A 72,089-nucleotide genomic window follows, 5' to 3' on the forward strand; every position below is an offset into this window, starting at 1 on the left:
CTAGCAATATCTGATGACTTAACATATAGTGTCGAAACTTTTGTGTTGCAAAGACCACTGCTAAACATGCTCATTCAATAGTTGAATAATTCAGCTCATAGCCCACTAGTGTCCGACTAATATAATAAATAGCTCGCTCTTTGTCGTTCTCATCCGGTTGGGCCAAGAGAACTCCTAGTGTTGTTTCAGTTGTAGAAATATACAATATAAATGGCTTTCCTTCTATAGGAGGCATTAGAATAGGTGGCGATAGCAAATAATCCTTGAGAGCTTGAAATGTTGATTGACATTGCTCAGTCCATTTAAAAGTGACACCTTTATGCAATAAATGCTGGAATGGATGACATTTGTCTGCCAATTGAGCTATAAACCGACGGACTGACTGTAGCTTTCCTTGTAGACTTCTTAGTTGATGGAGATTGGAAGGAGGAGGCATATCCATTATTGCTTTAACCTTGGCAGGGTCGACTTCGATGCCTCTATGAGAAACAATGTACTCGAGTAATTTGTCAGCTGTGACACCAAAGTCACACTTCTTTGGATTGAGTCTGAGCTTGTAGGTCTCCATTCGGTCAAAGATTGGGCCCAAGATGGCTAGATGACTATCTCTTGTGACAGATTTGCATAATAAGTCATCAACATAGTCTTCCATCAAAGTATGCATGAAATCATGGAAAATTGTCGTCATCGCTCTTTGATATGTTGCGCCAACATTTTTAAGACCAAAGGGCATCACATTCCAACAGTAGGTACCCCAAGCATAGGTGAATGCAGTCTTATGTTGATCTTCAGGAGCAATGCGAATTTGGTTATAGCCGGAGAAACCATCCATCAATGAGAGCATCTCATATCCAGCAGTCATGTCAACTATGATGTCTATATTTGGCAGTGGAAAGTCATCTTTAGGGCATGCTTTATTGAGATCCCTAAAATCTGTACAGATTCTGATGCCCCTAGTTACTTTGCTAACGGTTACCAAATTTGAAATCCAGTCTGCATAATCAATGGGTCTGATAAAGCCCACATCTAGTAATTTTTTCAGTTCTACCTTGACCAAAAGAGCCACCTGGGGATGCATCTTTCTGAGTTTCTGTTTGACCAGCTTGGCATCTGCTTTTAATGGCAGGTGATGAAGGACTAATTCTGGATCAAGGCCAGGCATATCTGCATAGGACCACACAAAACTGATCTTTTTCTCAAGAAAGAAATTGACAAAATCCATCTTTTCCTGTTTTGATAAAGAAGCAGCGAAATGAATGACCTTAGGGTTGTTAGGTGTACCCAAATTGATTTCTTCGGTCATTTCCACAAGCAATGTTGATTTATCCTGACTTGATAGGGGTATGTCCACTCTTCCACCTTTGGGCGCCTTAGAGAGGTTTTCACCCGCAGGTACGTCTTTTATTTTTACTTTTGTATGATCAGAGAGTGCCTTATAGTTTTCACTCAAAAACCTATCTTTTTGATTTTGTACTTTTTCTTTTCTTTTTTCATTTTGATGACTGGAAGATGGAGTTGACTCCCCAAAATACGTTGTGGAATCCAGATCAATAGCAAATCCTGCCTTATGATCACCTTGTGGTATGCCTTCCCGTAGTCCAAGGAATTTTGCAATTGCTTCGTCATTTTGAAAACAATCCAATGTGAGTGGTTCTTGTTGGTCATGTTGGATAAGCTATGGATAGATAAGGGGCATGTCATCATTGGTTTTAAGGAGGGAGAGGGCCGAGATGGTAAAGATGTAAACGTCTGTGGTATCACTGTCTGAGCTGCTCACATCTGATTTAGAACTTGGATCCCAGAATGACTCTATCCAAGCATTAGGACATGTTTTAAGAGGGGGAGTTATTTCATGTTTGTCTTCCATGGGCAAATCATCAGGGTCAAGGAAAACATTGTCAAGAGCATGGGAGCTAGAAGAAAAAGAATTCCACTCCCATTCATTGGAATCAGTTTCGGGTTGGCTATCCTCAGGTGTTGTTTCATCATCAGAGTCACGCCCCTTTCTACACATGGTCATTTTGGTAGACGAGGGTCCAATTTGCAATGGCACAAAACCTAACCCTAAAGTTGGAGGTCGCATCTTGGGTATAATAGGTTCTAGCCTTCCTTTCTTGTTAGGACCTAAGCCACTATAGCCGTCATATCCTTTCTTCTGCAGCATAGTAAATCCTTTGCCGTACTGCTCCATTAGCAACCTGATAGGTGGTGTCTCAGTTGGATCCTTATAAAGCCAATCTATGACATCATCATCCAAAGTTTCTTTGTCAAGTTCACCCCATCTTGTAAATGTAGTGGGGGGTTGATATTGAATGACTACCTTGGGTTCCTTTTGCAACAAATGTGGTTTGCCATATGATTTTGGAGATATTGGTAAATTTCCGATGAGGAATGTTTGATCCATTGAATACTCTCCGCATCCTTGGTCCTGTATCTTCAATTTTCCTTTGACAACATCTAACAATTCATTAGGATCCACATAACTATGTGAGTGGGCCTCTCTATTAACCGGGACTTGCTGCTGAGGGGAATCTTTTAGAGTAGCACAAAATTGAAATGGATTAGGAGCTCCTGGAATTGTTATCTCAGTTCCATTGTAAGGATATTTTAAACATTGATGATAAGTGGATGGAACTGATTTCATTGCATGGATCCACGGACGACCAAGAATTATATTGTAAGGGAGATCGAGGTCTAGGACCTGCAGGAAAGTGTTTTCTGTCACTGGACCGACTCTGATAGGAAATGTAATTATCCCTTTAGATGGGAGCTCAACATCATCATATGCTTTGATTGTTATTCTTTTGGAAGAATCAATGTCATTTTTTGTATAACCAAGGCTAATGACCACTCTCAAGGTACAAATGTTAAGACCTGCTCCGCCATCTATCAAGACTCATCAGATTTTGCAATTATGGACAAAGACTTCAAGATGTAAAGGATCATTATGAGGGAGCTTATCAGGAGAAATATCGTTATCAGAAAATGCAACGTGTTGGGAAACAACTAGATGTCCAATTCGGGCTTGAAACTGGTCAACATCAATGCTTGTAGGGACAGTGGACTCAATTAAAACTTTATCTAGGATTGCGCGATGCATGGGGGACATTTTCAACAACTCAAGGATTGATATTTGTGCAGGTGTCTTTCCCAGATGATCTAGGAGATTATACTGACTCGCAGGAGTTGGTTTGGGAGGAACTGCAGGAGCTCCTTTCAGGACTATTTTGGATCGACGAGTGGTGACTGCATAGGAAGGATCTTGTCCCTTTATTCTTAGGGTGGAAACATATTCATTTGACGCTCGAAAACAATTGATGACATTGTTATAACCAGTATTTGCATAACTTGCTTTTTGGGTAGAGTTCGAAGAAGATGCTTTACCCTTGTCATGATCAAGCAAAGGAGTTTTGAAAATTGTATGATCGGTGTTAGAGGTCGCGTTGGGTGGGTCTACCTCAATTACTCCTTGATCTAACAAATCTTGAATCATATGTTTCAATTGAAAACATGATGCAGTTGTATGTCCTTTTGACCGATTGTATTCACAATAGGCATTATCATTCCACCAATGCGGCTTTACCAATGGTTCTGCCTTGATATCTGGTAACTTGATAAATTTTGCTTGTATTAATTGTTTCATTACTGACTCAATAGGCTCTCCCAATGGCGTAAATTGTTGAGGAGGCCCATCCCTTGATCGGAAAGGTTTTCATTGCTGGTTTTGTTGCTGACCTTGTTGTTGATTATATTGTTGAGTGTATTGTTGAGTATGTTGTTGGTATTGCGGTTGTTGAGTAACATTGCTTGCTGGTGTTTGATTTTGTTCCATAGTTGACATATTAGGAGCACTCAATTTCTTGATTGTGAACGGGGGTTGATTTGCATTCACCACTCTTGCGTCAACAACTCCATCATTAGTGACATTCTTGTTTTTGTACCAAAATCTATTTCTATCCCCTGAATTGTTTGTGTTGTCACTGTCTTTATTGAGCTTAATGATTCCCTTGGCTACAAGAGTAGTTTCAATGTTCATCCCTTTCTTAATGAGTTTCTCAATAGTACTGGGACTTTTCAATTTGAGTTCATACATCATTTCTGGGACCAAATTTTGGATAAACAAGTTCACTTGTTGTTCTTCAGGTATATCTAGGGAAGAACGACTATACAGACTTCACCATCGTTGCAAGAACGTCACTAATGGTTCACCTTGCTTTTTCTTGGTGTTGCATAAATCTGACATGGTCACATCATTGTCGATGTTGAATGTGAAGTGAGATATAAACTTTTGAGCCAGTTTCAACCAAGTCTTTATATTCCTTAGCAAATGCGAATACCAATCCATGGCTTGTCCCGTGAGACTTCGTGCAAACAAGCACATTAAATATGTTTCCTCATAACTCACTTCAGTACACACCGTGAAAAATGCTCGAATGTGATCTTTTGGATTGCCATTCCCTTTATATTTCTCAAAATTAGGTGCCTCAAGATGCTTAGGGAAGGGAAGCATATATAAGCTCTTGTCAAATGGATTAGGACATAAATCTTGATCTGTGTACAACTTCTTTGTTCCTTTGGTTTCTAATGCATCGACTTGTCATTGCAACTTCTCAAGCTATTGTGCGGTTGTGTCAGATTTTGGAGGTCCATCATTAATCCTGGTGGGCACTCTTTGTCGATACATCATATTTCCGATCGGTTGTTGATGCTCTGAAATTGTCGTCTTTGGTGTCTCTGGCATATAATGTTCTTGGTACACCTCTTGTTATTGTGGTTGTGTCATGCCTTGATATTGACCTTGTTGCTATGCTTCTTATGGTGGAATCATCATTTGTATCGTAGGTTGATATTGCAATTGAGGGTGTTGTTGATATTGCACAGGTGCCGATTGCGGTTGTGAAGTGTGATAACTTGTTTGTCTTGGCACATATTGAGGCACATGTTGTTGTTGATGCTGACAAATCAGAATTTGCTGACTTTGTGCCAATTGTTGTTGTCGCGGTGTAAATCCCATCATTTTCAAAAAACTTTGTTTGGGTGGTTTTTGTTGTTTCTCCTTAAGATGGGGTATAGCACTTGCGTTGACTTGCTGTGTTGTTTGTCCAATCCATTGTGGTGGTTGCAAGTTTGCATTAACTTGTAATGGTGCAAAGGGTGCTGCAACTTGTTGTCGAATGTGGTATTGTTGTTGTTGTACATTGCTTGTTTGCACATTCGATTGTACCTTTTGTGTACTACTCAATTGTTGTAACATTTGTTGTTGGTGCAAACCACTATCTGTAGCTCTTTGTATCGCCATTATCGAAGGATTTGTCACAATAGTTTGCATAACAGGTACTTGAGTGTTTGACAAATATATTGAACTTAATGGGACATAGGAACTTTGTTGCATTGTGGAATTATTTTGGACATCGGTGAGATCAGGCATTCCAGTCGTAAAGCTTTCTTGCATCTTAGATTTTGATCCAATTTTATGCATGCGAGGGACCACTTCTTGTTGAGGGACAGCTGTCAATATTTGCGTGGTCCTCATTTGATCTTGTGTTATAGGTGTTGTGTTAAATAATGGATTATTTATTGTTTCAAATGGTGACTTTTGAGGAATAGTCACTGTCAATGCCTTTGAAGCACGTTTACTCATCAAGGTAGGTTTAATTTCTTCTTGCACATTTTCTTCATTTGGATGCGGAGAGAAACTTAACAACTCACCGCCTTGTTGTTTTTGCACATTGATTTGCTCACTTGAGAAGGTCACATTACTTATCATGTCAAGATATTTTTGTGGGAACATCTTAAAGACCTTGTTCAAGAATTTATCCATCTTTTTCGTCATCTTAGGATCTTTAAGGAATATATCAACATCATCGGAAGCATCGAAATCTGATGAAGAATCTGGTTGGACATTTGGATTTGTCTCCTGTTGAATGCCTTGATCTTAACCAAATCCTTGTGAAAGAGTTTGTTCCTCATGTAATGTTTGAATTTCATGTTGTAGGTTTGGTTGATTCCAATCAAAAGGTGCATTTCCTCTTGGTGTTGGTGGAACACTCCCATGTCCTGGTTTCATGGGTACAAATACTGGTTCATACAATGGAGGTGGTCCAAGTTGAACCGTTCCATATGGTGGTAATGATGTGTTTGACAAACCTTCAATTTGTACTGTTTGACTAGTTTGAAACTGTGAATTTGTTATGTTGTCAATGGGTTGATATGTTGGTTCACCCATCTTTTTAGATTTTGACCTTGTCTCAACAGGCATGTCACTATGCGAATGCAATATTTTTGGAAATTTTCAAGGATAATGTATGATATGCAACTAAATGCAAACTAAATAGATGAAAATGCAATCTATAGCAAGAATGCAACCTATGTTTTTGGTTGTTATCCAAGATTTTGACAAACTTTTTGGAATGCAAATCTAAAAAGAGACCCTTAGGAAAATTGAAATGATATCCAGACCTCAAAGGACAAAAGGACCAAGTGACAAAAGGACAAAATGACAATGTCTCCCCTATATGCTTGGCTACTAAGCCAGGTTTGACCAAATGACATTGATGACAAAAAGACAAAAGGTTTGATAAGGTCTAGACTTCCTAACAATGACTTAGGGTTTATCAAAGATTTGGATTACTCAAGTATGACAAAACCTAGTTTTGACACTATATGCAAAGGGACAATTACTATGCAAATGACCCTAATATGATATGATAATGACCTAAGCTTAATGAAGAGACCTAGGGTATGCAAATGCAAATGTATGACAATGTCAACCTAAGACAAAACCTAAGGTTGAATTATGAAATGGTATTACTCTAATGCAAGAGGACACATGCAAATGGATGACCCTTATTGATATGCAAAGGAGTATGACCTAGGTGAAACCTAACCTTGGTAGTTGACAATGAATTTGCAAAATACAAACCTAGGATGAACCTAAATCTAAGTGACATGAATGTTGAGACAAGATTTTGAAAAATGTTTTGACAACCATGTTTGAAGGTGTTTTGAACTTTGTTGAATGAAATACTCTTGTGTTTAACCTTGTTTTGAATCAATTTGTCTTGTTTTTGAAATGAGACACAACTCAACTTTTGACAAGTAAAGAAGACAAGATATTTTAACTTAGACTCAAGACAATCATGCTCATTCACACATTTCTTATGGTAGGTAAGGACAGTAGGTACTTGAGAGGTAGACTCGTTATGAGATTCAAGGAGAATACATAGATGCTTGACCCCATGGGCTCCCCTCCATGACACTCACTTCTTAGGGCAGCCAAGCATCAGTCCCCATGGAAATCTCCCCATGGAAAACTTAGTATCTCTTCCAAGTATCCGAACTTGTCCTTCTCAAGCAACTAGAAGGATTTTTGGCCTCTAAATACAAGGTGTTTAGTAAGGATTTCTATTAAGCGTTACTCATTTGTGTCACGCAAGCATGATTGAGACATTAAGCCCACCAAGATACCAAACAAATGTAGTCGCGCAAGCATGATTTAGACCGTGAGGCCCTACTTAGATGTTGATATGAGAAAGAGTCCAAGGGTCATCACTTCCCAAGTAACTACAATTCCCACGTAACCCTTCCTTCAAAGCTTTCGCCCATCAGGTATTTATTTATAGTGAGTTAGAATGCCAAGGTATTCTAGCTATACTCACTTTGGGTTGTTCCCTTCTCATGATTATCACTTGCTTGCAAAAGAAAGCAAATGGTCGGGAAGGCAGGCCCTCTAAAGGTAACAAACAATCTGAGCCATGAGAATGGTATCGAAGATCTGGATTTCTAATCACCCTAAGGAGGATGAGAGCATACTCTCCTACTCCAATGTCAAACTCGACAATCAAAACAAACACACGTTTATTCCATCCTACTTAGCAATCATACTAGGTGCCTAATTATGAATTACAAACACAAAGTTTAGTTGGAGTACAAGGCAACCTGCAAAATCACTAAGTTAGAAGTTTGAATTGTTTGGTCTTTGACTAGCAAACCTGCATAAGATTTGTTAGTAGTTTCATTTTTGTCTTCTCCATGCATAATGCCAAGGTGCTGCACAGAGAATCAGTACCAAAGAAAACTAGAATACCAGAACATAATGCAAAACAAAGTAATTTTGCAAGTGAAATCACTGATTTTTACCTCTGTTTCTGGCCTTACACAGGCACAGAATGTCTTACACAAGCGTAGAATGCATTGACACAGGCGTAGAATGCATTGACACAGGTGCAAATCCCTTTGACACAGGCGCAGAAGTCCTTGACACAGGCGCAAATCACTTGACACAGGCGCAGATCTCTCCTACACAGGCGCAAAAGTGCCTAGAAAGCCCTGAATTACCCCGTTTCTTGGGTTTTTTATCTGCACATCAGCTCAAAAGCACTCAAAAGCATGGTTAGGGGGTTAGTTCACATTGGGTTCACCATTTAATGTAACTAGGAAATCAGAAATCATCAAAGCAAATCAATATTAGACTAGCTCAATCACGAAAACTCAATTGCAGTGATAACAATCCTAAAAACATTCAATGAAAACATGAAAACAAGACATTCAAAATGAAATCTAAGTAAACCAAATGAAGATGTCTCCTTCATGTGGCTCCATTGTCCTTCTTTCTCCTTCAAATAACTTTTGTTTTGTGGATCTCACCTTCAAGTGCATAAGTATGATGTGAAAGCAAGTAGACAAGATGAGACGATAGCATAAGGGTACTAGAAGCGTGATTGATTCGACCTTTTTGATTGAAGAAATTCATCCAATTTATAGATAAATCAGAGAAAAGACAAGATTAGCATGACATTGATATTAGAGGCAATTGATTTCAAAAATGGCAAAATTGAGTTGAAGGAAGAAGGTTATGACACCTTCTATGTCATGAATTATGACATATTGCCAATGCAAAGGTTAGAAGACTAAAAGCCTATGACATCTTGCTATACCAATAGTATGACACATGAGAAATTCATGCTTCCACCGAAGCACAAAAATAGGGAAAGACTAGAGAGGAATTGATTAGGTGGAAATTGAAATTAGGAAATTAGAAAACGAGGAAATTAGGTAAATTAATTAATAATTTTTCATTCATTAATTAATTTACAAAAAGAGGAGGAATTAATTAGCCAATTAAATAAATATTTAATTGTGACAAGAAGACTTAGGATAAATAAATAAATTATTTAACCTAAAGGGAAAATGACAAACAAGATTAAATGAATAAATCATAAAACCCTAGAAGATGAATTAGAAATACAAGGACAACAATTAGGTCTTGACAAAAGATAATTGATGTCGATTTGATCATGATTTTGAATTGATAAATGATTTGATTGATAAATGCGCCAATTGACGAGGAACAATGAAAAATTGATCCAAATTGACATGATTGAGAAGGACAACAATCGATGTCAAATCGATCGCAAAATGATAAAAACGACAATGATCAATGACAAAATAGATTGCAAAATGACAAGATTGGAAATGACCACGATCGATGACAAATCGATCGCAAAATGACAAGATTGAAAATGACAACGATCGATAACAAATCGATCGCATGATGATAAGATTGAAAATGACAACGATCAATGACAAATCGATCACATGATGACAAGATTGATAAAAGGACAAAACCCTAATTCCATCATCGATTAGGATTGACGATGTCAAAATATGACAAATGAGCACGCACATTGATGCGACAGGATAATCGACAAGACCAAATTTGAAAGCGAGACAAATGAAGAATGCAGAAAAAGGACTCGATGTTCGCAAATGATAAAGACCAAGTGCGCAACATAGGAGAAATGTTAATGCGATGCAAAAACCCTAAAATAAGGCAATGCGTCAATGTTAAAGTATGACTCTGCAAGCGTTGACCATTTTTAGACGTCTACACTAAGCTTATAGTATTTTGCAATGTGGCCCAAGTTTTGACAATGATAGCATTTTACATTTATATTGAATGATGAATTTGAAAATTTATTATAGGATTGAGATACATTTCTCTTAAAATCATAACTTCTATGACCACACCCATTACAATTATAACAAATTGTAGTCACACAAATCTATCCAGCTTAATTAAATAAATATTCGATATTTATTTGATTAAAAATCCACTAGCCATCAATTAATTAAATTAATATTTAATTAATTCATCCCCAAACATTCTTCTATTAATTAAATAAATTATTCAATTTATTTTAATTAATTCATTAAATCAAATTCAAATCAATTAAATAAATAAAATTTATTTATTTAATTAAATCCCCCTATTCCTCTTTTAAATAAATTAAATAAAAACATTTATTTAAATCATTATCCCCCCCCACTTGCATTTTCCTACAAATGCAACTTGCACACATTTATTGAAATAAATGAATTTTTATTTTAATAAAATCATATTTTCCCTCACCCACCAAATCCACTTGCAAAATCTAATCCCCTTATAGATTCTTCTAACCCCTTTCTAATTAGCCTAATCCATCCCCTAAATATTGTCACATTCCTAAGCAAAATGGAGTCACTTCTCAAAGACTCCAAAGTCTTTGAAAAGCATTTAATGCTTTGTGTGTTCAACAAATTAACCCCCAAAGTCTTCAAAGACCAATAAAGGCTCTTACATGACCATTTATGGTTATTTCAAACTTGTCATCCCCAAACATTTATTGTTTTGACCATATTTATCCATTTCACATTTGCACTAGAGTTTATCCATTGGATAAAAGCTTTATTATTTGAATAAAGATTTTATTCATTCAACCAACCTTGACTCTAAAATCCCAAGGTCATATCAGGCATTTAATGCTTATTCCCTCTCCTCTCAACCTATCTCACATTGACACTTGTCATCCTGAGATTGGGTTGAAAGCCTTCACATGGATTTGAAATCATTCAATCCTGACCCTTGTTGAGATTGCTCAATCTCAACCATCCATTGCTCCATTTTTCCTATAAATAGAACCCATTTCTTCATAATCTAGATCCTGAAAACTTGTATGCATCTAAGTTATAGACATTTTAGAGAGCATTTTTAGCATAATTATCTAATAACTTGTTATTTTGGTTAAAATATATCATTTTAGCATCAATAGCATAGCATTAGCTTTTCATTTCACATTTTGAAGCACAATACTACAATCTCAATCCTCCATAAGCATCCATAGTGCAAAAAGCTGCTGAGAGCTACACTATTTTGGAACTTGGAGAGGAGAGGAACAAGGGAGAAAGGAGCCAAGACCATGTTAAGAGGCATTTGGAGATGTCTTATTATCTTTGTTTCTTTAGTTAGATATATTAGCATGTTTTTAGTGTCTCTCTTGGTATGCCTTTTTAGATTAGTTTTTGATTGACTAAACACTAACAATCTAACGGTTTTGTGTCTCTTTGTGTTGTTGATCACCTACTAACCTTGTGCCATTTAGGAGGGCATCATTTGGTGAACCCGACGTGAATCGAACACCCAAAACTACCATTTTTTTTGGCAAACTAACATGTCTGATTGTTGAAATTGCCACACAGGTTGCGCTTTGGTGCTATTGAACACGTTCTAGCGCTACCAACAGTTTCCATTTTAGCGCTAGTGTCACTACAATAGCGCTATTGTTAAACTTTCCGCGCTGTTGTATTTGTTTTGGCGCTTTTGCTGTTCTTTTGGCGCTATTAAAACTCTTTAAGCGCTTTTGCCTCTCGGGCTTTATCCTTCTTTCAGCGCTTCTGTGTGAAATAGCGCTTCTGTTTAAACGCAGACTAGCGCTATTGCAACAGAATGTTGTAAAACTCACCTTGTAACCGAAAAATTGAAAATCTTAGGCTTGTGGAAGCCCCCCCTTAGACATAGATTTTACTAACTATTTATTGTTTTTGCAAGTTCAAAAACTCATCACTAGAATCACAAATTTTCCTTTGGTGCTCTTAAAACACTTTAAAACAAACATTTACTTCCATAGCAAGTTAGGATTCATCTTCATTTTGGTGCTTAAAATCAACACACAAATTTGCTTTTATTGCATCAAACTTAAAAATCACAAGCCACACTTCAATTTTTGAGCAAATAAAAAGAACAATCAACTTGTGTCAATTTTGCAAAACAAATTTTACTTCAAGCAAACGTGTATTTCATTAAGTTGACCAGGATTTTCGAATTCTAGATTACAAAACACGTTGCCTTTGAAGTTAAAATGAACACCATGGTTGTTGGAGCAACATCTCCAAATAGTTAGATCACATTTGCAAATACTGGATTAAAAAGAACAAGTGTCGCTTGTGCAAAAAGTCAGTCGAGTGGTCCTACCTCTAACACACACTATCCTCTCCCTTGGCTCTCGTGGTCCTAGGTGCAAGAGAAAAGTGTTAGTAACCCTCAAAATTTTTATCTTTTTAAGAGAGGCCTGCCAAGGGATCGATACTCTTGGGAACGACCTCGAGCGGTAAATCCTTCGAGCCGCTATAGAAATCAGGTGAGAGCAAAAGTTGTAGCCTTGGGTATAGTTGTTCCTACAGTGTAACTGGCCGAAAGGACAAATGGGCCCCACCACCAGTTACAAGGCTCTTAAGTGAGTCACTGCAGAATGAACTTATGTCCAAAAACATCGAACATGACTAAACACCTTTAAGTAGTAGCCCACCCGTTCTATTGATTGAGAATATTTGCGATATAATTTAGTGCAAGAGCATAGATGGTTTTGCTCCCAAGATACTCACCATACATATTTCTTTGAGTAGAAACATAGCTTTTTGAAAAGTCACTTGTGGCTTGATAAAAGTGGTGACTCCCCCATCATAGGGATCATCTATTTGTTATGCTCGCTCAAGACTTAGTATATCACATCCTTACCTGCCACGGTGGGATTCATAAGGTATGTAGTACTAAAGTCGAAGAAATATCAAGATGTGGGCTAAATTTATCACAACTGGCCATTTGACCTTAGGGATAAAAAGTGTTTGAAGTGTGTTCGTTTTAAAGACCAAGTGCAAATTGAGCCGACTTCAGGCTTTGGAAATACACCTTAAAATACATCTAAAGGAAGGGTCATATAAAAGTCTAAGGATTGGGTTGATCTAGACCCATACTCATTTGTGCCTTTTAGGCAACATTCTTGTGTTTGTGTGCTTACTTTGTTTTCTTGTCAAAGAAAAATCAGAAAGTAAAATCCCAAAAACAAAGTATTCATCCAACCAAACATCTGTCAAAACAACCCCAAAACATCAAAAACAAAGTGCAAACCCCAAAGAGTCAAAATTTTATGACCATTCTTCACATCTCGCGAAAGAAGAAGTGTCATCAGAATATCAACTTGAAAAGAAGACCATTAAGCTCAAAGGCTTTAATCAAAAAGAGGAAATTCTTCTATATCAATCGACAAATCTTTATCTCCCATAGAGTCTTTCTACATCGCGTGCATCTATACCTTCAAGGAAAAACAAATGAATTTGATTCCGAATCATTGAACCACAGAGCTTTTATGCAATATAGAGCTCTAAGTTATCACAAAAATCAAGGACGAAAGATTAATCCCAACTTCTTCCCAAACGTCTGCATCACCTACAACACAGCTCGAGAAATACCTCCAACACCTGAAAGGGAAGAGGTAGAGTTTGTCCCATTTATAACACAAAGTTTTTATTGAAGTTGAAAACATTTTCATCCATCATCTCACTCATACATCATCACTTCATCATCAATCCGTCCCAACTCTCAAAACATTAAGAGGTTCTTGTCCCAAGTTCTCTTTTAGATATTGCTTGAAATCAAACACTTCACATCACTTTTTTAGATTTTTTCTACATCTAGGATAAGCTCATCCTAAGAGACACATCTATGCAGGTTAAAACTAGTTCATGAGTGAATCCTCTCATTACTAGGTAGTTAAATCTGTAACACATCTCAAATTTCTCTATACCTTATCACATCAAATCTTATCAAACAAGCAAGCAATTCAAAGAAGGAATTTCGGTTACATCCACCTTAAAAGTGCTAGAGATCCACGCGCAACACAATTCACCAACCATCAACTCATCATCATTTTCACACAACTTCAACAAAGACTCTTAAAGCAAAAATGGCTCAAACCCGATCACAGTCGAGGCAACGAGAAATAGAAAGAGAAGAAGAAGAAGAGGAAAACCTCAATGAATTTCAAGAAGCACTTGGAGGAAATGCAGATTACGAAAACCCAAGTACTCCCACTCCTGCAATAATAGAAAGGGCTCAGCATAACCCTCTCTTTAACAGATTGTTTGATGAAATACTCAGGAGCAATGCGGATGCTCACTTCTTAAGACTCGCTCAAGAAGGAGCAAAACTCCCCTCTGACTTTGATCTTGCCCAATTAAGACAAGCATCAGAAAGACAAAGTCGCCATGAAGAGGAAAGAGGTAGAGATCCCATCAGATATAACATTCCTCGAGGTAACCCACCACCTCCTCCTCCAAATGAAATGGAGATGTTGCGGCAACAAGTCGAGAATCTGGCCCAACAGCTTCATAGTGGTGTCAAGACTAACCAATTCTCCCTCAATGACATTTGTCCCTATCCTTTTGATAGGAATCTTTACATGCCACCATTTCCACGTGGATTCGAAACACCCAAATTTGAAAAATATAGAGGAAAGGGAGATCCTCGTGATCACGTCCGAGAATTTCATTCCGCTTGTCTTGAAGTGGCATATGAAGACACCTACCTAATGCACCTTTTTCCCCAAAGCTTGGGAGGAACAACCACATCATGGTTTTCCCGACTACCAGGAGGCATTAGAACATTTGAGGAACTCATCCAGAAGTTCCTAGCTCATTACTCTCGTAACATTGAACGCGACATCACCATGGCTGATCTGTGCAACACTAAACAAAAACCAGGTGAACAATTCTCAGTATTCCTACAACGATGGTGTCAAAAGTCTAGCAGACGTTCTCTTCAGTTACCTGAACGAGAACTAGTGGAAATATTCATTTCCAACTTAAACGAAGAAATGGAATTTCACCTGGATGTCAAAGACAGACTCTTTTAATGATATGATCACCAAGGGTTTAAAATGTGAACGGGCACTCATCAAGAAAGGACTCATCAAAATCTTTAATGAACCAAAAGATGGTCCTCGCCCACGCTTCAACAGTGATAAACCAAGCTCCTGGAACAAAAACAAGAATATTGTCAACGATGGGGTTGTAGATGCCCGAACTATCCAAAATGCACAACCTGTGGTTCGGTTTGCAGGACAAAATCCTCTGCCTCAAAACAACACAAATGTTCCTTCTAATCAAGGTCGCATCACATCTCATGATGAACCTAGACCTCGTCAGCAAAAACAGAAACGCACATACACTCCCTTAGGGGAACCCATTGAAACAGTGTTGCGACAACTCCTCTCTCAAAATTTGGTCACTCTACCTAAGCTATCAAACTATGAGCCTCAAGTCAAACCAGCATGGTGGAGAGATACTGAACACTGTGAATTCCATCAAGGAAGAGGGCACAAGACAAGTAATTGTCATCGATTGAAAGATCTCATTCAGGATCTTATTGATCGAGGAGAAATTGAAATTGAAGGACATAACTCAAAAACAACCAATAATGATCATTTGATGTTCAAAAATCCACTTCCATCACAAGATCAAAGGGATCCTTCCACTTCCAGGTGAGGCACTGATACCACTGATTATACGTAGGCTGTGTATAATTACACTGTAAATCATCTGTATGATGCCAATGAACACATTGCAACCATAACCTTCAAAAATCCCAACTCAAATTGCAATGTTGTTACACGTCGCGGCAAAGTTACCATCAAGGCAGCTCCACAAGGCACCACCCCCATCCCAAAGCAGTACAATCTCATGGAACAATTAGACAAAACCCCTGCACTCATATCCATTTTAGAGCTTTTGCGCCTATCACCCTCTCATAAAACTATCTTGGATCAAGCACTCCAAGAGGCGTTAGTCCCTGCAAATCTGAATACAGACCAATTTCAAGCCATGGTTGGAAGTCTCAAATCATCACCTTGTCTCACTTTTTTCGAAAGTGACAACTCTTCCTTCCAACAACCGCATAACGCCTCACTCCACATTGAAGGATTTATTAACCAGCATAGGATCAAGCGAGTCTTGATCGATAATGGAGCAGGCCTAAATATTTGTACACTACAGTTGGTGACAGCATTGGGATATGCGGTAGAATCAGTGGATCCTCGTCAGAAGATCACAATCAAAGCCTATGACGATGCGGAGCGTTCATCCAAAGGAGTTGTGGTACTACCAATCTGAGTGGGCCCCGTGGTAAAGCACATCATTTGTCAGGTTCTGGACCTTCCTCTGCCATACAATCTATTGTTAGGAAGACCTTGGATACATGCCATGCAAGTCGTTCCATCTACCTACCATCAATGTATCAAGTTCCCACATAATGGTGTAGAGATCACAATTCTGGGTGATGCAAATCCCTTTGCATATTGCCATAATATCAGCCATCAACCAGAGATTACCATTCCTAATAATAGAGAAGCCATTTCTTCCACATCATATATCAGTCCCGCCTCTCTTGCCCGTTCAAACACCACTATGCCCAAGCAAGAAAAGCTTAAGATGAAGATCGCAGAGGAAGGTCCTGGGGAATACAACTTGAGTCAACTCTTTTGTGTGGGACAAATGCCCACTTCTCCTAGAACTCATGGTAAACCACAGTAGGTACTCCAGCAACCACTAAACATACCAGCATGTGCTTTGACGCCTTTCGTTCTTGGAAAGAGTCAAGAGGAAGAAACACAAGATGAGGACCTGGCGGAATGGATCTATAAGGATCCCATCACCACTGACATACCGCGAGTTACACTTCCTACGGACCAGTATGGAAAAGGCCTCCTCATTATGCAAAGAATGGGGTATGATGGTCAGAGTGCTTTGGGATATTGCAAACAAGGACGACATGAACCTGTGCTGCCGGAATTCAAGCCCAAAGGTAATACAGGCCTAGGCTTTGAAAAAGAGATATTTCCTAAACTCAAATTCAAAGGAAAACCCAGCAAACCATTTTGTCCACCTACTACAAAGCGGACACCTTTCATTATCAAAGCGGCATCAAGCACTATCCCGATTGTCCCACTGAGGCTCACAACCCCAACACAACTATCTCCAATGCCATTCATCCCACCAAATGAACTCGTCATCCCATCAGCCGCACCATTAGTAGCAACAATTGTATCAGAACCCGCAACAACATCTATGGCACCAACAGTTCCAGCAAAAACCACTGAGTCAATACTACCAATACTTCCCGTATCAGATTCTTTAATCTCCATCATTCACCCTGCAGCATCGATCATTACAAAGGTACATCAACCAATCACACCTGTAGTATTTAACTCAAAGGACATCCCAGTATGGTATAGTAATCGGATGCTGGAAAGTGATTCAGAGACCGACTCACATGAATGGGAATTTGATTCGGTACAGCTTAACACTTCAGATGAGGAAGACACATCACCACCTCCGCCACGCAAAGACATCCCTGTTTATGGAGAAGCACAGATAAAGACCACTTGGGTTCCTGAGCTGGAAACATCTTCCACAGACCCTATGTCTCATCCTACACCTAATTCTGACAGGGAGAGTACCATCAACAACCTTCACCATAACGTCTTAACCCTCACTGATACCTCTGACGAACTTAACCTAGTCAATGAAGTAATGCCCATTATCCACCCTGAACTCATCGAATGGAACCAACCAAACCCCCCATGTCTTGACTTCTTCCAAAACGATGAGGCTATCATTGACTTTTTGGAATTAAGGGATAACCTACCAAGCGGGGATCACAAAGCTGGATTCGCCATTGAACTTAATAGCGCAACATACTTTGGGGCGGATGCCAAACCTTTCAACTGCAAAAATATAACAATAAAACATGGATCTTCCAGTGAAAACCACACTGTGGCACTGTTTGATCCGACAAAAGTAAAAAGAAAGAGCGTATCCAACGGTGAAAACCTCTCTGAGCCGCCTGAGGATGAAGGGTTTGACATTCTCCCTGATAGTACACAACAGGAATGATCAACAATTCTCATCGAGGAAACTAAAGAGTACAATGTGAGGACTCCTGAAAATCCTCATATCATACATCTGGCATCTCTTCTCACTCCAGAGGAACAACCTAAATTTATAGAGTTCTTCCAGAAGCGTCAGATCAACTTTGCATGGTCATATGCAGACATGCCTGGGCTTGATCCTGATTTAGTCATGCATCACCTCACCGTAGCAGAAGGAGCCAAACCTGTCAAGCAGAAGCTTCGTAAGATGCATCCTCAGATTGCAGTACTAGTCAAAACAGAACTCAAGAAACTCCTAGATGTTGTATCATTAGACCAATTGATTACGCAGAGTGGATCTCCAATATTGTGCCTGTGGGGCAAACCAAAAGAGGGCATCCGCATTTGTACTAACTTCAAAGATCTGAATAAGGCATGTCCTAAGGATGACTTCCCCCTTCCAAATATCGACATCATAGTGGATATGACAGCAGGACATGCCATGCTTTCACTCATGGATGGCTTTTCAGGATACAATCAGATAAAGATCGCACCAGAAGATCAACATAAGACAGCCTTCACCTGTCCATGGGGCACATATTGCTGGAATGTGATGCCTTTCGGTCTCAAGAATGCAGGAGCAACCTATCAAAGAGCAATGACCACTATCTTCCATGACATGATGCATACTATGATGGAAGATTATGTGGATGACTTACTAGCAAAATCACTCACTAGAGAAGGGCGTCTCCACATCTTAGATAAAATCTTTGATAGACTAGAACAATACCATGTTCGACTCAACCCAAAGAAATGTGTCTTTGGAGTGACTTCCAGGAAGCTTCTAAGATACATTGTCTCAAGCAAAGGTATTGAGGTCGACCCAGCAAAGGTAAAAGCAATCATGGACATGCCACCACCAAAGAATATCAGTCAGCTAAGGACATTACAAGGACGACTTCAATCCATCTGAAGATTCATTGCACAATTGGCTGATAAGTGTCACCCATTTACACATCTACTACACAAGAACATCCGCTTTCAGTGGGATGTCTGATGCCAGCAAGCATTTTAGACGCTTAAAGACCATCTCATGAATCCACCATTGTTGATGCCACCAGATCCAAGTAGACCATTGTTACTCTATATCTCGGCAACAAGTACAGCATTAGGTGTATTACTGGCACAACATAATGCAGAAGGCAAAGAGTGTGTTGTATACTACATCTCTCGCACACTGGTTGGCTATGAACTCAATTACACACCTATTGAGAGAGCTTGCCTAGCAGTGATCTTAGCAGCCACAAAATTGAGGCACTATCTGTTGACACACAAGGTACAACTCATTGCAAAGATTGATCCACTCAAGTATTTACTCAGCAAAGCAGCATTGACAGGCCGCTTGGCCAAATGGGTGATGATTCTAAGTGAATTTGACATTGAGTATGTGGACCGAAAAGCTATCAAAGGGCAAGTTATTGCAGATCAGTTGGCCGATGCACCACTCATAGGCGATCATCCCCTCATTTCCAATTTTCCAGATGAAGAGATATTCATGATCACAAAAGTACAAACATGGAAACTATACTTTGATGGTTCATACATTAGGCACGGCTCGGGGGCAGGCATTCTGTTTATCACACCTCAAGGTGATAGCATCCTGAAGTCTTACAGGCTCACATTTCCATGCACAAACAATATAGCCGAGTATGAGGCCTTGATCACAGGACTCGGGTTAGCCATACAATGGAAATTACAAGAACTGCAAGTATATGGCGATTCTCAACTAGTCATTCGACAAGCAACAGATGAATATCAGACCAAAGATGATAAACTCATGCCATATAAGCAAATGGTGGACACTCTAAAGACATCATTTACTACTATCACTTTTGAGCAGATACTAAGAGATCAAAATCGCGCTGTTGACGCTATGGCTACCATTGCATCTCTCCTAGATCTTCCGCAACATTCAACACGCTACGAGTTCTTGGTAGAACAACTTTGGATCCCCGCTTATGATATCCCTGAAACTGAGATGATATGTCGCCTTGTCGGTTCCGAATCCCCATGGTATGGTGAGTTCTACACCTATCTCTGTGATCATACCCTTCCTCCCAACCAATCGAATAACCAACGAAAAACCTTCATTCACCAAACTACTTGATATACCATTATTGCTGAAACCCTATACCGACGCGGTCTTGATGGTACTCTCCTTCGATGTCTGGAACAAGATGAGATAACAAAGGCTTTGGAAGAAGTACATGAAGGAATTTGCGGGACTCACTCAAGTGGTCCGTCACTAGCCAAGAAACTCATGCGAGCTGGATATTATTAGCCATCTATGGAAAAAGATTCCTACTACTTTGTCAGGAAGTGCAAGAAATGCCAAGTTCATGGCGACCTGGAACTACAACCAATCACGACACCGTGGCCTTTCTGTCAATGGGGCCTTGACCTTGTGGGTAAAATCCATCCATCTTCATCCAATGGCCACAAATTCATTATTACCGCCACCGAATATTTCACAAAGTGGATCGAAGTTGTTCCACTTACCCAAGTCACCGGCAAGCAGATCACCTCATTCATCCTCAACTACATCATTTGTCGGTATGGTGTACCCATGTCCATCGTCACAGATAACGGTCTTCCTTTCAAAAATCAGGATGTCCGTGAACTTTGTGCAAAATTTCATATCCAACACCGCTTTTCCACCCCCTATTACCCACAAGGAAATGGTCAGGCCGAAGCATCAAATAAGAACATATTAAGAATCCTCAAGAAGACAGTCAATGATGTCGGCCGTGATTGGCATGTTCAACTAAATCCAACGCTATGGGCATATCGAACTAGCATTCGAACCCCTACAGGTGCAACTCCTTATTCATTGGTCTATGGTGCAGAAGCTATCTTGCCTATTGAGGTCGAGATACCATCATTACGGGTTTCCTTGCATAATCTGATAGATGATGAAGCATATAGAGTGTCCCGTCTTCAGGACTTAGAGTTACTTGATGAAAAGTGACAAGCTGCATACAACCATCTCAAAGCCTATCAGCAGTGCATGAGCAGAAGCTACAATCACCGAGTTAGACCTCGTACATTTGAGGTAGGTGATCTTTTTCTACGAGAGAATCCTCGCAATCAACCAAACAGAGAACATCAGGGCAAGTTTGAATCAAACTGGCTGGGCCCATATGTTGTCACTGCTGTGTTTGGGTCTGGGGCATATCAGTTGGCTACATCAGAAGGAGAACCGCTCGCAGATCCAATCAACAGCATGCACCTAAAATGGTTTTATACCTAAGCTGAACAGAGCATCAGGCTCCCCTGCATACCAGAAAATACCAAAAACATTCAGAAAAACGTCCTGAAGAAAATACAAAAACATTCAAAAAAGTAAAGAAAAATTATGAATCCAAACGGTGAACAACCACTCCAGTGGCACCTTGGGTAAGTACGATGGTAAAAACCTAGCAAACAGGCGCCACTCGTAAAGGCTATGGCTCCATTGTCTTTCAGACTTGTTGCGATCACAGCCACTTCATACATACATCCATCCATCCAAACCATGGCTTGTTATTTCTTTGCAATTATGATAGTACTCCATACATCTTGTATCCCGCTTTTTCATAGTCATGTCTAAAAACTGGGGGCAATGCCCTTAACCTATTGATGGAAGTGGATTCTACGTTGTCTTATGATTCATTAAGTTCTTCATTCAAAATCAATCATCAAAATACCAAAAACATTGGAAAATATCTCATCAAAAATCCAAAAACATTGGAAAATATCTCATCAAAAATCCAAAAACATTCAAAACAATTCAAAATCCAAAAACATCAGAAAACATCGAAAATCAAACAAAAAAAAACACGACAATACATTGTACATACCCATCCATGCAGATATCAAAACAAACATTTGACAAAATACTCACATGATGACCATTTATCAATCACACCACACAATCAACATCAACAAATCGGAATTGTCTTTAGCAAGGATGCATCCTTCCTTACCAGAACAAAGACAAGATGACATTTTCTTTGACAAGAAAATTGTGTTAAGCTATCAAATACTTGGTTGATTTGTGAAGTAATTCATTCATTTATATATCAGGTTCCTACAACATTGTTTGTGTATCTTCGGCACATTATTCCGATGAAGTTTTGGAGCATGTACTAATGGTGTCTACGTGGGAAGTTCACTAAGCTATGTGATCATAGGCAAAAATACAGCCATAGATCACTACGGCTTGCTGACTACACCGTATACCTCGACCATATGAGCATGAACCATTACCAAGGATCCTTATTCTTTATTCTTTATGTATATACTGTTTGTTTGTAGGTACAATGCTCTTCCTTTGGTTCCTCCTACCTCATCCAAATTGGATAAAGGTTTTATCTCTTAGTACGGTACGCACTTGTCTCAGGATATGATCAGCCTAAGATCAAGGAGGACGATCCAAGTCATGCATGAAAGGAGATAATCCTTGTCTGTTCTGCAAGCAATACTTTGGTCGACTTGATCCATTATATCAAGTTGCTTGTATTAACTTGCTATATTAAAATCCATGTAAGGAATACTCAGGTCATCTTGAATCATTATGTCAAGATGCTTGTATTCTCTTCCAACATTTTAAAGCTCAATGATGAAAATAGAGCACTATGGATCGTCATTTCATCTCATCTGTTTATATATTGCATTCCGTTGCATAACACCCACCCATTCATTCATTCATATGTAGGTTTTATATGCAAAACTGAGAAAGTTAAGCTGGTCTTGGATAACAATCACGATCGAGTACTCTGATACATCATCAATGCATCATGCACAGTCTTACAAACCTTGCATTCTTCATGATCATATCATCCTCACATTTAGTTGCATCTTGCATTAAACATTTAGTTGCATTTTGCATTAAAAATTCATGTCATTTTTTAACTTAACATATAGTTCATTTTCTTGACATTTAGTTTTCATTAAATCATTTGCATCATTACATCAATCATCAATAATTCAATTCATTCATGGGATCAAATTGTCTTTGATTGTTTTAAATCATTTTATTAGGCATTCATTTAGTGTCAATTATCCATTATCATCTTATCAACTTTTATCATTTATTATTGCACACATTCATTTATAGTTTAAAAGTGCATTCATTCCTTCGTTAATAAGTATCTTATTATGCTCATTTTAGGATTCATTCGCATTGCATTCATTTATCCTCTTTTTTAATTGCATTAAGGTGCAGTTATTAAAACATTAGTTATAGTATCATCACATTACCATTTGTACTTAAATCATATTTAAGCATTTAGCATCATAAATCCACTTGTTTATTAAACATTGGTTCATACCATTTTTATATATACATTCATTTAGGCATTATCATATAAACATTTGTACTTTACATTTTGTTTATCCATATTGCATTCCTATAAACATTAGTACCATACCATTTTATATATCCATTTTCCAAATGCATTCATTTAACACATTATCATATAAACATTTGTACTTTGCATTTTTTATCCATATTACATTCATCTAAAAGACATCTAGATGCATATTCATACATAAACATCATTCATTCGACCATTGCATTAACACCATCACATAAATCATCTCATCATTATATTGCAATAGGAGACACCAAAAAGAAATCTTGTTCATAAATCATCATAAGCATACGTCATCATCATGACATTACATACATAAAAGCATTACATTAAAAATCAAACAAATCATACATATATAAACCTGCATTCATATGTCAGTATCATCATCAAACCATGCATATAAGGAACATCTCATCAATGCATACATATACACATATCCATCTAAGCAATAAACTCATCATCCTGCATAAACATCCATACATAATCAAATGCATATCATCAAAATATGGGCTCTCCTCATATATGTCATCTCATATATCAGAGTACAATGAAGTCTACAAAAATCGGCTACCAAGAGCCATCCAAGATACAGTCCACAAAATAATGATACAAATACATATATGCATGAATGCTCTCTCAAATGCCGCTCTGGCCTGATGCTGTCCTAACACCTCCCCCTGCTCCACCACTGGTGCCTGCACCACCTGATCCATCTCTCCGTGGAGGCCTCATCGAACCACCACTCCCTCCTGCATCCCCTGATCTCTCCCTCCGCAGCGGACCCATCACTCCCCCACTGCTCTACACCCTCTGTGATCGCTCTGATCTCGCCTGCCGCATCTGCGAATAGCTGAGAGCTCGCTGATTCACTGGCACCACCTGCTCATATAACCCCCGCCAGTACTCTATCTCATCCTGAGCTCGCCGCATCTCCCTCATCACCTCCCCTGAAGGCCCCTGTGCTCCAATCCGCACTCTCTCCTGCAACTCCGCCAATCTCTCCACTGCAGTATCTCTCTCCCGCAGCACCACCGTCAACTCTGACTCCTGTGCAAATAGCTGCACATCCCTAGCTGCCACCTCTGCCTCCAAATCCTCTATCCGCGTCTGCAAGCGCACTATAATATGGTCCCGCAGATCTCCAGTGGCTCCCTCCACTATGTCCATAGCTGCCTCCCCTACACCTCCCTCTCCAGAAGTCCCCTCCCCTCTGTCCATCAGGATCTCCCTCTCCCACTCAGCTGCACTCCTCTCGGTATCAGTGGTCCCTGTGAGATCTGTAGAGGAAGTCCACCTCTCCCTCTCCGCTGGCTCCGCATCCCCAATCCTCCTCCACCTCCTCCTCCATCTCCTCCACCTCCTCCATCTCCTCGACCTCCTGCCCTCCCCCGTCTTCGTCCCCTCTCATCCTCAAATGCTGGGATCGGCTCTGCAGGATCCGATATCCGTAGGATTGGGTGCGTTGCTCGGTACTGCGTATAATCATCTGTAAACCTTGCATCAACGACCCTCAGTCGTAGGTCCCATGGCCTCGCTTGTAGTGTTCGAAACTCTGCCAGTGCCTGATCATAAGGTAGCACTAGACCCCATGCATACCTCTCCCGAATCACCCATGCATACTCTCCGGATCCACTAGGCAGTCCCTGCTGCCGTCCAAACTGCCTCATCACTCTCCCAGGCACCTGTCTCTCCACATGATATGCAGTCCTCCCAATGAGGAATCGAGACATGAACACATAAGGTAGTGCCTCTGCGTCATCCTCCCATGGCTCACACTCCAAGTATGGCCGCCATATCACTGCATCCAGATCATCCAACGCCTGCCGCCACCACTCTAACTTCCCCAAGTGGGGCTGACTCATCATACCACTGTACATAAACATGTACGATTGATCCACCGCACGAAATCTCAGACTCATCGGTCGAGTCACTGGTAGGTGCTCCCAAGCCCAAATGTGTAGCAACGTCATGCCCACTGCTAAGGAACCTCTCCCTCGGTACACTACCTCATGGAGCTCCTGATACATGTGCGCCAGCACGCACGACCCCCATGCAAATCGGGTCCCCTCAGTCATCATCATCTCGATAACCTGTCCCCATCCCACCGCTAACCCATGTGACTGCCTATCTGGACACAGCAGTCCTCCCACAATCCCTGACAAAACTGCTGGAAGAGGCTCATATAGTGCCGCTATATCCTCCCAAGCAATAGAGCCATCATCAATAAATACATCCTCATCAAATATCCTCTGCACTGCCACAGTCCCCCAGGATCTATCGTACGTGACCAGCTCTCCTCGAATCAGAATCCGTAGGATGTGGCACACATCCTCCAACGTCACGGTCATCTCCCCCTGTGCCAAATGAAAGGTGCACGTCTCGCTGTGCCACCGCTCCGCCAGTGCTGTGATCAATCCGTGATTCATACGAATCATGGGCATGTGCATCACCTCATAAAGACCCATCGTTGCAATACAATCAATCTCTGCCTGGGTCAATCGGTCCCGCAACCCCTGTGTCGCAGGATGGCGCTCGCGTAATTGCAACACGCACAGATCCTCCTGCACATGAACATTCATCACTCACCATCAGTTGTTTTGTTTTCAAACTTTCTTAAGTTTAAACCTAGAATATCATCAGATACTTTGATCAAGTATCTTCGGGTCTCAACAGGTAAGCAATCATGGCCACCTAGACTTCAACAGACATTTATCCTAACAAATGACCTAAGTCTCATCAGGCTGCTATGGTTCAAAACAACTCCCACTTCACATCCCCAACCATCCATCATTAGGCATCAGGAGATTTTTCTTCATCCAAACTGGGGCCTTTCTTTATCCTAAAGCAAAAGCGCTATTTAACCAACAAAAGCGCTAGTTTTCAACAATAGCGCTACAACCCTAACAATAGCGCTCAATCAGCTATACAAAAGCGCTACAACTACAAAAGCGCTAAAACAACTGCACAATAGCGCTCAATTAAGCCCTCAATAGCGCTAGCAGTGCAAAAGCGCTCAAACTTGCATACAATAGCGCTATATCATGTCAAAAGTGCTCAAACAATGGCTCAATAGCGCCATTGCGGCACAATAGCGCTAGTTTATGGAGCAAAAGCGTCAAAACCAAAGTTCCAACGCTCTTGCTCCGACTTGACTTAGACTCAGCTAAAAACCTAGCCAACATGCACAAAAATTGAGTTTTCAAATTTGCGTACCGCTGGTCCATAGTCATCTGGGCGCTGGAATCGTCGGACTCGCTCGAATCTGTGCTCGATGATCGGAATCGGCATCCTGGCTGTTACTCGCTCCTCCAAATGTCACTATCAAAGCTCTCGTTTTCAACTGGTCGCAGTCACAAATGATCTTGTTTTCACCCCTTTCACCCCATTTATACCCTTCGTCGTCATCGTAACTTCCCCCCTACTCATCGCCGTGGTCCCCATGAACTTCCCGAGCCCCCCATTTCTCCATGTTTCCCTCGTTTTCTTCTATTTTTCACCCCTATGGCTAACTTCTTCTCTTCTACCACCCTGCTAATTTTCGTTCTTTTTCGAGAGATCGCCCAATTTTTCAAAAAATTTCGGCCCATCTCTCGAAGGGGCATACCACCCATTAAATTCACATTTTATGGGGCATTTTCTTCACACCAGTTTTTCTTTCTTTGAAACGACGCGATAAACTGCACCGTCTCAAAGAGGGGCAAATGTAGTCACACAAATCTGTCCAGCTTAATTAAATAAATATTCGATATTTATTTGATTAAAAATCCACTAGCCATCAATTAATTAAATTAATATTTAATTAATTCATCCCCAAACATTCTTCTACTAATTAAATAAATTATTCAATTTATTTTAATTAATTCATTAAATCAAATTCAAATCAATTAAATAAATAAAATTTATTTATTTAATTAAATCCCCCTATTCATTTTTTAAATAAATTAAATAAAAACATTTATTTAAATCATTATCCCCCCCAATTGCATTTTCCTACAAATGCAACTTGCACACATTTATTGAAATAAATGAATTTTTATTTTAATAAAATCCTATTTTCCCTCACCCACCAAATCCACTTGCAAAATCTAATCCCCTTCTAGATTCTTCTAACCCCTTTCTAATTAGCCTAATCCATCCCCTAAATATTGTCACATTACTAAACAAAATGGAGTCACTTCTCAAAGACTCCAAAGTCTTTGAAAAACATTTAATGCTTTGTGTGTTCAACAAATTAACCCCCAAAGTCTTCAAAGACCACTAAAGGCTCTTACATGTTTATGGTTATTTCAAACTTGTCATCCCCAAACATTTATTGTTTTGACCATATTTATCCATTTCACATTTGCACAAGAGTTTATCCATTGGATAAAAGCTTTATTATTTGAATAAAGATTTTATTCATTCAACCAACCTTGACTCTAAAATCCCAAGGTCATATCAGGCATTTAATGCTTATTCCCTCTCCTCTCAACCTATCTCACATTGACACTTGTCATCCTGGGATTGGGTTGAAAGCCTTCACATGGATTTGAAATCATTCAATCCTGACCCTTGTTGAGATTGTTCAATCTCAACCATCCATTGCTCCATTTTTCCTATAAATAGAGCCCATTTCTTCATAATCCAGATCCTAAAAACTTGTATGCATCTAAGTTATAGACATTTTAGAGAGCATTTTTAGCATAATTATCTAATACCTTGTTATTTTGGTTAAAATATATCAATTTAGCATCAATAGCATAGCATTAGCTTTTCATTTCACATTTTGAAGCACAATACTACAATCTCAATCCTCCATAAGCATCCATAGTGCACAAAGTTGCTGAGAGCTACACTATTTTGGAACTTGGAGAGGAGAGGAAAAAGGGAGAAATGAGCCAAGACCATGTTAAGAGGCATTTGGAGATGTCTTATTATCTTTGTTTCTTTAGTTAGATATATTAGCATGTTTTTAGTGTCTCTCTTGGTATGCCTTTTTAGATTAGTTTTTGATTGACTAAACATTAACAATCTAACGGTTTTGTGTCTCTTTGTGTTGTTGATCACTTACTAACCTTGTGCCATTTAGGAGGGCATCACAAATAACATTCATATCCCTAAGAGCAACAAATTGATTTCCACTTTCAAAACTAGGAGGAGACGTACGCATGAGCTTACAATCAACAATTCTATGACAATAAGTATTACATTTATAACAATAGCCATGGAATAGAGGTACGTACCACTTGTTGTTGAAGTTGTTTCTCATTTGTCTCCTCGGAGCAGCATAGTTTGGTCTTCTTGAGCTCTTCCTTTTTGTATCCTTGACTTTTGTGAAACCTCCATCATTAACATTAGCTTTTCTTTTAGGATCAACTTGCTAGTTCCTCGACTGATTCTTTGTAGCAACAACATATGTCTTCTTCTCATTGGGGTTACTGACTATGAAGGTTTGTTTGACTTCACTCTCACTCAAAGAGGTGAAGAGTATCTCCTTTTCTGACAAGTATTTATAGTTAGAACATTGTCCATTTTCAAATCCAACACCATTTATGTCCTTGTTGTGCTTGTGCTTACTTAACATTTTGTCAAGTGCCTCAGTGTTGCCACCATACTTAATCCTTATGTTGAGTTCATCGTTGCACTTATCAAGTTCCTTTCTTAAGTTCACAAGATCTTCTTCGAACTTTTGACACTCCTTATCATTTCTTTCTACATCTGATTTTGTTACTTCATACATCCTCTTTGCTTCTTCCAACTAGACCTTCAAATTATAAATTGTTGTCATTGATTCTTCAAGTGATTTATTTAGTAGATCTTGTTCTTCAGTAGCAAAATTCATGTACTTTTTATATTCCTTTCTTAATTTTCTAAGTTCTTCCAGTGCACTTACAAGTTCACCTTCAAGGTCTACTTTAGCTTCAATTTCTTCTTCGTCATTATCAACAAAAAGTTCATCAGATAACTCTCCTTTTGCCATAAAGAGATTAACTTCTCTTTCACCTTCACCGCAACAATCTTCAGAGACACTTTCTTCATCAGAGGCATCATTCTCAAATATGTAAAGACTGCTTTTTCTCCTAAAATTTCTTATTCTTGGCTTATAAGTACTTGCCATCCTTTCCTTGCTAGAGGCTTTGATGTTTTTCTTTTCATCTTCATCTTTCTCTCCAGAAGGACACTTAAACGTAAAGTGTCCAATCTTTCCATAGTTGAAACATTTGAAAGGCAACTTACCTTTGTACTTTCCTGAACCCCTTTTAAGCTTCCTTAGAAAGTTTGCTACAACAGCATCAAAGTCATTCTCATCCTTGTTTGTAGCTTGTTCTTTTCCTTTCTATGTGGTATTGAAGGTAGCCTCTCTCTTTGTAGGTTCAACACCCATTGTTCTCATCTCATAGGTAGATAGAGAGCCAAATAGTTCATCCATAGAGAAGGTGATTAGATCTTTAGCTTCCTCAATGATCGAGACTTTGGTGTCATCCTTTGGATTGAGGGATCTGAGTACCTTTTTTACTATAACTTCATCTTTAACTTCTTCCCCGAGCCCTCTTATAGCACTCACATTTTCATCCACTCTTTGCAAATAGTCAACAATTTTCTCCTCATCCTTCATTTTTCAGTTTTTCAAATTGAGCTCTCATATTCTGTAGTTTGGCTTCTTTCACTTTAGTATCACCTTCATATATGCTTTGTAGTTTATCCCATGTTGATTTTGTTGAAGTGCAATGCATTACTTTGACAAACTTTGTATCAGATAGACCACTTAGGATTGCATTCTTAGCTTTTGCATTGTTTTCATACTACCTTTTAGCATTAAGATCCGTAGGAGGAACTTGAGGAACAATATAACCATTTTTTACAGACATCTAGACATCAAACCCAAGGGAAGATAAATATGTCTCCATTCTTCTACTCCAGAAGGCATAGTTGGTGCCATCAAACATAGGGGCTTTAGAGGAGGATTCATTTCTAGCCATTGTGTTCAAAAGACAGGATCTATCCAAGCTAGAGGAAGCTTTACAGTAAGGGAACCTGAGGCTCCGATACCAACTGAAGAACACAAATGGACACTGAGAAGAGGGGAATCAATGTATTTTAAAACTTTTAACTATGTGTGCAATAACTGAAACAACAAATTAATTAAGAACATACACACACACACAAAACAAGCCACAATACATAATATACGAGGAAAAAGCTCAGTGAGAATAGCTACTAGAGTCTACTACTCCAATCCAGCCTCACAATAAATAACAATTTACAATGTTTAGGGCACCGACCCAAGGAGCACCAACCCCTAATACTTTATGGCACCAATCCCAGATTTTATGAGCACCTACTCAAAGAAGCACCTACCCCTACTCTAAGCACCCACTCAGAAATTTATAGTGATTGATCGTTTACAATGCAATGATAAAGCCTTGTTACAAATGAGTTTTGTAACACTTACAAAATTCTCATATCTTGAGAATGACTTTCTTTGCCTGCTTAAGTTTCTCCTCTGTTTCTCCTCCTTCCTTTGTCTGGTTGTCTTCTTCTCTTTGCTACAACTTCACTTTTTCAGAATGCTTCATTCTTTCTCTATTTATGTGGATGTCTTCTACTTCCTGCTACAATTTCATTTTGCATAATACTTTGTTCTTGCTATGTTTCAACTTTTTCACTTCTACGGATTCCTCTGATTTTCTTGGCAGCAACACAACTTTTCTACGGCTCTCCACCTACACTAGATGAGATATTTCTATTTCCACCTTTGTCATTGTCTCAACAACCACGCTAACCAATATCAAATCTCATCACACTTGTTGTTCAATTCAATCGTCAGAGATTTCTTCCACTGCCAACTTGAATATTTTATTCAAGTTGGTTATCTCGGAGATATGTAACTCTAGAGATTTTATTCTCTATCCTGAATATGATCTTATATCAGCTACCTGTATTAAATGCATCATGTCTATCTTCAAATCATTCTTTGTACTTAGATTACTAAGTTTAGTAATCTTTTTGTGCCCAAAACGATCTAGAAACCTTCCTCGAGCCACACAACATGCCTACAGCTCGGTCACCATTAATGCATTTTCCATCCTTTGTCGACCTAATTTGAAAAGATCGACAACTACTACACTAGAATCCTTCATCACCGACTTCTGCCAGAGAAGCCTCATGTCTTCATATTCTTCGTCCATATCAGATGATCAAGGTCGGTTGACCTCCACGTAAATCCCTTATGCTAATCGACATGCACAGGTGTCATCAAAAGTCTTCATAAATGACATCCAAGTCACTTGGTCAGCCACAGTCAACCGCCACTTGGACTATCATCCTTATCGGGTTGCCATCGTGTTAACTGAAACACCTCAAATGGTCATGATGACCTTAAACTCTGTTGTTGCGGGATGGCGGGATGCACTCCATTTTGCCTTTTAACTCGTCCGGCATCATTGTTCATATACCAATTTTTCTCATGCGGGCTGGCGGGATGCATCATCTTTTTACCTTAACTTACCCCGCGATATCCTTTTCCCATCCTTCTGTAGGCTGTAGGATAGAGGGATCCTTCACTTGCTTCATTGTCTTATCTTGCGCGACCATCGTTCATCCATCTTGAATGGTGCGGGATAGAGGGGGCCATCCCTTACATCATCTCTTGTTTCCCCATGAGCTCATTTTAATTTGGCTTCTCTTCGTGTGGGATATTGGGAGACATATCTCCCTTTATCTATTTATCCCGCATGACCAATTTGCTTTAGTTGTCCATGTTGTGGGATAGTGGGGACGTAGCTGCATTATCATTTTTTAACCCCACGCGACCCTTCTTCTTTGGTCTTCACCGATGCGGGATAGCGGGAGACATAATTCGTTTAGCCTTTTGTGTTATCTCATGAGGTAACCACTTTTCATCCTTCACAGTGCGGGATGGCGGGATAGACCATTTTCCTTCGATTTCGTTATCCTGCAGGGTCATTTGGCTACCTTCTAATTCGTTGTGGGGTATCAGGATTCCTGCACATACATGATGGGTCCCACATGAACACAACACAACATAAGCAAACCACTGAGCCACTAAAACGTGGACAGATGGGGACCACTCGAATCCGAGATGCCCTGATAAGCGACACAGGTCGTTTAGTCGAACTGCCATACTGGTCGAATTGCCATGAATGAACAAAACTAAGTCTGTAGTCCTCTTGGGTCAAACCCAATCGGTCCAGCACACTATGTGGCATATATAGATCAGCACCAACGCTGACTTGCACTTTGTAAACCACCCACATTTCATCTGCAACCTACAACATTTGTGTAGTTGTATAGCATAACCTGCGTGTTATGCATATCACTTGTTTTTGTGTTATGTACACTTACTACCTGCTTCTCTGCAACCTTGACATCCCTGTAACAATGATTGAAATCAATGACAATAATTCCAATATTCTCAACGACCCCTTCTCTTGGTTAACACTTGGTCAATACAAACACGTGATTAGAACATATTCAACATTAGGGTTAGATAAGCGAAATTTTCATCATGCATAAACAAAAATACATTTAATAAGCATTTCCACATTATGCCATTACAACTTCAAGATCATAATTGAATATAAATTGAGAGCTCATCTTGTCACAAACAAACTTATGTTCATACTCATTGTTGATTCACTAACCATTTTCTAAGATAGTTAAAAGTAAACTTTCCAAAATTGAAAAAAATTTCTATGTGAAATTTGGGGATGTGACAATAATGGTGGTGATGAAATGCTCTTTAGACAAGTCCTCCAAGTGTTGATGCAATAACATGATAAAACATAACACAATCACTTATGAAATCATACTTGAAGATAGGTTGTTGTAGCTTGCTACTCCTTCTACTCAAACATGCTCTTGAATGAGTTAAATTATAACTTATTGTCACTTCTTAGCTCATGAATGATAAATGATTTCTTTATATGCATCACAATGTATTTATGAATTTAGGTTGCCTTCCTATAGTCAAATAAAAGTATCAAGATTGAATCACATATAGTGGGAACCTACACTTGTGCACACTAGGACTAGGGCTCTAGGTGCCCCAGTCCACTAAAAGAGGGACTAGAAAGAGTAGTGGTAGAGTATCAAGACCTAAGACGTAGTATTTGGTCTCAATATTACCATAGTACGATATGATAAGGCCCAAATAGACTTGAAATGACCTATGAGAGGACACACTAAAGCAAGGCTCCAAATAGAGTGTGAAATTGTAGAGGGATACAATTTACTACACTACAAGAAGCATAAAATTAAAGCAAAACATTGTTGTTGTAGTAAAATATGAAGCTTTGATCCTAGATAGTGATTAACTGTGAATCTTGGAGACTATAAGAGACTTGTTTTTTGGTAAAACCTATGAAAATAAATATAATTTTGATTTGGTTATCTCAAATAAATACTCAAACCTACCATTGTAGGTGTGTATATTATGTAGTGGGAAGGGCAAAAAATTGTAACAAGAAGCTTATCAAAAGACTTGTATAAAGCTTTTTGGAAATCTATTAATAAGATTAAATCCATAAATAGTGAGGATATCAAAGACTTTTCCATGCTAGATGTGTCCAAAGATGGATTGATCTTGATTTCCAAAACCAAATTCATCACAAGAATGTTGCGATTGAGAAAATCATGTAGGTAAAAAATAGACATAGGATCATTGGTTTTACTAGCACAAAATCATTATGGCGATTGTGAGTTTAGTAAATGGTTGATATGATTCAAAATGGGTGTACCTATAAATAATTAATCAAAAGCAAGTTTTTCAAGGCAACACTACACAAACACTCAAAAAATGATTAATAAACATATAATAAAAGGCAAAGGTGGTTTGATAGGTTAACACTTCCATCAAGTTCAAAGTAGTTGAGAGAGAGTATTATTCATAGCACATGGATTGTGTGTTGAGTTATGGGTCCACCATTGCACTTGCCATGTATGCTTGCTTGTTCTTAGGCACCTATAGGTATTGAAAGTAATGAATGTTGAATTAATTGTAGAAATTAAAATAAACTCAAATGTGATATATTTCAAACAAGAAAACGATGTTGAAGATATTAAGAATCTATTCATCACATTGTTGGAATTTTAGAGCTTGCTCAAATTAATGTCTTACAATTTGGAAATTGATGATGCATTGCTTGGTTTATATTCACACTTGTGGTTGAAAACTAGCTTGTGAATTTGAACCTATACTTGTGGGAATGAATTGACAAAAAACAATGCTATTGGAATTTGTTCTCCTTAACCTTTGATATTTGAAACTAGTAAGGAACACACAATGTTTAGAAAATCCTTTGAGGGTAATGCTTACCTTAGCTAGACACCTAAGATGATTGATTCAACAACTTGGAATAAAAATAAAAGCCAAGGAGCAAGCATGCAATATGCCTACGATGATAAATGCTAATGTAATACTTTATGATTACACTATGACACTATCAATGTAAATGATTCTTAAATTGCCCTAACATTCTTTGATGATTTCAAGATGAATGAATGGATACCTTTAAATATAACATGGTACACAAATCAAAATAAACGTATGTTAGGTAACTCACATTGGCTATTGAATATGTTGGCAAGTTGTAAATCTAAATTTTAAAATTTGAAGGCTCATATTTGTGATTAGCTAGACACCTAAGATGATTGATTCAACAACTTGGAATAAAAATAAAAGCCAAGGAGCAAGCATGCAATATGCCTACGATGATAAATGATAATATAATACTTTATGATTACACTACGACACTATCAATGTAAATGATTCTTAAATTGCCCTAACATTCTTTGATGATTTCAAGATGAATGAATGGATACCTTTAAATATAACATGGTACACAAATCAAAATAAACGCATGTTAGGTAACTCACATTGGCTATTGAATATGTTGGCAAGTTGTAAATCTAAATTTTAAAATTTGAAGGCTCATATTTGTGATTACATAAATGATAGGTAAAATTTGCTCCCACATATCTAATTGAAAGTAACGAATAAACAAAGTACATATTAAAATAATTTCTTTCTATAGTTCAAAGGTAGGTGAGACATTGCAAGGTGGGTAATTTACTTTTTTTTTTATTGGATTAAAAATGAAAATACAGAGATAAAAATAAACCTTTAGTGGGTAATTTTTTTTTTATTGGGTAATTTACTTGGGGCATATGCCTCTTAAAGAGTAATCTAGAGGTGTATAAAGGTAGGTCAAGCTAACATCAATTACTTTGTGAGCGTAATAGTATAAGCCTACTTGATTGTTAGATTGATAAGTTGAACACAAACAAAAGTCAACCATAGCAATTTGAGACTCCCATGTGGAAGGGTTCTCACTTAATGAATCAAAGATATGATGGGGATAACAAATTGATGACTTCCAAGAGCTCTTATCGATAGAGTTGCTTGGCACTTTGATGTCAATTCATCACACACTACATTAAAAAAGTTCCTAAGGATTTGATTGTTTATTGATGACAGTTGTATGTGAGCTAGGTTAGAATGTTATGAGATGTTTAGACATTGTTCTACACTATTGTAAAAAAGCACCCATAATTATAGCTTCTCCACAAATAAACACTGCCTCTTCATCCTAATGTCATGCCATATTATAATTTCTCTCTTATAAAATAAATAAATAAATAATAATAAAATCAAATCATAAATTGAATTCACTAAAAAAAATATATGACTTATAACCTTATTACATTAGAACACTCCAATAAAAAATTAAAAAAGAAGAAAAAGGGAAAAAAAAAAATGAAGAAAAGGGCATGGTTATTCTCCACTAAACCCTAGCTAAACTCTTCAAAGGAGGGCATTCCAGTGGAAGGGAATGCACCATTCTTGCTTGAATAAATACAAAAAGACGGGTTATAATTTTTTTTTTTTAGGGTTTCTTGTAAACGTCTCAAGACATTTATGTATTAGGATTTAGGGTTTTCTCTTCACAAGGCAGGAGCGGCGGTTGGAGCAGCAGCATTGAGCAGGATGAGTCACAGGAAGTTCGAGCATCCCAGGCATGGATCCCTTGGATTCCTTCCTCGCAAGAGAGCTCGTCGTCACAGAGGAAAAGGTAAAAACAATGAACACTAAACCATCTGAATTTGGACCAAAATCAATTATTCTTCAAAAAATCTTCTGAATTTATAAATGCCAATAAGATTCAATATATAGAAATACATTTCTAATTTAGGCTTGATGTTATTAAATCACAGTTAAGTCTTTTCCGAGGGATGACCCAACAAAGCCCTGCAAGCTGACGGCTTTCATGGGGTACAAGGCAGGCATGACCCACATCGTCAGAGAGGTCGAGAAGCCTGGATCCAGTAAGCCTCTTTTCTTTTTCCATTGGTTTTTAGCACCCATTAGTCTGTTTTGGCCCCTTTTAGCTCATGGTCACATGGTTAACTTGCAGAGCTTCACAAGAAGGAGACCTGTGAGACAGTGACTATTTTGGAGACTCCACCCATGGTGATTGTGGGTTTAGTGGCCTACATCAAGACACCTCGTGGTCTCCGCACGCTCAACACCGTGTGGGCTCAGCATCTCAGTGAGGAGTTGAGGAGACGTTTTTACAAGAACTGGTACAAGGCCAAGAAGAAGGCCTTTACCAAGTATGCGAAGAAATATGAAACTGATGATGGAAAGAAAAACATTGATGCTGAACTTGAAAAGATGAAGAAGTATGCTTCTGTTATTAGGGTTTTAGCTCACACTCAGGTAAGAGGATTGGCAATTTTTTGGTTTATTGATTATTATGGTATTTAAGGAACAAATATTTCAGCCCATTGTCTATTTTCGTTTTTGATGGTGCAAGGGTTTGAAGATTAATGAAAATTGATGTCAATCTGCTCTATGTAAGCATTAGCACTAGTATTTGGGCATAATCATGTAGAAGATAAATTTAGTCTGTTAGGGCTTGGCCTAGTAAGCACCCGTTTGGTATAAATTGTTGAACTTTTGGAAGCCTTGGAAAATAAGTATAGTCAATGTAATTATCCAAACAACTAAGCATAAGAATGCAATACATTACCATACAGTAGTGCTCATAGGCAAACCTAAAAATAAGCGTGGATAAACTATAATATCAAGATTGCTTCTAGATTTGCCGTGTATATTATCATTCAACGAGTGATCAATGATTTGGATCACACTCAGTGATCCACCCTTGGAAGAGGATAAAACTACATATTCTACTTCTCTTTCACTGACTGTTTAATGATAAAATGTTCAAACTAAAGATTGCTCAGAATGCTACGAAATGGTCAAACTAAAGAAACAAATAGATAATATATTAAGGTAAATGGCATTATTCAACTGACATATACAGTACTCTGTGCTTCAAGTATTGTCTATGGCTTTATGGAAAGTACACACTTCAGGTGTAGATGGATCGGCAAGTCTTGGGTTTATTCTGAGCTTGTTCATATATCTAAACGGCATTCAATTTTAGAACTGATGTTTATCTTATGTACATGCACCCTTGTATTGTGAAGAGTTCTATATTCAATTCAGCTCACATTAGTGATTTATTATTTTTAATTGCTGTCATAAATATTGTCTTATAGGTAGTATTTTCATATTTTATTGCATTTTTCAGGTGAAGAAGATGAAGGGTTTGAAGCAGAAGAAGGCTCACCTCATGGAAATCCAAGTGAATGGTGGAGCAATTGCACAAAAAGTAGATTATGGGTACAGCTTTTTTGAGAAGCAGGTACCCATTGATGCTATTTTCCAGAAGGATGAAATGATTGATGTGATTGGTGTTACAAAAGGTAAGGGGTATGAAGGTGTGGTAACTAGATGGGGCGTCACAAGACTGCCTCGTAAAACACATAGAGGTTTGCGAAAGGTAGCCTGTATTGGTGCTTGGCATCCAGCCAGAGTTTCCTTCACAGTTGCTAGAGCTGGTCAGAATGGATATCATCATCGAACCGAAATGAATAAGAAGATCTACAAGATTGGTAAGCGAGAAGAGGATTCCCATACTGCACTGACCGATTTTGATCGGACTGAGAAGGATATCACTCCAATGGGTGGATTTCCTCACTATGGTATTGTAAAGGATGATTACATCATGATCAAAGGATGTTGTGCTGGTCCCAAGAAGCGTGTCGTTACTTTGCGTCAGTCACTCTTGAAACAGACATCTCGTACAGCTTTGGAAGAAATCAAGCTGAAATTCATTGACACCTCCTCCAAGTTTGGACACGGAAGGTTCCAGACATCAGCAGAGAAAGCTAAGATTTTTGGTAAATTGAAGGCGTAGCAGGTAATGTAGGCGGTTCTTAGTATTCATCTGTGGCTGCAGACGGTGTGTTTTTTTTTTTGATCAAAAATGAATTTTAAGCATTCATTTAAGTTTTTTAAACTACTGTGCATTTTTCCAGTAAAAATCATTGAGAATATTGTCTGAATGGAGATAACATTCAAATTAATTGTCTTTTATCGAGGATTATTTGCTTCAGAGTAAAAGAGGCTGGTGTCATTGATCTCTGAAATAAACTGATCTCTGTTTTTTTGGCATGTTAACATATAAATATTTTAGTTGACTTGGTTATGTCGGAATGTGGAAAAATTAGTTAGCTATAAGTTTAGAATATCAAAATATTATTTTCCAATTCTATGCTAATTGTTAATATTACACCAGAAGTTCTATCATTGTAGTAACCATTGGCTTATTTTGTGTAATCATGATTTAATAAAAAGGGTTACAAGCTTTAATTTTAGGTAAAGCTTATTCCTTTGTTGTTCTAGTGTATGTAAAGTATCTCTTTTTTCTCATGATTTTGTTGAGATTCTATTTATTCTGAGAGATGGTTAAGATATTGCACAATGGTAAAGAAAGAAATGACCTCTCTAGCTACAATAATTCAAACTTTCATTACATTCTATTACATTCTTTTTCAAGTTCCTTAGCTTTTTGTTAATGTTGCTCTTCTTATATTCAAGTTTAAGACCAATTTGATGTTTGTTTTGAGAATAACCTTCATAATTGCCATAAAACCTTGGCACTTCTATTTTTGAATCACCATATGGTCATGAAGCATGGAGATTTTCATTGGGAATATAGTGATAAAAAATGGATGTATGCATTTAAGTATACAAATCTAAACATGTTAAGAGAAAGGCATATGGCCATGGATGGGGTGTCATATTCAGAGTTGGGGTGGAAATCTTAACATCAATGTTTTGCAAGTTTTTTTTAGCCCGAATAGATTATATGAATAAATTATAGGTTATATTAGGCAACTTCGAAGGATTTCTCAATATTAACTATTTTGTAGTATGGAGAAATGGTGCCACATGTGCCTCTTTCATTTGTCTGCATTCTTCATTTATGATTGTGTCAAAATGTATTACCCAAGTTAACAAGGAATTGTCTAGAATTTTCAATTAAGACTTTTTTTTGGGGGGGTGCATTGTAAATGTGTCCTTGACTTGAGCATCCCTCTTTATAGAATTTCATAATGTCATCTTTTAATTAATTATAAGCTCCTTTACAAGTTTATTTCAACAACCAACTTACTTTTATAGCTTCAACATAGCTTGTTATGTTCAGTATGTTATTTGAATTTAGATTAAAATCCCGAAACAATTGAAGTATAGAGGACTTATTTTTTAGTTAGCATTTATTCCTTTACACCCTACTTTAGACTCTTCACCAAGTACTTGCAGAGTATGGAAATTTAAATTAGCTGATTTGTGTATCAAAATTTGAAGTTTTTTTTAGATTACATTTTAAATTTGGTAAATATTTTGAAACTCTTATTAACCTTTTTTATATAGAAAAAATAATTTGTCTTGCTAGGGTTCAAATATACAACCATCAAAAGGGTTAATAGTGCACAATTTGTTGCAAAACAAGGAAGAAATTGGAGATAGAATAAGAATGGTATGATAAAATGAAGAGGAATGGACAATTAGGGCCCATTAACATTTGAAACTTAACATGCTATGCTACTCAAACACCTTAAAAAAAGTATTTTGAGATTGTTTGCATTTATAATTGATTTGCTTGTAAGCTCTAAGCAATGGTCAATCTTGTTTTGTTATTATATGGTTGAACCTCTTACTCAAAATGATAATAAGTTGTTTGATATAGGTATTTTTTTTGGCATTTGAATAGTTTCTGCTAAGGTCTATTTGGCATGTATAATGAGATACAAGATTCCATTTGCTGATTCACAGGTTTTGTACATTTTTTATGAATGCATAATTGGTTAGTGATACTTCTCCAATATGGTTTGTGTCTTGCTTATGCCAAAGTGTCCTCAAAGTCCACATTTTATGCAACTCTTATGTGATTTTTGCTCACGAAAATTCACAAACTCTACTACAACTATTGCCTCCAAAAGAGGTATTTGTCTTGAATGAAATATTGGTTTGAGATTCTATCTTTGGCCTAGGGCTCTATGCCTGTGCAAGGTCCATATTGTTAAAAATACAAACCTTTCATTACCTCCAAAGCCTCTATTTTATTATCAAATTAGACAAACACTTCTCTTGCTCTATGGTGTCTACAACTTCATTGGTTTTGCTTGTGTGGTGCTTTAACACAAAATAATTATCTTACAAATGATCTACCCATCTTTATGATCCTCTAGTTGAGCTTTGGTTGATTGTTGATGAAATTTAGTGCTTGGTGTGGTCTACTTATTATAGAAACTCCTTTGACAACAAGTAATGCTTCCACTTGTGATAGTCTTCTTCAATTCTTCTTAAAATACGCTATTGGTCTACTCTCTAGACCAACATATCATCAATTGTTGTTCTATTGGCATTGTTTTGGTGTAGTATTTATATTGCACCTATTATATTAAGTTTGTTTATATAAGTTCATTTTTATTACTTTAGAATTGGATAGAGTACACACCATTCCTTTTTTTTTTTTTTTTTGGGTTCCATCTTATTTTTATTGTTTTGGAATTTGGAAACTAGGAAGTTACATATTCGAGGTCATTCTTTTATTATAACACCTCAAATATAAATATTGAAATCTTATTAGTTTCATTGTTTGTATTTTGAATTAGTGTCATCTTGCTATTTTAATCTTAGAAGTATTTAACATTGTAACTTCTTTATTACATCTAACATGGTATTAGTCTAGGACAATTGAAGTGCAAAACAATTCAATTTGGGATATTTCCTTGGATATTTTGAGGGCATTTATTGTGGGAGGTTTTTGAGGAAGATATGATTTATTCCATTACATTCAAAAGGGTCTTATTAGCTTGGACAAACTTTCATTTCATCCTTGTTAGAGTCTTGTTAGAGTCAATTTAGTGTAGATTTGGTTGAAAGGTTTGAATTAGTAGTGGTGCTTTTTTTAAATTTTGTTTTGTGCTTAGAGTACTCATATGGTGTAATATTATATAATAGATACTATTTTTAATTTAAAATTTCTATGCATTTGTTTTTTTGTTAAAAATAATTAAAAATTAAAAATTTGAAAGCGAAGGTATTTACTAAAGAGTTAACCTTGGCATTGATCCTTGTTATGAGTAGGGATGTTTGAGTCTTCACCCTCACTAGACAATAGTAGTTGGTGGTTACAATGCTACCTTCGACTCAACCATCTTGCTATCTAGTCACTGCCATCTTGTGGATATTGTAAATCCCCATATTGCATTTTTTGATTTTGAAGGGCATCTTTGGGAGGCCACATCTTAACCACATGGAGGTAGTCTTTGACACCTTTTTTTTTTGGTTGAGGTGGTTATTTTTTGTTTTCTTTGCAATATTATAATCACTTTTATTGACAACTCCCATTTTTTTTTTTTTTTTTTTTCCAGAAATCATATTTTTTGGGGTGCTATTGCAAACACATTCAATTTATAAAGGAATTTTGTATCGAAATAAAATTCCATCTCGAGGGGCTTCATACATAAGCTTTTGGCAACTCTACACAAGAAGATATATTATGAGATGGATAATATAGTCACATGAAATGCACTGTGATTCCAATCCCACCTTTTGATGAAATTTCATACCACATTGCATCAATTTTGAACCTTCGTGTTTTCCTTTTATCGTATTATGCTTTTGACTTGACACATCTTAAATCACATTAGTTCACATCTCAAATTGATAGCCATTCATTATGGTCAATATTCATGAATCTTGAAATATACTTAATCCCATTCATCAATTTTATTCATAGTTCAACATCCACATTGAGGTCCATAAGTAGCTTCTAGTTTCATTCATTTATCTTCCTCTCCTTAGGATATAATTTTTCCTAGAACTATTCTTTAGATTGTACATGGGTACTAAACACGACTTGTCTTACTGGGTCTATTTCTCTTTGTTTAACTTCATTGCATATAAATGGTGGTCTTGATATAATATCTATATTGTATCGATAGTATTAAATTTATTAGAATACTTTATTTTTAATTATTTAGGTAGCATAGGATAATGGTTACACAACATTCCCTTGTCTTTTTGGATTATGTCTTTTTTTTTTTTGATTTAGAAATTTAGATGTTATATCATAGCTCTTTCCTTGTTGGACATTGCTGCTGCTAGGATATGTTGTCATTGATGTCAACATATTCCTGTGATTTATTATTATGGTGGTTGCAGATTAGTTCTTTGGGATTATGGTTTGGTGTATGGAGTGATTTATTATTCTGGTGGTTGTAGATTGGTTCTTTGGGATTATGGTTTGGTGTATGGAGTATTTCTAGTATCATTGTATTTTTTTGTATTGGTCTTGGTGATCTGAAAAGCTTAATTGATCATATCAGATGATCCGGTTTTGCAGTTTGTTTATTTGATTAGTGCTTTGCAGAATTCAGTATTTCCTCCGGTATTCCGATATGATCAGATTTTGATCTGAGTCTTTGGGAGATTGTTTGGGATGGTCTTGTGTATCTTCATTTCAGATGGTTTGTGATTTGGTGCTTCCAAATTTATCTTTCTTCATGACTGATGCTGTTGTTTGAGTGTTCTTGAGTTTCAGATGTTGATTAATGAAGATTTGATAAGTGGTGTTGGTACAACTGTTGTTGATGTTTCTAATGTACTTGTTGTTGTTTCCTAAACATGTCCTATTTGTTTTGGTGATCCGCATTGATCGTTGTGTGTGCTTTTGGTGATTTTGCTGATCCAATGATGTTCTTCGTGTTATGCGGTTTTCCTGGTGGATTACCGGTGGAGTTGTGTTTGGATAATTGAATTAAGTCCATGATATGTCATGTATATCACTATATTGGTTTGATGGTCGATCTTTGTATCGTGTGATATAATTTTGTAATTGTGAGTTGAGGGTTTAGCCGACCTTGTTGTCAAGGTTGATGAATTGTATAAATAGGTGATATTGTCATGTCATTTATGTGTCATGTTTGTATTTGCATTATCAAAGAGTAGTGTATGTGCAAACAAGTGATTCATCCTTCGACATTGTGATTGAGTAGAAATTGGTGTTGCAAGACAGACAATTGTGCTTAACCGGAACTGTAATCAAGCATTTGGAGATGCAATTATTTTAATTAATTCCTTCTGGATTGTAGTTCGAATCTTGTTGTAAGTCAGTGAGACTTCCTTGAGGGTTGTAGCCTTCCTGGGCATTATGTTTTGAGCAGTGAGCTCTAGGTAGTGTGCCTGAATGCATGTGCATTCCCCATTGTAATATTTTCACATACTACTGCATAATATCATTGTATGCGGGAAAAGTGGGTCGATAGAACTCAATATGTGAAAATATTTCAAAATACTAGTCCACACACACACACATGACTTCTTGGTGCAAGCTATGGAGTAACAAAGTATTACTCAGCTTCCCAAGGTGGGTCCCATGGTTCTCTATCTTACAATGTCCTTCAAACCAAAGTTTTTGCTCTCAGATCACTGAGCAAAATGGTTTAGGGATGACAAATGCAAGAACGAGGGATGCTTTGATAGATTTTAGAATGAAATGCATCCTAAGCTATGCATGATTCTAGAAATGCAATAAACTAACTATAAGATGACAAGGTTAGTAAACAAACTATCCTAGCATGATATATTTAGCCTATGATTGAGCTAAATGATAAAGAAAGTATTCTAAACATGCATATTTTAGACTAGTTTCTAGTTAAAAGAGAGGCTAAATGATTAGCATATATGAAGTGAGAAAGCTTGAATGTATTTGAGCATAAGTGTGATACTACAAATTTGAAGGATGATTGTTAAAAATGGAGGAATGAAAGCTCTATTTATAGCAAAAATAGGGCAATGGATGGTCAGGATTGAAAGAGTTGATCAAGGGTTGAGTTTGAAAGTTGGGGATCCATGTTTGTAATTGGCACCAATGAAATGGTGACAAGTGTCAACATAGGGTTGGGTTGAGAGAAGGGGTTGGATACATTAAATGCCTGAGAAGACCTCATGGTTATCTAGAGGGTAAGGGTCAAGCTTAAGTTAGGATTACCCACTGGATTAAGAGTTAATCCAAGGATAAACCTTTGTGCAAATGATTAAGAGATAATCATGGTCAAAGCATTAAAGGCCTGATGAGACCCTTGGGTTGGATGAAGGTTGAGTCAAAACAAATGTTTTAACCATGTAGGAGGGTTTGAGTTAACCATTAATGGTTATTGGAGACTTTGGGGGATTAAGTGGTTGAAAGTTGGAAGCCTTTAATGGTTATCAAAGACTTTGAGGAATTAAGTGGTTGAAGACTTGAAGCCTTTAATGGTTATCAAAGACTTTGAGGTTTTGAGAAGTGACTTCCCTTTGCTTAGGGATGTGACAAAGTTTAGAAGATGGGTTAGGATAATTAGAAGCGATTAAAAGAGTCTAGAAGGGATTAGAAAGGGGTTTAGGAAGGCAAGTGGGAGATGTAGGAAAATGCAAGTGGATGGAGGGATAATAGGATTTAATTGAAATAAAGAATTTCATTCAATTTGGTTGTAATTAAATAAATTAGATTTATTCAATTTAGGGATAATTATTTAATTAAATTTGAATTTAATTAAAAGTGGATAGGGGGGTTTTATTGAATAAAATGATTTATTCATTAAATGGATATAGTGAATTTAATTTAAATAAATTGAGTAATTTACTTAATTAAATAGAGGAATGTGGGTAATTTAATTAAATTGGATTTAATTAAATAGAGAAATGAACATAAAATATTCATTTAGGAATATGGTCATTTTTATACGTCTACAATCATCTTATTGTGGGTAGGTTCTCATCGTGGTTTTTCTTTTAATCGGGTTTTTCACGTCAAAATCTTGGTGTTGAGTGTTGTGTTATCAACTTTCTTATCTTTGTTATTGCTGCAGTTTATCAGATTTGTTTGTGTGATTAAGTTTGTAGATTCGGTGAAAACTGATTCACCCCCTCTCTCAGTTTTCCTTCATTGTTGTTGTCAACAATTGGTATCAGAGCTAGATCCTCTAGAAGAAGCTTAACCGCTTGAGGAGATTCGGGATGACAACTAGAAGTGGAAGTGTTATCTTTAAAAAAGAGAGTCCAAGATTTGATGGAAGTAACTATGCCATATGGAAGAACCGGATGGAAGTGCACTTGAGATGTCTTGTAGAAGATTACTAGAAGATCACAAAGAATGCCTATTATGTTCCTTAGAATGGATCAATTACCCCTGATGAGATCAAAGAAGTTGAAAATAACATTATAGCAAATGATGCATTGCTGAGTGCCCTGACTGATTCACAAATAACAAATGTAATGGGACTTCAGAAGACCACACATGAGATCTGGGAGAAGCTTAAGACCCTCTATGAAGGAGATAAACAAGTGAAAGTTGCTAAGTTGTAGAGTTTGAAAGGGAAGTATGAGATGCTGAAGATGGGAGAAGATGAGAACATAAATACCTTTATGGCTAAGGTGAATGAACTTGTCCTAGGTATCAGATGTGTCGGTGGAACCCTTGAAGAAGATGAAATTATTGCTAAGGTGCTGAGATCTTTGCCTCCTTATAAACATAAGGTAGTTGCTATTGATGAGATCCGGAGTGAGACTACAGTGACACAAGATATGTTGGTTTGAAAGATTGCTGCATTTGAGCTGAGCGAATTTGGTGAATCACATGGAAAATCTAAGACAACATTTAGAGCATCTGTATCCAGAAATCAGAAGTATGATCCTGATGAATGCAGGATATCGAGATATGAAAGAGAGAGAAGAGAAATGGAAGAGAAAGAAAGAGAACTATGAAGCATTGATTGCCCAAAGATTGCATAAGGGAGCTGGTAAGTATGATGAAAAATTGCCTTTGAAATGTCTCTTGTAATAAGATAGGACACTTTGCTTCTAGATGCTCGAAGAATGGCTAAGTATGATAGGCATGATAAATTTGATAAGCATGATAGAAATGTTAGATATGAGAAGCATGAGAAGTATGATAAGCCTTACAAGTCTAGCTGGAAGTTTAAGAACCAAAATAACTGTTATTATGCTGCTGATGAAGGTGTTACATATGAAGAATCAGAAGGAGATGAAGTTGTATTTATTTCTATTAAAAGAGATAGATAGGTACCTGTTGATTGCACAAGTTGCATTATTGAGGAGAAATATTTAGCTACTAAGGTTGAAGAAAAAGATGAATGGGTGATTGACAACGGCTGTTCACATCATATGACTGGTGATAAAAACAAATTCGTGAGTATGGAAAGGTATGCTGGTGGAATAGTGAGATTTGGAGATGACAAAGCCTGTGTGATCCATGGTAGAGGCTCTATTTCCTTTGATGGTAAGAATAATATTGATGATGTCTTGTATGTTGAAGGTTTGAAACACAATCTTTTGAGTGTTGGACAGATGATTGACAAAGGTTATGATTTGCAATTCAAGAATGGTAAATGTAAGATCTTAAATGTCTATGCTATAGAGATTGCATCTGGAACTAAGACTGAAGGTAATATATTTCATTTGAATGTTGGTGAGAAAAGTTGTTTGATTGCTCAGATTGATGAAAGTTAGTTGTGGCATAGGAGAATGTGTCATGTTAATTTTGATTCAATGATTAAGATTAGCTCTACTCAAGCTATTAGAGATTTGCCTAAGATTGTTAAGGCCGCTAATCCGGTATGTAAGGAATGTCAATTGGGTAAGCAAACAAGAATTTCTTTCAAGAGCAAACAATATACATCATATGGATTGCTAGATCTTGTTCATATTGACCTATGTGGACCTACAAATGTTAGAAGTGTGTAGGGAGACAAATTTTATGTTGCTAATTGATGATTATTCCGAGATGAAGTGGGTTGTCTTTTTGAAGGAGAAATCTGAAGCATTAGACAAGTTCAAGATATTCAAATTAAAGGTTGAGACTGAGTCCGGATTGAAGGTGAAATGTCTAAGATCTGACAGAGGTGAAGAATTTTGTTCTGGTGAGTTTGATTCATTCTATGGGAAGCATGGGACTAGAAGACAATTATCTGCTCCTAGAACCCCTCAGGAGAATGGAGTTGTTGAAAGGAAGAACATTACTATCTTGGATGCTACAAGGACTATGCTGATTGAAGGGAATGTTCCGAAGATCTATTGGAGAGAAGCCATTAGCACTGCTGTTAACACATTCAACTGAGTTCATATTAAAGGTGATACCGGTAAGACTTCTTATGAGCTATGGTTTGGTCATGTTCCTACAGTGAGATATTTTAGAGTTTTTGGTAGCAAATGTTATATCAAGAGAGATGAGGATATAGGAAAGTTTGATGCAATAAGAGATGAAGGAATTTTCTTGGGATACTCAACAAAGAGAAAAACTTACTGGTGCTACAATAAGAGACCGAGGAAGATAGTGGAGAGTGCAAATGTGAAGGTTGATGAGAATCTTGGAAAAGAGATCAGAGCATGTGGATATGATGATGGTTAGCATGTTGTTATAATGCCTATCTAGATTGAAGAGTTAAAGCACACTGATCTGGTAGAGACTGTTAATCCGGATGTTGTTGCTGTCGGTGGAGAGGTGCAGGAACCTGAAAATTAGAACAAGCAAAAGACTTTGAGGTATGTAAGACTGAATCATTCATAAAATTAGATTATTGGAGATAAAAGTAAAAGTGTGATGACTAAAAGAAGGCTAGCTGCTGAAGAGGTATGTTTGATTTCTAAAATTGAACCTAAAGATGTTATTGAAGCTTGCAAAGATGAAAATTGGATGAGAGCTATGGAAGAAGAATTAGATAATATCGAAAAGAATAACACATGGGAGATAGTGCCTAGACCTAAAGATAAGAATGTTATTGGTACTAAATGGATATTCAGGAATAAATTGGATGAAACTGGTGAAGTTGTCAGAAATAAAGCAAGATTGGTATGCAAAGGATATTCACAGAAATAAGGGATTGATCATGGGGAGACTTTTGCTCCGGTAGCTAGACTTGAAGTTGTTAGACTATTGCTTGCATATGTTGCTTATAAAGATTTCAAGGTATATCAGATGGATGTCAAATCTGCCTTTTTTAATGGTGATCTTGAAGAAGTCTACATTGAGCAATCCCATGGATTTTCATTATCAGATGACAAAGACATGGTATGCAAATTGAAGAAATCTCTTTATGGATTGAAACAAACCCCTAGAGCCTGGTATGCTAGATTGGATAAGTACTTGCTGAAATTGGGATTTAATAAAATGACTGCTGATAGTAATCTATATTTTAAGATTGAAAATGATAACATTTTGATTGTTGAAGTCTTTGTTGATGATATTATCTTTGGAGGTGATGATGACTTAATCATGGAGTTTACCAGTGATATGCAGAAAGAATTTGAGATGTCTATGATAGGTGAGATGAAATTTTTCTTAGGATTGTAGATTTCACAGACTAGAAAAGGTATTTTTATATCTCAAACTAAATATGTGAAAGAATTTCTGAAGAAGTTTGGGTTAGATGACTCTAAACCGGTTGGAACTCCTATGGTGACTGGCTGCAAATTGTCTAAAAATGATGAATTTTCGAAAGCTAATCAAATTTTGTACAGATCTATGGTTGGTGGACTGTTATATCTTACTCAGACTAGGCCGAACATTATGCATGCTATGTGCATGCTAGATATCAAGCTGATCCGAAAGATAGTCATGTCATTGCTGTGAAGAGGATATTCAGATACTTGAAGGGGACTGTGGATTATGGTTTGTGGTATCCAAAGAATGATGATTTCATGTTATGGGCTTACACTGATGCTGATTGGGCAGGTGATGTTGATGATCGAAAGAGTACCTCCGGTGGTGCGTTCTTTTTAGGTAAGAAATTGGTTTCATGGGCTAGCAAGAAATAAGATTCAGTATCCTTATCTACTGCTAAAGATGAGTATATTGTTGCTGCTGGTAGCTACACTCAGGTAGTTTAGATCAAGCAAATGTTGAAAGATATCAAAGTTATTTATGATGAGCCTACTGTCATATACTGTGATAATTCCAGTGCTATTAAAATGTCTAAGAATCCCGTGCAACATTCAAAAACTAAACATGTGTCAATTAAATATCATTACTTGAAAGAAAAAGTCAGTGGAGAGGAAGTAAAGTTAGAATATGTATCTACAAAGGAACAATTTGTTGATATTTTCACTAAGTCTTTGCCTGCAGATACATTTGTCTATTTGAGAGACAAGTTAGGGGTATCTACCCCTCTTGATGGAAGCTAGATGCATTGAGTTGCATCAATCTGGTGGGTTTTAGAGCCTCATCTTTCTATTTGGATTGATGATTTGGTGGTGCTACTTAGCCGGAGCAGTCAGTGCGTGTTTCAGGTGATCAATTGTGAGTTTATTCTAACAGGGAGATTATCCTTTTTAGAGGATGTGTTTTGGGGAGAGATGCATTATTTTGTCTTTGGCATTGCTATCAAAGGGGAAGACAAGCATGTAAAAAACTGTTTTATTTGCTTGTTCTCAGGGGGAGTTTGTTGGAGATGTTTTCTTTTTTTGCATTGATTGTTTTTCACATTCATATGTTGCCATCAATGCCAAAGGGAGAGATTGTTGGACATTGTTGTTGCTAGGATATGTTGTTGTCATTGATGTCAACATATTCCTGTGATTTATTATTCCGGTGGTTGCAGATTGGTTCTTTGGGATTATGGTTTGGTGTATGGATATTTATAGTATCATTGTATTCTTTTGTATTGGTCTTGATGATCCAAAAATATTAATTGATCATATTAGATGATCCGGTTTTGCAGTTTGTTTATCTAATCAATGCTTTACAAAGTTCAATATTTCCTTCAGTATATTCTGATATGATTAGATCTTGATCTGAGACTTTGGGAGATTGTTAGGGATGGTTTTGTGTATCTTCATTTCAGATGGTTCGTGATTTTGTGCTCTGCAATTTATCTTTCTTTGTCACTGATGCTACCGTTTGAGTATTCTTGAGTTTCAGATGTTGATCGATGAAGATTTGATAAGTGGTGTTGCTACAATTGTTGCTGATATTTATAACATGTTTGTTGGTGTTTCCTAAACATGTCCTATTTGTTTTGGTGATCCGTATTGATTGTTGTGCGTGTTTTTGGTGATTTTGTTGATCCAGTGGTGTAGCGTGTTGCGGTTTTCCTGGTGGTGTAGCGTGTTGCGGTTGATCTTAGCGTGATCATCGATCGAGTTGTGCATTTGGATATTTGAATTAGGTCAATGTTATGTCATTTATATCACTATATTGGTCTGGTGGTCGATCTTTGTATCGTGTGATGTAATTTTGTAATTGTGAGTTGAGGGTTTAGCCGACCTTGTTGTCAAGGTTGATGAATTGTATAAATAGGTGATATTGTCATATAATTTATGTGTCATGGTTGTGTTTGCATTATCAAAGAGTAGTGTATGTGCGAACAAGTGATTCATCCTTCGACATTGTGATTGAGCGAAGATTGGTGTTGCAGGGCAGACGATTGTGCTTAATTAGAACTATAATCAGGCATTTGGAGATGTTATTCTTTCAGTTCATTCCTTCCGGATTGTAGTTTGAATCTTATTGTAAGTCAGTGAGACTTCCCTGAGGGTTGTATCCTTCTGGTTCATTATCTTTTGAGCAGTGAGCTCTAGGCAGTGTGCCTGAATGCATGTGCATTCCCCATTGTAATATTTTCACATACTATTGCAGAGTATCATCTTATTGTGGGTAGGTTCCCACCGTGGTTTTTCCATTGACTAGGTTTTCCACGTCAAAATCTTGGTGTTGTGTGTTGTGTTATCAACTTGCTTATCTCTATTATTGCTGCAGTTTATTAGATCTATTTTTGTGATTAAGTTTGTAGATCCGTTGAAAACTGATTCACCCCCCTCCCCCCTCTCAGTTTTCCTTCATTGTTGTTGCCAACAGTCCTTTCATTATGACATTTTGAAACCAAATATTGAAATCTTATTGTTCTTATTATGTACATTTGAATTAGTGTCATCATTTGATCTTAAGGAGATTTATAATGTGTTTTTTTTTAATTTAATAAATCTTAGTTAATTTTTGGAACACTTTTTTTTTAAACTTTAGTTGTTGCAAATATTGGCTCATTCATCACTTAGTCAAGAGTGTGATACTCATGGCAACAACAATTATCCACTTGCGCTTGCCCTTCTTTATGTAATGTGGTAAGGTGCACAAATACCTTTGAAATTCCTAGGAACTTTCAATTCAAGCTCTTTCCAAATTCATGGAAACTTTGGGCCTTCATCATGGTTTTTGGTTTTGGCCACTTGATTATAATGCAAACCTTGAAATCTATATGTGGTCATCCTTAAGATGTCACAAATGCCAAGTCCATGTCATTTTTTCCATGAACCTACACTTCTTGAGGTTGATGCACATGTCTTCTCTCCTTAGCCATGCTAATACTTGATGCAAGTGTACAAGTTGCACCTCCTTGATCTTGTTGAATGTTAAAATTTGTTGAGATATATAGCCACAATTATTTTAAAAAACAACTTTAGAAATTTGTGAACATGCTTGGGGAATTCATAAGCTTGAATTACATCGCCATCCATTTATAGAAGCCTTCCTTTGTTTTGAATGTAGTCTTCTATCGTCCTTTCCATGATCTTGATTTGATGTAACCCACCCATGAGATATATCTTGGAGAAGTATAGCACACTACTCCAATAATCAATCAAATCATTGGTGTGTGATAATGGGATCTTATGCTTGATGCAATGTTAAAAGATTTCTTTCAATATTTTAGGGCACATGTTTACTAGAATGTGGATCAACATGTGGATCTAAGGATTACACACCGAGGGTCAAAAAGATAGGGGAACCTAATGGCACTACCAACTTATTCTAGACTAGGCATGGGTCTCAACATATAGGAGTGTTAGAAATTTATAACTCAAGGCATGACTTGGATCTAAAGGTAGTACAAGTGGAACATTTACAAGACCTCACTGAGTCTTTAAATCCATATCTAACTATCCACATGTACATGAATACACACATACAATAACAACTAGGTAAGAAATAGCTACCCTATGGGATACCATTTTTGTCCATCTAAGATACAATCTACTTGCATCAATTATACAAAGCATACATTGCATCAGTATTAGTTTGCATGTTTATTCTACAAGAATATAAACTGGGTTCTCTAATCATATTTCTACCACAAAGCTAAATATGAGAAAAACAATTCAAAATGCTAAGCATATTTGACACAAACATCAAGATATATCAAAAGTAAAGGTAGTGCCCTCACCAATAATGTGGATAAATTTCAATCTAACTCAAATGAGATTAAAATAATAATCATAATATTATATTGAGGACTCCAAAGTCCCAAATTATATAGTTTCTTTACATTGCATAAATGTGATGTTGCACAGTAAAAGATGATACTCCATTTTGCATGCAATCTTGACCTCCTTCAAATGATCTACGAGTGCCTTATGGTGGTTCAACACCACCCAATGTTTGTATTAGGAGACGATTGAATTAGGTACTAATAACACACAAAATAAGGAATATATGACAACACATTGAAATCAACTCATCAAAAGGATACAAAACAAACATATATGCATGAGAGTTCGCCAAGCTACCAATGAATATACAAGTCTTAATAGACATAAACTACAAGATCTGTTTAGATAATAGAAAGAGGGTCCTAGATATAAACCAAGGAGTGTCAAATACTATTACATAATGACCATGTAAGATGTTGAATAGTATTCTTATCTACGGTAGGGGTACCCAACACCATTTTTCAGTCTCATTTAGTTGTGATATGTTCTTTTTAACCAAGTCTAGAATCCTATTAAGACATTTGGAATATGGTGAACTTAATCTTATGTGAATTGTCATGCACACTTCTTATGTCAATGGAAGATTTTACAATCCCATTTTTCTTGACAAATTAAGGTAAACTAATTAACATTAATAATTTATGTATGCTTAGTATAACATGTGTAATGTCATTATAGACATGCCACCCAAAAGATGAGGATAAGGAGAAACACAATATTGGTGTAAGATTCTCTTACACACACGGTTACAACATAAGCATCCTACCAACATTATGTGTGCAATTGACTACCTCAATGAAATAATTTACTCTATAATAATTGCAATGGTTGAATATATGACAAGTGAAGGACAATGAGACGATACTATAATATAACAATAATTAATTAATCAAATTAAAGACTAAAATTATTACAGTGAAATAATACATTAGTTATGCCACTACAATTAGTGAATAATTTAAGTTTTCAAAAAATAAATAATGATTAAACATAATGAAACTTCATTAAAAACATTCATCTAATTTAACGTGTAACATTAATTTGCTTCGATGTTTGCAATGGCTCCCGCCCATGAGGCATTTTCAAAAATTGCTGACCATGTTTGCAACGACTCCTCCCTGTGGGCGTTTCCTTTTGCTGCGGCCAACCCTGCCATGGACCCCCTTCTCGGTAGTGATGCCATTGCCGTGTGTGGCTTGTGTGCCCCCTCCCGCAAGGGTTTTGTCTCTACTGTTAACAATGCCATGGGTATTGGCATGGGTTCATTCCCTCCTCCATCCGTGGTTCCTCTTCCGGATGAAAATGCTGGTGTTGACGCTCATGGTGGCCTCCCTTCTGCTGTGGATGCTGGGGTTCCCAACTTTTCTGGGGAGGGTGTTGTCAAGGGTACCAGAGATGTTATGTCTGGTACCGTTGCTGCTACCAATGTTGCGAGTTCTAAGGTTTCTAGACCTTTTGCTGGCGGGCGTAGCTTTGTTCGTGTGGCTAGATCTACTTCTCACCCTGCCAAGGGGATCCACCTTTTTCTTTGTGCCAAGACCTCTCATGTGGTGCTCTGTGGTCTGGAAGTTGTTGAGAATATTGATTACTACCAACGCACAATGTTGGTATGTAGATTTACGAGTTTCTGGCCTTCTCTTTCAGATCTCCATGGTTGGGTGAGTGTTTCTTGGAAACCTTTGGTTGCTTGTAGCATTGAGCTTTTCCCTTGTATTAAAGGCATTTTTATTGCTGCTTTCGCTTCTTCCCACGATTGTGATTTGGTGTTGGGCAATTTGTGGGCTTGGGGAGATCACTCTCTCTCTGCCAAACCTTGGACAACTTCCTTTAACCCCCTCACCGAACCACTCAATGTGCATCTGGTTTGGGTTTGCCTACATAATCTTCCTCTTCATTTTTGGGAGCACTCCTATTATGAGGCCATTGGTAACTCTATTGGCCGATTATTGAAGGTTGATGATGCCACATCCTCCATGGGTCATTCTACCTTTGCCTGCATTTTAATCGACATCGACATTTCCAAGCCTCTCCCTGGGGATGTGGTTCTTATGGTTGGGGATAGACCTTGGAATCAATAATTGGACTATGAGGGCCTTCCATTTCATTGCCGAAGGCAATTCTCTACGGGTCACTTGGCTTTAGAATGTTCTATCTCTTGGCACAAAGGCTCTACTAATTGGTAGAATAACGCTACTGCTGATCATTTGACAATCAATACTGCTAATACTGATGACTCCTCTCAGAATGAGGTAGTGTCTCTCATTACTATTGAAGCTCTTATTGAACCCCTCAGTGCTACTGGCTTGGCCTCCTCTATCCCTATGACTGTTTCTCCTTTCCACATCATCGATCCACTCTTGTCGAATCTACTCCTGATGCTGTTCTATTGTAGCAGCCTGCTGATGTTTTACTGCAATAGCTTGTTGCCATTTTGCTGCTACTGACTGTAACTCTACGAGCCCCTCCTCACCCAATCCTTTTTTTGATGGACTTAATGGTAGTATTTCTTGGGTCGTGGTTTGTCGTAGGCAAAAGGGAAAACATTCCCCTCTCCCCCAAATTTGCCTTGGCTTGGATGATTCTCCCCATCTTTGAGCTAGGTTTTGGGTTGTTGCAGGTTTGATAAGTTTTTTCACCTATCACCCCTGTTTTGTTGTTTCCTTTACTGCCTATCCTGTATTTTTTAAGGGTCAACACCCTTGTTTGCTATTTTTGTAATGTTGATAGTCTTGGCTATGTTAAGGGTTAGCGCCCTAGTTAACGTTGCTTTAATAATTAAAAACATTCATTATTTTCGCTATAAAGTGTTATTCAACATATACCCATGCTAAATGAGACGAGTTTCTTTTTATTTAAACTAAGTCATTTTCCTTTTAAAAAGGTGCTCTTAGAAAATTTCATATTGAGTAGTTACTTAATTTAATAGAAAAATAATTTTTAAATGTTAAATAATGATACTTTATATTTAAGGAAAGAGATAAAAATAGAGTTGTTAGAAAATGACTTAAGTTGAGGATTCTTAAAAACATAGGATCCCGCAAAGGATTAGATCCCTTAATTAACGCTTTAATGAAGTTTAATTTTTAATCATTTATTACTAGATTGCACATCAACTCTCCACCATTGAATGCAACTAATACAAGCCATTAAATTTTATGGTAACCTACAACTGCCCTAGCTTCTAAGCAAGAGGAAATATAAAGCTTATTCTTTCATTTGCACCTCATTTGTTTGTGTTGCAAGTGTAGAGAGAGAGGATATGAATGAAACGTATTGGAACTCTCTTGGCTTAGCATGATTTCATGAAATTCTCGACTTGGTTCTATTCTCAAATTTGTTTGTCAAACCATCTCTAGTTTTGAAATAGGGGATAGTAATATTTTATTTGTAATTTTTAATATGTTTACTGGGTTGATTTCATTTTTGAATATCTCATTCAAATCTCCGTAATATAAAAAAACTTTTAAATTTTATCTCCTAATTCTATGTCTACATTTTGCGTGATCACATATATGGACTAGGTCTCATGACAACTTATTATTTGTGAAAGAGGATGTTAATATTTTGTTAATAACTTACAATCGGTGATAGGAGATAGTACACATTTTTGATATGTTGTTTGATATTAGTATATGAAAACCCATTAACTTTTATATTTATATATATGTACAACATAATATAATGCCACAAAAGATTTGCAAGTTTCTTTCCTCCAAAAATACACACAATGCAAAAAATTATAATCATTCATATGCACATCAACACAACAATCTATAAAAGGGTGTAAAACACTACCTTGACAATGCTATCTAAATGGTAGAAGTTGTAGTTTTTTGGTGCTCTTCGTCTGACAATCCTTCTTACTCTTCCTTTCATAAAATTGCTACCAAAATCCAAAATCTCGAAAATAAATGCCAAGAACAAGAAAATACAATAGTCACTTCTTTCCAAAAGAAAGAAGGATAAAAGAAAATAAGAAAATTTATCACATATCTACCCAACCACTAACCACAACTCTCATTTTCATCACTTTCAAAAAATAAAAAGAAAAGTTGAGCATTGGCAAGAAAATAAGTCCACTTATACTAGAAGTTTTTGCCCTTAGAAAAAATACCAAGAATGTTAACAAAAACAGGTCCATTATGCTTAGGGATCTCGAAGGAAAAAACAAAACAAGTAATCTTTATTATTATAAAAATGGGTACTCATTTCTGAGATGGGTACCTATATTTCAAAAAAGTGGGTACCCATTTTATATTTAAAAAAAATGGGTACCATTTTATAAATAACAAAAATTTCAACCCATGTTTTACTCTAGCTTTCGGCTCAGGAAAGGTATAGAGAGCCAACCCTTAATTTTAGACTTGCAAGTAGAAGGTCACGTTAGTGTCAATAGAAAATGGTGACTTTGGACATATGTTTGGTGACTTTTTTTGTAGATTTTTTTTATGAAATTACAACCCATTATAAATGATAGTGTCTAGATTTCAAATATGTAATTTTTTAGGATTGGATTTTTTTTTCTATTTTTAATTAATTATTAATAAAACTGGTCCATAAACTTGGAATAACAAGTTATTTTTAATTTTATATATATATATCTTATGATAAACAAATTATATGACATTAATTTGTACACAATTCTTTTCAAAATGAAAAAATTCAAGAAATGACAAGTTTAGGTCTAATTATGGCAGTCATACACGAGGGGTTTTAAAACAACAATTCGAGCCAATAAAAAAATATTTAGACAAAAATTATAAAAATATATCTTCATCAATCTTCAATGTCTTACACATTAATTCCCAAAAGGATCGAAAAAAAGACTTTTATTGAGGTCAAAATATGGTGGCCATACACATGCATGGTATGGTCTTGAAAAGGTGACGTTTAAACAATAGTTTTTCGACATGCATATTGAAAATCAATTTATATCATCTAGATATTAAAATAAATTACATATTTAAAAACTAGGTTCATAGTATTACATTTTATATACTATTTTTTAAATATTAATCTTTAAGTGCTTCAAATTTTTAGATCAATTGCAACAAATTCTAAAAATCAAGAAAAACACTTCCACTTTTTGGCTAAAAAGTGGACTCAACTTCTTGCACCTACCTAGTCAAAGTCTTAAAAAATATAACGAAAAAATATTTTAAAGATTTTACAAACTCCTACCCCTACACTTAGAAACAATATTAACTTATAAAAATAATTTATTTACATTAAAAAATATAAACTTCTAAAAACATACCATAACAATTCACAAGCACAAAAGAAATAACATTTAGTTGTAATTAAATGAACATCACAAAACACATGAGGTCACAAACATAATCACAATTTCACAACAATTAAACAAATGATCTTAATTCCTCCATATGAATTAAGAACAATAGTTGCAAAGGACACAAAAGATGGTTATGTGACCTTCAACATCCATTGACAATTAGCCTGCCCACTCAACTATAGATGTTAGTATATAATGGGAATAATGATATTTGAAGCATAATAGCTTTTCAAATATAATATCAATTACCATTTCAAAACAAAAATAATTTTCAACAACTACTTACAAAATCACATAGAATTATAATCATTTTATCTCATCACAATTAAACAATTATCCCATTACATCATATCTTAGTGGACAATTGTTTGCATATTCACATATAGTAAACCATTTGATAAACACATAGAAACTGAAATTAGTATAAATCAAGTAAAATCCATCATGTAATTAACATCTAGTAATAACCAAGACAATCCCTGTAAGTATAAGAATAATAACCATGTCTATGAAGAATAAGAACCAACATCCATAGTGCTCACCATAATAGTATCCCAAACATAAGAAATCATGAAACCATCACTCAACATTCATAATGGTATCCAAGTATTATATAATCAAAAGTCATAGAGTATTTTACCCCTAAAAAAACACCTTTTAAATTAGATGAGGAGAGGGAAATGAGTGGACCTTACATGAAAAGTTTATTTGTTCCCCATTCATTTTATGGTTTAACTTAATTAAACTTTCACTAGGATTTACCATGATTTCCTTTTAAACTTGGCTAAGTGGTGGGAGATTCTACTCCTTTACTCTATAGCTAAATCCTAAATTCACAACATACCAAAATTATAATTTGTTCATGACATGAAAACCAATGCAAGATTTCATGACTTTTGGTCAAATGATTGTACAATCATAATTCAATAAGGAGACTACATATCCTTAAAAAAACAAAAAACATGCTAACATGGATTGGTACCAAATATTCATTCTTCAACAATTTTCAAATTCACTATTAATGGTTTCAATGAAATTTTCAAATTTTTAACTTCTAAAACACATAATATCTCAAAATTTCAAGCATACTCTTAGAAGCACACCATGCCAACATTGCTCTTTTCCCCTTATACAAAATCTAAAAAAAAAATGCCATAAATTTGGCTCATTTTTTGTATTTTCTAAAATGAAAACTATACAACCTACAAATAATTCACTCATCAATTATTTTATGAATTCGACTTCACACAATGCAATGCGAAAGAGCCACATGCATCCACCTATTGTGGACATGACAAAGGGTCATTTTAAAAGAAAAAGCCAATAAAGAGTATATATATACATTTTTATATATACACACATATATGTAGAAGTTAATTTCATTTAATTTTAATAAATATATATTAAAACCAAGTTATAATTAACATTTTTAATTTAATTTAAACTCTATAGCAAGCCACCTAGAAGTTCATCTCATCGGTTGTAGAGAAGCAAAGCATTGAAGAGTAGGTTGTCACCAACTTTGTTGACCACTATCCCTTCTCATAGCTAGGAAAGACCCTTCATGGACACTTTGGACCTCACTAATATATGGGTAAACTGCATGATTGAGATCCTCCTCTCCCTATTGCTATTTCTCTCATTATATAGCAACTTTCTTTGTATTTTTATGCTCCAAGCTATTGTCTCATATGGACTTTAGTGCTGTGACTATTTCCACCCACCTTTTTTTGTGAATGTGTAATAATATTTTATAAATGGTAATATAGACACTTATTCATGAAAAACAAAACAAAATTTAATTATATAGCTATTGTATTTCCTATATGCAAATTAACTCATTTTCATTTCTTTTATATGTAACAAAATAATATTTAGGACCCTTTTCACTAAGACAATTTATTCTTTCTAACTCAAAGTATATTAAATATTCTAAAACATGATAAACACACATTTCAAAACCAATTTAAATGAAAAAAAAAGAGATAAAATAACCACATACAAATGTTGCAATCATTTTATTGGTGTAAACACAACACAACTTCTAAAATTGTCACCTTTACGGATCTAGGTTTTACAAAGTTTACAAGGCTCATCTTGCAGTTAAATCGAGTGATTTGGAGGTTAAATAAACACATTTTATTCAAAAAATAACCATCTCCACCTAAACATTGCTAAGATTACCTACACACCTATAAAAAATATTAGACATGTCTACACCATATAAGAATAGTTGAATCACAACATAATTCACCTAGCATGATATCTCATGACATCATAGCCAATTATAAATCATCTATGACTAACATGATCTAGATAATAAGATGCAAAATCAACAATAATCCAAAAAATTTAATTAGATATAATATTAACATCACATATAATATATACAGTGAAAATAATAAAGCTAAAATACTACAATAGTCTAAACTAGTAAAATCATGACATATACAACTCATACTACCTACTTGGACAATCAATATAAAATTTTATTGATAACACACATTAATGGTAACCAGAATATCACATCTAATATTAATCATGTAAAATCACACGATAAGTTTCCAAAGTACACTATCTGAACACCTTGATAGCAATATAAGGCCTCATTGGTATGTTGATAATTAATGATCATTTAACCCTTTATACATTATTAAATCACTTAGTACAACATATAATAATAAAAATTGAATAACACACAAGGCACATATGCTAGTGGATATTACATCTTTCCCACTAGGGCTATGATTACTCAAAAAAGATAATCTATTGATGCACACAATCCTTCACAAAAATTGTTTATCCTATAAGATCAAACATTTAGACCATCACCAAACATGGTATTCAATTTAGATATTTTTTTTTTGTTGATGATTCTTAATCCCAATGCAATAAAAAATATATACCCATTGACTCTTCAAATATTGCATCTTATTTACAAATTTCCTCTACATTTAGAGGACAAAACCTAGCTAAATGGTCCGCTTAACCATAGGTGAAAAAAGGTCCTATGATGTAGGGCTGCATATAATAAGACCTACTTGAATAAAGGAAAATATGTTGAAAAGTACATTAATGACAACCTCTACCCATTGGTTGTGATTGAAGGATACCCTTGAACTATAAATGCTCTTGTTGCTCTCCACGACGAACACCAAATTGGCTAAACTAATGTCTTTGTCGATGCTTAAGCATCTAAAATTGTTGTTGCCACTACAAGAAAAATCCTCTAGCTCTTTGTTGAGCTAAGGAATTATCATGAACTTATCTATTTTTATTTTGACGAGTTTTGACACCTTAAAGTTGTACTTCCCATGCTCTTTGCTGAGATTGGGGCCTTTGTCTACTATGTTTAAACCTCAAATGTTAAAGAAAACCATCTCGAAGGCTTCTTGTATAGCTACTTATCTCCATGTCCACCAATTACATGCCTCACTTAAAGTGGTTCTCCATGAGGCCTTCAATCACGATCCACTCTTGAATGATCTCAAACATTCTCACTCTACCACTTGAATAATTTCTTGTTGAGATTGAAGACATGATATAATCTCCCTCAAGATCTTCAACAACTAAGATCTTGACTTGACTTGTGTTGAAGGGATTTTCTCTATTTTGTATTACCATAATAAGAAATATCATCCTAATAACATAAGTACAACATGCAAGAAAACATCAACAACATCCATAAGTATACATCCAAGGAGAAAAATAACAATAGAGAAGTGTGGCTTCATTTATAGACTACTACGATACTCACCTATTATAATCTAAATGATTAAACAACCTATCAAGTTCATTGATTCTTAAATGAGCAAGGTAACATGAATATTCCTCAAATTTTAGATACAAAATATTAAAAAAAAAATACAAACTAGCAAATTCCTACATATAAGCATTTCATCACACCTAGCCCATGTTGGGTAAAATGGTGTCTCAACCTTGTATTTACATGAGGTTACTATTCATAGTAATTTTTTCGTTTCAGCATGAAATGGTGCAAAATTCTCTCCAAAGATTCAGATTGGCTAGATAAGTATGTTGGCAAATTTTTGTCACAAGATCATAACTAGTTTTGAAGATATTAAAGTTTCCATTTTCAAAGGGTGTGATGAAAGGTTTAAATTTAATTTTGAGTACTTTAGATGCTTTGAAATGCCTTGAAAAGTAGGTGTAACTAGCATAGTGGGTTACAAGGTGATAGAGAAATTAATGAGCTTTTTGATGCATCAAACGGTTCGTTAATCACACTCCTGGTTCACAAGTTATGGCCTCCGGAAGTTTGGAATCCTGAAATAGGAAATATAAATTGCATCAGACACATAAATGATCTATAAAAAAAAGAAACACATGGTGATGTGTGTTTTGACACATCATAGGGCATCTAGAATGGAGATAAGGTCGGCTCTACTTTATTGGGTGGTTTTAGCCCATGGTTTTGTAATATCGTTTGACAGTTCCTTGTATTGTATCTCCTATATATGAGGTGCGTGAGATAGAGGTTGTGTGTAAGTGTCTTATGGCTATTGAGTTACCTCTGAGTCTCTGATTAGTGGTAATCCTGTGAAGAGTTTTCTCTACAAGTATATTGTAATCTATTATCGATTGTCGAATAATATATTGAGATGCTTTTAGAGTGTGGGGCTTTTTTCCTGAAAGGGTTTTCCCCATGCAAATCACTGTGTTGTTGTGTTGTGGTATATATGATATTGTGTTTATTTTTGTTAAGTTTATGTAATTGTTGTAATGATCTGTAAAAGTTTTTACATTACCCTCCTCTCAAGGTTAATGTAGGAAGTTGTTCTTCTACTTAACTTCCTTACAAGTGGTATCAAAGCTTGATCACCTTTGGTTTCAGTTGTGGGTTGTTGGGTTTTTTGAACTAATCCATATTTAAGTGAGAGCTTGTGTAGAAAACACTTTTTGATCTTGTTGCAAGAATTTTCAGATGACAAGTTCATTAGGGAGAATAGAGGTGGAGAAATTTAATGGAAGTAATTTTGAGATGTGGAAGCTGAAGATGGAAGATGTACTAATAGATCAAGATCTGTGGGATGCTGTTGATATGAATGTCTCAAGACCTTCAGATCCTACTGCGACTGCTCAGTATGATGTTATGGACCAAAAATATAAGGGTCTATTTAGCTTGTTCTTGGAAGACTCCGTTATGATCAATGTCCATGAAGAGAACTCTGCACAAAAGCTATGGACTAAGCTTGGTGAAATTTATCAAGCAGAAACCTTATTGAATCATATTTTCTTGAGGAAGAAATATTATTCCTTGAGAATGGAAGAGGGTGGATGAGTTATAGACTACTTGGAAGAATTTAATATGTTGGTGGCTCAGTTGGCATCTATTGGTGTTAATATGGACGAGGAGGAGAAATGCCAGATCTTAGTTTTTTGCCTGATTCGTTGGATTCTCTTGTTATGGCTATAGGTAGTACTTATGTTGTTTTCAAGTCTAAAGATGTGGTGGGTGTTCTACTTGGTGAAGAGATGCAGAGAAAGGTATCCATCAGTTCGAAGGAAGCCCTAACTATCCATGGAAGACCTAAGGAAACGGGCAAGAAGAATGAGAAGCATAATAAATCCAAGTCCAGAGGGAGATCAAAATCTCTTGGAAAGTCCAAAGTCATATGCTAGAAGTGTAGTAAACTAGGACACATCCGTAAGGACTGCAAAGAAGAAAATAAGTATGAATCCAATTCTGAGTCTGAGAAGGAAGATGATAATGCATTCATTACAACTTTGGCTACTCATGCAGGTAATGATGCATGGTTAATTGACTCAGGTGCATCTTTTCATATGGCTTCCAATAAAGATTGGTTTTCTAAATATGAGGAATTTAATGGAGGTAAGGCGTTCTTGGGTGATGATTCAAATTTAGATATTGTTGGTCGTGGTAAAGTTAGGATCAGGTTTCCTAATGGTAGAATAAGAAGGATTAGTGGTGTGCTACATATCCCTAGTTTAAAATAAATTTATTACTAGTGAGAAAACTGATAGATGTGGGTGTGCAGGTAGTTTTTTTCTAATGCAGGATGTAATATGATTAAGGGTGCTATGGTGATTGCTAGAGGTGTCAGGTTTGACACTTTGTATAAGCTAGAGGCATACACAGTTGAGTGTAATAGTACTTCTGTAAAAAGTAAAATTGTGGATACTTCATTGGAATATTTGAGGGTTTCACCTTCAGTGGATGGACATCGATTTTGGGTACCTAAGGGTGTTCTTTCTTCTAAATAAAAGTTACTTGTATACAAGATTATGTTATTGTTGAGCAAAAGTTGAACCTGCTTGATGAACAAACTTGATCATCAACCTTTTACAACATGGAAACAACCTCCCAAGTGTGGGAATTGCAAAAGTGAGGTTGAATCTTTAGAGAAGGCAGACTTCCTATCAATCTAAGTGCAAGTGTTGGACCAACCCAAAACTGATAAATCCTAAACTACAATCTGATAGGGAAAATGGAGAAAGAGGGGATACTTGAAAGAGGGGAAATAAGGTTTGCACCTAGACTGTGCTCTTCTTGCCTATAACTGCACAGAGCATTAACAAAATTACCCCAACTATGCACAAATTTCTATCCTAATCAGTCACCTAAGTGTGAGTGAAAGTTGGAATTCTATGAAATGAGGAGAGGAACTAAGCTTAGTTCACAGTCAACATCCACAGAGGAATCAACACAAACACCTACAACTAAGGAAAACAAACAAGAATGCATTCAAACAAAGAAGTAAAAACATTACATAGGTTGTAAGAACTGAAAGGAGGCAAGTAAGATAATTCAATTAATGAAAAGGCAAGACAAATTTTTACAAGTGTAGAGAAACATAAGTTTTTTGCAAAAGAAAAGAAAGAAGATCACGAGGAAAGATACAAAAATTACCTTTATAGTTGAGGCATAACTCAAAATGGAACCACAATTGGAAACCCTAACCCCACCGGGGGTTAGGTTACAAAAATATCCTAGAGAAAGATTAGATCAGAGGACGATCTGATGGCATGTAGAAAGCATTATGAGAAAGTGTCCATCTCTAGAAATAGGCAAAAGATCCTTGCAAATCAGGGAGAGAACTCTGCGTGGAATGGGTTTGATTACACTTGTAGAGCCTCAAAAGTCTTCTGAACACATTGAATAAGAATGGGTGGCATGCAAAATTGATCTACAGAGGTTGCATTTGGAATAATGACAAGAAAATCCAACAGAAGGATCAAAGATCTGATCAGATATCGGCCACTGACTAAGCGAAGAAAGGACCTCGACCATTGGGTCGACAACCACCCTGTGCAGAATTTTTAAATAGTAATGGCCACCGCAAGGTTTGAAGTCTGGTCATTGATTTGAGATATTCACGTGAAGATGGATGCGTGAGATCAGTCCTTAATAGCTCCCATTAGGCCCAATTTTTTTTTAAAAACATAGCCATCCAATCAAAATTTTAAGTGAAAATGGGCGTTCGAGATCACACCATGCAGCGGGTCGGGTCCACCATCCACCATGCAGGCCCAAGATGATTGAATGGTCAGTGTGCCTCCGTGGGGAGAAAATATGTCAGAGGAAAGGAGGCCACGAAGCCATGCTAGCCGTTGATCAAGAAAATGGGTCCCACCAAAATCATCGCCAAGGAGCTTGGCACTTGGCCAGAAGAAAAGAGGGCCCTCATCGAGGCCCGAGCACCTACCATGAAGCCGCCACATAGACCTAGGTCCACCACCCACGTCGACATGACACAAATCTCAAGGAGCTCAACACTCATCTAGGCCAAGAACCTCACCTCGCCGAGCCTCGAGCACCTACCACGTCGACATCAACCTATTCACCGGGGCACACGTAAAAGGATCTCAACACTCGACGAGAGAGGGAAGCTCATCTCACCAAGTCCCGAGTAGTTGACCACTGCCACCACCTACTAGCTGGTAGGAACAAACACAAAGACTAACCCACCGATGATAAGGGACCCTCTAGCTGATCAACCTAAGTGACTTTGATCGGTTGGAGAGGTCAACACAAAATTAGAAAAATGGAGCCTACCAGCCGAATAACACGTAATGAAAATTACACGAGGCATGACTAACATTCGTGTTATTCACACCGATGCTAGTGTAACTGTTGGCTCTGATCACTAACCCTTGTGTTATGCACCTTCGTATAACCTTCGTGTTATGCATTTTATAAAAACTAAAGAAGCAGCTAACTTTTTTTAAGTACAATAACATGTCGTGTTAGTTGCATTGACTAACACGACATGTTAGCCACATTGAAATCTCAGGACTGATCTCTGCAAGGGTTGGCACAAAAATTACCAACATTTTTGGCGACTCAGAGGGGGGCCTATGCCTGCTTAGGGCAAGACCAGATGTCTTATCCATTGGGCATAGAGTCAAGGCCTGAACAAAATTAGATACCCTCTGCCCCTGCCACCTGCAAAAAATCAAAATTTGGCCGTTCTGGAAGAGATGACTTGTGCACACACACTTCTTAGAAAAACTAGAAAAAATCTAACTAATATTTACATTTTTATAATAAGAGGCAAATGATGCCTTTTACCTCTGTCAAAGAGGAACCTCTTGAAAAAGCTAATCTCCCTTCTGCCATAGTTGCAGTCACTAGCCAACTGCAACAATTGAAGTATCCTATATGCATACAACATAGCATACATGTTGCTGATGTGGTGAGAAGAGAACTCACCATTAATCATGCTGCTATAAAGAATCCACATAAAATAAGCCTCTGAAACACATGGAGGCACTTCAAAAGTACACTCAACAACAAGGGGAGGGTCATTGCTATCACTGTTTCCCTGCTCCGAGTATGAGTTGAGACCAAAGTAAAAGGCCTCAAACTCATATGAGGGTGACAAGTATACCATCTCCTTGTCTTGATTTGCATAAGGGGGCTCCTCAAACATATCAAAGTGGAAACTTTGAAGCTCGGGCATACTGTCAAGTTGAGAAACCAAAAGAATATTTGCATGGTCAACATGTTGCTGCTCAACCTCATCAAACTTGGTATGCTTGTCCCAAGTAAAACATTCAAGCTCAAACAAATTGTCCCTAATGTCAAAAGAAACATCTTCACATTGAATGAAGGCCTCATTTTCAACATTATTACATTTAGGGACATGGGATAACCAACATACATCATAATCACATGTGCTGATAGCTAGCTCACCAGCACAAATCTTAGGCTAATGAGACACTTCATAGGAAGACTTAAAATCCTTAGATTGTCTCTCTGTTTTTGTTCTTTCTTCTTCTTGGTGACAACCTACAATAACCTCAAGCTCATGGCAAAAAAAATCTACTATTCTATGTGTCGTAAAATCATTGCTCCCTGTGACCTCCTCAACTTTAGCTTGTTGCTCCATAACCTGTTGCTACAATTGATCATTCTCAAGATCCACCTGCAACACTTTTTATTTTCTCTCCATGAGCCTATTCAATATAACTGCCAATTGATTGATCTTTTCCTCCCCAACAGAAGCAATTTGTTCTACAAGGAAGTCATCGTGTTGTTGTTTTTGGGCTTCTACTGCCTAAAGTTGAAGCTGAGCTTGATAAACAAGATCCTCTTGAAAGGGTTCCTCTAGAGGCTCTTCTTGAATACAAGGAGTAGGCAATACCTCTTGCAGAATGGGTTCCTTGTAAGGATGAATCTTCTCAAGGACAGGCTCCTCAATAGATTTAGGAGGTCTCCCTTGCCTGAAGCTTGGAATTTTCCTTTTAGGGGGAGTAGAGGCAGAGGCCTCTACCTGCATGATTTTGACCTCTAGGGCCACCAAGTGTATGATTTCCTCCTCGCTAGAAGAAGCAAGTTGTTTTGCAAAGAAGGCCTCATGTTGTTGTTGGGATTCCAACTCTTGTTTTTGATGATAGAAGGCCTCCTCTTGTTGTTGTTCCTAGAGCTATTGTTTGATGTCATCAATCTGCTACCTGAAATCGAGTATCATGTCTCTTAACCCCTAATTTGCTTGCGACACCACAACTTTTGCAAGGATGTTTATCTCACCCTTTTGGGATGGGCTAAGCTAATAAGGTTGAGCGAGGGTGGGTTGCAAGCATTAAGGTAATACCCACATGCTGTTGGAGCAAAGCCATTGTGGTTGAAACTAGGAGCAATCCCGTTTTGTTCATATTGGTGAAATGGGGAGGGTTGATTTGCATTTTCATAGAATGGGGGTGAATAGAAATTACACCCATGATAGGAGCTCATACTGAAGCATAAAAAAATTGATCCTTATTACATAAAAAGATTAAAGGAAAAAGGACCTACCTTACAAAAGGTTGATGAAATACCAAGACCTGCAGAGTTGCCATGTGTTAGAAGGAATGAAGCCTCCAAAGGTTGGAATACTGAAGACAAACCAAATCCTTAGTTGTTTGAGCTCTAGACTGCTTTCACCAGTGGATTTCTTTGTAGAGTCGCCAAGTATGTAGAATGTTGCCTCCAAAGGCCGAGTTTGCTGATAGACACACCAACTATCAACAAATGATAAGAAATCTTGAACCAAAGTTGGTTCAATATGTCCCACCGAGCATGCCAAAAACCATTGAACAAAAAATGAACCCGCTTGATGAAGAACCTTGATCACCAACCTTGTACAACATGGAAACAACCTCCCAAGTGTGGGACTTGCAAAAGTGAGGTTGAATCTGCTGAAAAGGATGAATTCCTATCAATTTGAGTGCAAGTGTTGGACCAACCCCACACTGATAAATCCTAACTATGATCTGACAGGGAAAAGGGAGAAAGAGGGGATTCTTGAAAGAGGGGAAATAAGATTTGCATCCAGACTAAAATGTGATCTCCCTACCTATAACTACATGAAGAATTAACAGATTACCCCAAATATGCACAAAATTTATATCCTAATCAGTCACCTATGTGCGAGTGAAGGTTTGAATTCTATGAATTGAGGAGAGGAACTAAGCTCAATTCCCAGTCAACATCCACAAAGGGATCAACACAAACACCTACAACTAAGGAAAAAAAACAAGAATGCATTCAAACAAAGAGGTAAAAATATTACATAGGTTGTAAGAACTGAAAGGAGGCAAGTAAGATAATTCATTTAATGAAAAGGAAAGACAAATTTTTACAAGTGCAGAGAAACATAAGTTTTTTGCAGAAGAAAAGAAAGATCTTAAGGAAAGATATAAAAATTTCCTTTATACTTGAGGCATAACTCAAAATGAAACCATAGTTGGAAACCCTAACCCCACCAGGAGTTAGGTTACAAAAATATCCCAGAGGAAGATCAGATTGGAGGATGATCTAATGACGTGTAGAAAGCATTATGAGAAAGTGTCCATCCCTAAAAAGAGGCAAAAGATCCTGACAAATTAGGGAGAGAAGTTTGCGTGGAATGGGTCTGAGTACGCCTGCAGAGTCTCAAAAGTCTTTTGAACCTATTGATTAAGCATGGGTGGCATCCAAAATCAGTCTGCAGAAGTTGCATTTAGAATAATGGCAATAAAATCTAGTGGAAGAATCAAGATCAAATTAGATATTGGTCACCAACTGAGCGGAGAAAGGACCTTGACCATCGGGTTGACAACCACCCTGTGCAAACATTTTAAATTCTAATGACCACTGCAAGATTTGAATTCTAGCTATCGATCTGAGAGATTCACGCAAAGATGGATGCACAAGATCTCTCCAAAATAGCCCCCATTAGGCCCAACAAAAGTTTAAAAACGCAGCCATCCGATCAAAAGTTTTAGTGAAAATGGGCGATCAAGATCATGCCACGTAGCAGGCCAGGTCCACCATCCACCATGTAGGCCCAAGATGATTGAATGGTTGGTGTGCCTCTGTGGGGGGAAAAACTACTAGAGGAAAGGAGGCCATGGAGCCACGCTAGACGTTGATCAAGAAAATGAGCCCCACCAAAATCACCTCTAAGGAACTCAACACTCGACCAGATGGGAAGATGGCCCTCACCGAGGCCCAAGCACTTGCCATGAAGCCGCCACACAGACCTAGGCCCACCACCCACATCGACATGACACATAGCCCGAGGAGCTCAACACTCGGCTAGGCTAAGAACCTCACCTTGTTGAGCCTCGAGCACCTGCCATGTTGGCATCAACCCATCCACCAGGGTACGTGCAAAAGGATCTCGACACTTGGTGAGAGAGGGAAGCTCATCTTGCTAAGTCTCAAGTAGTTGACCACCACCACCACCCGCCAGGTGGTAGGAACAAACATAAAGACTGACCCGCCGATGATATGGGACCCTCTAGCCGATCAGCCTAAGTGACTTTGACCAGCTGGAGAGGTCAACACAAAATTAGAAAAATGGAGCTCACTAGCTGAATAACACGCAATGCAAATTATATGAGGCAAAACTAACATGCGTGTTAGTCACACTGATGCTGGTGTAACTATTGGCTTTGATCACTAACCCTCATGTTATGCACCTTCGCATAACCTTTGTGTTATGCATTTTTTGAAATAAAGAAGCAGCTAACTCTGCTGAGTATGATAACACGACGTGTTAGCCACACTGAAATCTCAAGAATAATCTCTACAAGGTTGGTAGAAAAATTGCCAAAAACTATGGCATTAGAGACTTGGCCACATAGGGAAAAGGGTCTAAGGACCTTAAAAAATAAAAACCTTGTTAATGGTTTGAATGATTGTAATCTTGACTTTGATTTCTGTGAGCATTGCATTTATGGAAGACAAAACCACGTTCAATTTTACTTGAGTTTTCATAAATCTTGTGGTGTTTTGGATCTTATTCATTCTAATGTGTTTGGTCCTATAGATGTTCCTTCCATTGGAAAATCCACATATTATGTTTCATTTATTAATGATTTTAGTAGAAGGACATGGGTATACTTCCTAAAGAAAATATGAAGTTTTCAATTGTTTTAAAGAATTTAAAGCAATTGTTGAATTGCAGACTAGAAAGAAAATTAAATGTTTGAGGACTAATAATGGTGGTGAGTTTTTCTCTAATGATTTTGATAAATTTTGTGAAGACTGTGACTTTAACAAAAAGAAGACAACTCTGTATTTTCCACAGTAGAATGGAGTTGTAGAAAGAATGAATAGGACACTGATGGAGAAGGCTAGGAGTATGCCGAGTGGTGCTGGTCTAGAACAAAAGTTTTAGGCTGAAGCTGTTGCCACTACTTGCTACCTAACTAACAAGTATCCTACATCAACTCTTATTGATAAAATGCCTATGGAAGCATCGTCAGGTCACAAGCCTTCATAGAGACATCTTGGAGTTTTTGGTTGCGAGGCATATGCACATGTGCCAAAGGAGAAGTGAACAAATTTAGAGAAGAAGGTTGTGAAATATAGCTTCATTGGTTACAATTATGGTGTGAAAGGATACAAGCTTTGGGACCCTGTTGCACAAAAGGTAATTCATAGTAGAAGTGTCATTTGTAGAGAATTAAGTCTCCCGTTACATTGAAACTAGAACAAACTAAATAGGAAGATGTGATTCAATTCCCTTCTATGCCTGAAAGAGTTGAATCAAGACCACTTGATAGGCAAGAAGTTGAGGAGATCTCATCTAGATCTGAATCTTTAGAAGAGGAGGAAGAATGATGTAGAGTGGATTGTCTCTCACCGGTTTGTGCTACCTTGTCTGGGTATTTCCTCCAAGCTACAAAAGAACCATCCAATGATTCTACACCTCACAACCTCTAAGGGT

At 37.0% G+C, this 72,089-nt stretch overlaps 1 protein-coding gene across 1 annotated transcript; it reads left to right on the top strand.

Moving 5' to 3' along the window:
• The first annotated feature begins 36,228 nt into the window (after positions 1 to 36,228).
• Positions 36,229 to 38,983, top strand: LOC131048292 (large ribosomal subunit protein uL3). Its single transcript, XM_057982190.2, has 4 exons — positions 36,229 to 36,504; positions 36,647 to 36,757; positions 36,847 to 37,151; positions 38,032 to 38,983. Exons 1-4 carry the CDS (start codon positions 36,420 to 36,422, stop codon positions 38,698 to 38,700), a joined length of 1,170 nt encoding a protein of 389 aa, XP_057838173.1. The 5' UTR covers positions 36,229 to 36,419; the 3' UTR covers positions 38,701 to 38,983.
• Positions 38,984 to 72,089: the final 33,106 nt, after the last annotated feature.

Source organism: Cryptomeria japonica, chromosome 9, assembly GCF_030272615.1.
Source record: "Cryptomeria japonica chromosome 9, Sugi_1.0, whole genome shotgun sequence".
Taxonomy (NCBI): Eukaryota; Viridiplantae; Streptophyta; class Pinopsida; order Cupressales; family Cupressaceae; genus Cryptomeria; species Cryptomeria japonica.

Coding starts and splice junctions, on each gene's coding strand:
- LOC131048292 (XM_057982190.2), top strand. CDS start 36,420: ATGAGTCACAGGAAGTTCGAGCATCCCAGGCATGGATCCCTTGGATTC. Junction 36,505..36,646: donor TCGTCGTCACAGAGGAAAAG/GTAAAAACAATG, acceptor ATTAAATCACAG/TTAAGTCTTTTCCGAGGGAT. Junction 36,758..36,846: donor GGTCGAGAAGCCTGGATCCA/GTAAGCCTCTTT, acceptor GTTAACTTGCAG/AGCTTCACAAGAAGGAGACC.